This window comes from Arachis ipaensis, chromosome B10 (genome assembly GCF_059453495.1).
Source record: "Arachis ipaensis isolate K30076 ecotype BB chromosome B10, ASM5945349v1, whole genome shotgun sequence".
Taxonomy (NCBI): Eukaryota; Viridiplantae; Streptophyta; class Magnoliopsida; order Fabales; family Fabaceae; genus Arachis; species Arachis ipaensis.
In genome coordinates, this window is record NC_142435.1 from 86654365 (window position 1) to 86726453 (window position 72089).

The 72089-nt window shown below is 38.5% G+C and overlaps 2 non-coding genes across 2 annotated transcripts; one reads left to right on the forward strand and one right to left on the reverse strand.

The window, feature by feature from the left end:
* Nucleotides 1-41027: 41027 nt before the first annotated feature.
* On the reverse strand, nt 41028-41134 carry LOC148580738 (small nucleolar RNA R71). Its single transcript, XR_015895659.1, has one exon. It is a non-coding gene; the product is annotated as a small nucleolar RNA R71 (small nucleolar RNA).
* A 29993-nt stretch (nt 41135-71127) lies between these two features.
* Nucleotides 71128-71235, forward strand: LOC148580739 (small nucleolar RNA R71). The gene has a single exon (XR_015899717.1). It is a non-coding gene; the product is annotated as a small nucleolar RNA R71 (small nucleolar RNA).
* Nucleotides 71236-72089: the final 854 nt, after the last annotated feature.

Sequence of the window (72089 nt, forward strand, 5' to 3'; positions counted from 1 at the left end):
AGTCATGGTCCAAAGCAAAAGAGTATGCTTAAAAACTCTGGACCTCTATCTGGGACTCTAGCAAAGCTGAGTCACAATCTAAAAAGGTTCACCCAATTAAAGTGTTTGTGGCATGAATGTATCCAATGGTAATACTGGAAAACAGAGTGCTTAGGGTCACAACCAAGACTCAGAAAGTTGTGTTCAAGAATTAAAATACGCTTAACTAGGAGAGTCAATCATATTATCTGGATTCTAAGTTCCCAAGGATGCCAACATCTCTTAGTTTCAATGGATAGTGAGATGTCAAAACTATTTATAAACAAAAAGCTACTGAGTTCCACTCATATGATTTTAACTAAGCTTCATTTGAAACTTAGAAATTTATTGTATCTTAATTTTCTTTTTATCCTACTATGTTTTTAGTTACTTGGGGGCAAGCAATGGTTTAAGTTTGGTGTTATGGCGAGCGGATATTTTATACGCTTTTTGACATCATTTTTATATAGTTTTTAGTAATTTTTATTTACTTTCTATTAAGTTTTTATAGGTTTTAGTGTTAAATTCACATTTTTTGGATTCTACTATGAGTTTTTGTGTTTTTGGGGAATTTCAGGTATTTTCTGGCTGAAATTGAGGAGCTGGAGCAGAAGTCTGATTTAGAGACAGAGAAAGCACTGTAGATGCTGTCCGGATCTGACCTGGCTGAATTCGAAAGAGCTTTTCTAGAGCTACAGAAGTCCAAATGGAGAGCTCTCAACGAGTTTGGAAAGCTGACTTCTAGATATATAATAGTCCATACTTTGCTTCGGATTAGAAGGCCCAAAACTGGTGTCCAACGCCAGTTTCCTGCTCTCTTCCAGGCGTCCAGTGCCCAAAGAGCAGAGCCCAGCATCCAAAGGCACAGAGAGGACCCCCTAGCTGGCATTCCACTCCCAAGAGACCTCATATAACATGGATCTCATAAAAGCTTAGCCCAAACACTCACCAAGTGGGCCCTATAAGTGAATTTTAGCATTAAAAAGACTGTTTTACCCTTACTAGTTATTTATTTAGTATTTAAGGGATTAGATTCATGTTATTCGTACACTTTAACCACCATTCAGCATTATTTTGTTTATTCCATTGTATTTTTACTTTCAGTATGAGTTTTCAAACCTCCTAGGTTGAGGGGAGGAGCCCTGCTGAGTACTATAAATTAATTAAAGTATTACTGTTTCTCTTCGATCTGCGCTTGATCAATTTAAAGATGTATATTCGTTCTTCATCACTATGAATGCATTGAACTGGCAGAAGATTATCATATTCTACATGGGTTCAGAGTGTGTCTTTCATTGGACAATGATGAACCACCAGCTTGAATATACGTCTCTTAGACTGCTAATCCACGATTTCATTAGAGACTTCTCGAGACATCAGTTTATCCTATTTACGGGGAGATTAGGGTCTCTGTGGTAGAGGCTAGAACAAAGGATACAACATTCTCTGATCCATAAGATCCAACCTTGTCTATGGCATTTTGAGTAGGATCATGAAGGAGAATGGACTGTACGCGCTTCACCCTCAAGTAGAGATGGATCCGCACGAAACGTGGGGTTCAAATCCAGAGGAGTATTGGCAGCTGCTCAAACCAGTGTCAATTACATACAGCCTGCCATTGAAGAAATCACTCACAAGCAAAGGAAGTAGTAATACCAGAGTTAACTCAGAGAGACAAAGTGGTACATGGAATCGTGATCTCAACACTTTCCTCACAACTCCGTGCAGCTGACCAGCAAGTGCACTGGGTCGTCCAAGTAATACCTTACGTGAGTAAGGGTCGATCCCACGGAGATTGTCGGCTTGAAGCAAGCTATGGTCATCCTTGTAAATCTCAGTCAGGCAGATTCAATTGGTTATGAGGTTTTGATAATTAAAATAATAATAAAACAGAAAATAAAATAGAGATACTTATGTAATTCATTGGTGGGAATTTTAGATAAGCATCTGGAGATGCTTTGTTGCTTCTGAACTTCTGCTTTTCTACTGCCTTCTTCCAACCATGTGTTACCTCTTTTCATGGCAAGCTGTATGATCCTCTCGGATGAAAACAAATCCATATGCACTGTCACCGCACGGCTAATCATCTGTCGGTTCCTACTAGCGTCGGAATAGGACCATTGTCCTTTTGCACACTGTCACTGCGCCCAACATTTGCAAGTTTGAAGCTCGTCACGGTCATCCCTTCCCATACCACAGACAAGGTTTAGACTTTCCAGATCTCAGGAATGCTGCCAATGGTTCTAGCCTATACCACAAAGATACTAATCTCACGGACTCAGTCCGTGTATTAGATATCCAGGAGAGTATACTCCAGATGTTGTCCAATGACTACGTTGAACATCATGTAGATCGCTTTGTGGTTGTCAGGCACGCAATCTTGGCTAAGCGAGTAACGAAGATTGGGTGAATATCACGGGTCACCCCTTCATTCTGACTTAACTGAATTAAGAACAAGAGAATATCTTGGAGAAGAAATAGGCGTGAATTGAAGGAAAAACAGTAGTAATTGCATTAATTCATGAAGAACAGCAGAGCTCCGCACCTTAATCTATGGGGTGTAGAAACTCCACCGTAGAAAATACATAAGTGAAAAAGGTCTAGGCATGGCCGTGAGGCCAGCCTCCCAAATGATAGTATTTGATTACATATATTCCAAAAGATGGTCAAAAGACTCTTAAATAAATCACTAAAAGTAGTTTTTATACTAAACTAGTAATCTAGGTTTATAGAAAATGAGTAACTAAGTGCACATAGTGCAGAAATCCACTTCTGGGGCCCACTTGGTGTGTGCTTGGGCTGAGCATTGAAGCTTTTTTGTGCTTAGGCTTTTCCTGGAGTTAAACGCTAGCTTTGGTGCTAGTTTGGGCATTTAACTCCAATTCTGGTGCCAGTATGGGCGTTTTACGCCAAGATGTTTTAGGCATAATTTGAACGCCAGTTTGGGCCATCAATTCTCAAACAAAGTATAAACTATTATATATTTTTGGAAAGCCCAAGATGTCTACTTTCCAACGCAATTAAGAGAGCGCCAATTGAGCTTTTGTAGCTCCAGAAAATCTACTTCGAGTGCAGGGAGGTCAGAATCCAACAGCATCTACAGTCCTTTTTCAGCCTCTGAATCAGATTTTTGCTCCGGTCCCTCAATTTCAGTCAAAAAATACCTGAAATCACAGAAAAACACACAAACTCATAGTAAAGTCAAAAAATGTGATTTTTGAGTAAAAACTAATAAAAATATAATAAAAAGTAACTAAAACATACTAAAAACTATGTAAAAACAATGCCAAAAAGGGTATAAATTATCCGCTCATCACAAAACAACTCCAACTCTCAACTCTATTCCTATTATTTACTATTTCCAACATATAATACCTATCCTTATTTGTATTTAACATCCAAGCATTTATGACATATAATCATTCAAATAATCCCATAAATATTTATCTATCAACCTTCTGATTTTGCCTGACTAAGACCTACAAAACTACCATTGCTTGCTTCAAGCCACAATCCTCGTGGGATCGACCCTGACTCGCTCAGATATTACTTGCATGACCCAGTGCACTTGCTAGTACAGCCGTACGAAGGTGTAGGGATTCATGCACCAACCTTCACGGAGGAATCATTCTAACCTTTAATGGAAGGATCAACAGAAACCTCAGCAAGGTTTCAATCAAGGTGGTAGGAACCAGAATAGGGTCAACAACAAACCATTATTCCTATATTCTCAAGGGAATATGGAGACTTCTAAACAAAGCCTATCTGACTTAGCCATTCTAGTTTCCAGCCTCACTAAGACCACCCACAGTTTCATTAATGGAACAAGTCCTTTATTAGAAACTTATTCATTTTATTTTGTTTTTCTTTCAGTCTAGAGTCATTATCATGTTCACCAGTCAAGAGACAGGATTCACAGCAGTGAAAACAGAACACTCCTAGCAGAGTGTCAAAGTTGAATGCCAGCCAGGAAGCCCTTCTAGGCGTTCAATGCCCCAAGAGGGGAGCATTGCTAGCATTGAACGCCAGCCAGGGAGTAGCCCCTGGGCGTTCAAACGCCATTGCAGAGAAACAGGGAATCTGGATTCCCTAGCTCTCAAGACCAAGAGGTCCCACAGAAGCTCCACCTACCCTACTTTCTTCTTTCCTATTGATCATATTTGCTCGAGGACGAGCAAAACTCTTAAGTTTGGTGTTTCAAAAGCTTTGCTTTGTAACTTCTACCACTCTTAAGTATAGAAGAAGAGGACGGAGAAAACTAGAGAGCATGCACATGAACCTGTGCAGCCGCCTCAACAAAGACAAAGGAGTAACATAGAAGAGATCAAGCACTACATGGGATCCTCAAGGAGGAGCACTGGCCACATCATTCAGGTGAATTAGTTCTCTTTTACTCCTTTCCTATTATTTTTCTATTTTCTATATGTTTATTTATCTGTTCTCTTGCTCTAGTTGCATGATCAGTTGTATTTGATGTCTTTAAGTTGTAAAATGTTTATTTATCTGTTCTCTTGTTTATTGAAAAAAATTGAGAGATGCATGAATTTCAAGTTTAAAATAAGACTAGTTTAATTAGTTTGATATAGTGTCATTTGCTTTTGTTTTCTAAATGAATGAAATAAGTAGTGGATGTTTGAAGTTTTAACTTTAGAATGTTGGTTCTTGAAAGAATAAGAAAAAAGGAAAAATATTATTGATAATCTGAAAAATCTGAAAATTGATTCTTGAAGCAACAAAAAGCAGCAAAAAGCAAAAGAAAAAGCATGTTTCAAAAGAAAAAAAAATAATATATGCATGCAAAAAAGAAAGAAAAATTGCGAAAAAGAAAAAAAAGAAAAAGCAGAAAAATCCATTACTGCCCAAAAATGCAGGAAAAGGAGGGCAGATTGAAAAAGCCAGTAACCCTTTAAACCAAAAGGCAAGGGTAAAAGGACCCATGGTTTTGAGCATCAGTAGTTAGGAGGGCCCAAAGGAATAAAATCTTGGCCTAAGCGGCTCAATCTAAGCTGTCCCTAACCATGTGCTTGTGGCGTGAAGGTATCAAGTGAAAAACTTGAGACTGAGCGGTTAAAGTCGTGGTCCAAAGCAAAAAAGTACGCTTAAAAACTCTGGACACCTCTATCTGGGGACTCTAGCAAAGCTGAGTCATAATCTGAAAAGGTTCACCCAGTTAAAGTGTCTGTGGCATGAATGTATTCGGTGGTAATACTAGAAAACAGAGTGCTTAGAGTCATGGCCAAGACTCAAAAAGCAGTGTTCAAGAATCGAAATAAGCTTAACTACGAAAGTCAATATTGTTATCTGGATTCTAAGTTCCTAAGGATGCCAACATCTCTGAGTTTCAATGGATAGTGAGATGCCAAAACTGTTCAGAAGCAAAAAGCTACTAAGTCCCGCTCATCTGATTTTAACTAAGCTTCATTTGAAACTTAGAAATTTATTGTATCTTAATTATATTTTTATCCTACTATGTTTTTAGTTTCTTGGAGACAAGCAACGGTTTAAGTTTGGTGTTGTGATGAACGAATATTTTATACGCTTTTTGACATCACTTTCATATAGTTTTTAGTGTGTTTTATTTAGTTTTATTAAGTTTTTATAGGTTTTAGTGTTAATTTCACATTTTTGGATTCCACTATGAGTTTTTGTATTTTGGGGCAATTTCGGGTATTTTCTGGCTGAAATTGAGGAGCTGGAGTAGAAGTCTGATTCAGAGATAGAGAAAGCACTGCAGATGCTGTCCAAATCTGACCTGCCTGCATTCAGAAGAGCGTTTCTAGAGCTATAGAAGTTCAAATGATGCGCTCCCAACGGCTTTGGAAAGCTGACTTCCAAAGCTTTCCAACAATATATAATAGTCCATACTTTGATTCCGATTAAAAGGCCCAAAATTGGTGTCCAACGCCAGCTTCCTCCCCCCTTCTAGGCGTCCAGCACCCAAAGAGCAGAATCCAGCGTTCAAAGGCCTAGAAAGGACCCCCTAGCTGGCATTCCACGCCCAAAAAGACTCAGAGCATGTGGATCTCATTAAATCTCAGCCAAAACACTCACCAAGTGGGCCTCAGAAGTGGATTTTAGCACTAAATAGACTGTTTTACCCATACTAGTCATTTGTTTAGTATTTAAGGGACCTTATTCATGTAATTCATATCAAACTTAGAGGTTTCAGAACCATGGGCACCTCCCGCTGAGGGAGGTCTGCCATTTTTACATTCTTCCATTGTTTTTACCTTCAGTATGTGTTCCTAAACCTCCTAGGTTGAGGGCAGGAGCCCTGCTGAGTCCTTTGAATTAATAAAAGTACTATTTCTTCTTCTTCGATCCATGCGTGATCTATCTCTAAGATGTATATTCTGATCTTCATCATGGTGAACAAGCTGACAAATTGGCTCTGTTCATCACATTAAAATGAACGTGCCTGACAAACACCCGCGTCTACTTGGATTTGTGTGAATACTTGGCCGGAAAGTACGAGCCAACAGCTATGTTTATACATCTCTCAGACGGTTAATCCACGATTTTGTTGGGGACTTCTTGAGACACCAGTTCAGCCGAACTCCGGGGAGATTATGGTCTCTGTGGTATAGGCTAGATCCAAGAAGCAGCATTCTCTGATCCGAAAGATTCAACCTTGTCTGTAGAGTTTTGAGTAGGATCGCTAAGAGAATGGATTGCTATGCGCTTCACCCTCCATTGAATTGAATGACCAAGAGCCCTGGTGTTCATTCTGTAACAGAGGAGATCAAGGATAATTGGTGTGGCTTTGATCACTTACAGCCTTCCATAGAACAAGATCATTCATAATCAAGGAAGATAATAGTACCAGAGTTACTTCAGAAAGACAAAGCTACTCCGACTTTCAATTCTCGATCTATTCCTATCCTTATTTCTACTGAACAACCAGCATTTATGATATATAATCCAACTCCTTCTGATTCCGCCTGACTAAGACCTGCAAGATAACCATAAGCTTGATTCAAGCCACAATCCTCGTGGGATCGACCCTGACTTGCTCAGGTATTACTTGGACGACCCAGTGCACTTGCTGGTACTGCTGCTGTTGTACGAAATAGTGTGGGTTTTGCGTACACGCGCACCAGCTTCCAACCTTGATTTTTTGAGCTCTGTAACTCCAATAAAAAATCTAATCTGATAAAAGTGTTCATATCCACCTTCTCTACATGTTGGTGTCACTTTTGTTCGGTAGAAGTTGACGGTGACGTAGCTCCCCTTTTCCTTGAGTTCGGCCAATTAGAGTTCTAGAAGGCACAGATGATCTCTGACATTTTTTTCTTCAGCAACTTGATCAAAAAGGTTCTCCAGAGTTTTCCTGGTTTTGATTTCATACGGAGGTAGGGTTTGATAATTTTATAATAAATAAATGTGAATTTGATAAGTAAATATTGGTTTGATTGATTATTGTTGAGTTTGATTGAGTTTTATGTTGAATTTGGTTGAATTATTGTTATTTTTGAGATTATGGTTTGGCCTTGGTGGATTCTGCCTAGAACTGAACTATTTTGAGTGAATTTTGGGGCTGGTTTATGTGAAAATACTGAAAAATAACCGAGAGATTAAATTAAAAGTTATGAAAAGTCAGTAACCATAAAGCTTGAAAATAGACTTAAAAATGAAGCAAAGACTTGAAGAATTTTGGGAATGGGGTTCTGTTCAATGGTAAAAGTATAATCATGGAAATAAAATTTATTTTTAAGGTTGGAATAGTAGTTTAATAAAAATCGAAGTTAGATTTGTAACTATATAAGTTTTGGGATATGTTGGATAAAAAGTAAGAAGTTTAGGAGTAAAATAGTTATTTTATAAAAGATGCAAGGATATTTTGGTGATTATAATATATGTAAAGATATTTTAGTAATTTGTAAAATTGTGTTAGGGTAAAAATATAAATATTTCAAAAGCTCTGAGTTAAAAAATAATTCACAAAAGCATAAATTCATAAGTTTAAGTAATAAGATCCTTTGAAGTTTAAATTAATAAGTTTTGAATAATAAAATAATAATACTATTACTTCTTTATTATTAATACTAGCTTACTTGTATTAATATAATATATTATTATTTTATTTAAAAGATATTATTTTATTTAGGATATAATAAAAGGATAAGCAGAAAACTGTCCTAAAAGCTTTATAAAGACAAATCTAAATTAAGAATCTTTGATTCTGATGCCAGGGCATTTTGGCCAGTTTCACTGACCTTTTCTTTACTGTTTTTAAGGTAGTTTCATGAATTTTCTTAGGAAATAAGCTAGTTTTGGGTAGATATTCACTTACATCTTGATTCAAGCATACATTGTTCACTTTACATGATTTCATGAGAATTTTGCATGAATTATACGATAAATTGGATGATGCATGATCCCATGATTAAGAGCAAGACTTTGATGCACTTTGTTTGATTGATTTCAGGCCAAAAGAAGAAGAGAAGAGCCACGTTAGTAGCTACGTTAGTTACACTAACGTGGGCACTAACGTGGAAGGAAGGAAAGCCACAACGTTAGTGAGAAAAGTTAGTGGCATTAACTTTGAAGAAAGGAAATGGAGCCAACGTTAGTGACACTTAACATTATCACTAACGTTGGACCAAGCTCATAAATGGCCACGTTAGTTGCCACGTTAACTTAGTTAACGTGGCCTCTAACGTTAAGAAGTAAAGGGGAAGCCAATGTTAGTGACATTCAACTTTATCACTAACGTTGGCCAAGTCACAATAAGCCACGTTAACTCCCACATTAACCTAGTTAACGTGGAAGCTAACGTGAAGAAACAAGGTGGTCGACAACGTTAGTGACACCAAACATTGTCACTAACGTTGGAAGGAACCCACACAAGCCCAAATAAGCCACGTTAACTCCCACGTTAACCTAGTTAACGTGGAAGCTAACATGAAGAAGGGAGGTGATCGCCAACGTTAGTGACACCCAACATTGTCACTAACGTTGGAATGAGCCACACAAGTCACTATGAGCCACGTTAACTCCCACGTTAACTTAGTTAACGTGAAAGTTAACGTGGGCAAAAGTCCCACCTGGCAGCCTGACCATGCCTTCTTTAAACATGCATAACTTGAGCCACAAAGCTCCAAATAAGATGATTCCAGTGGCATTGAAAAGTAAGATTCCAGAGCTTTCCAAGCATATATGGCACTATATGGTTGACACTAAATTTGAAGGAGAAAACCTGCCCCAAAAGTGCAAAGATGAACATGGTATCAACCTGTAGTAAGGCCAGCTGACCTCTTCACCTTCCAAGAAGTGTAACTCGAGTTGTAGACATTGAAAAGTAGACATCCAGGGTTTCCAACAATATATAATAGTATGGGGTGGACACTAAGTTTGAGCTTCAGAAACTGGTAATAATGAAGCCATGATCGCTAGCGTTATTGGCACTCAAGTTTTTCATTAACGCTAGCAACTATGCCAACGACCATGTCCACTTCAAAGGAGCATAACTTGAGCTACAGAGGTCCAATTGAGATGATTCTAGTTGCGTTAGAAAGCTGACATTCAAAGATTTCCAACGATATATAATACTCCATAGTGGACATGAAATTGGAGTACAAACAAGAGGCATCTTTTAAGCCCCAAAAATACCAACTGGGCAGCAAGTGCAACGTTAGCCACAATAACTTTAGCACTAACGCCACACTTGTAGCGTTAGTGTGGCTAACTTTAGCACTAACTTTAGCACCTGGACCTCAACTTGACCCACTTCTCTCTCAAGTCCACTTCAAAGCTCAAGCAAGCAAGCCCACAATTGTCAACCAATCAAGACCACAAGAAGCATCTAGAATAGGAATTTTCATTTAATTGTAATTTGCTTTTAATTTCATTTTGTAATTTAGGAACGCCTATATAAAGGCCTTAGTTTTTACATTGAAAGCATACTCGGGGGGAATTCTGGACAATTCTGGAATAGGGGATTGAAGAGGGGTCTTCGGACTCCCTCCCCTCACACACTTTTCATTTATGAATTTTGAAGTTTTATTTTCAGTTTTTATCTTCATCTTTAGTTTTCTACACTTTCTTTCTTTTCTATTTTTGTAGAGCAATGATCAACTAACTCTTTACATTGGGTTAGAGAGCTCTATTGTGATTCAATGGATTAAGTGTAGTTCTTATTCTTCTTCTTCTTTCTTTCCTCTTGATTTTACTAGAGAGCTTTCGATCTTCATCCAATTGGGTAGTTATCTTGGAAAAGAAACTATTCATACTTGGATCTCTTCTGAACCTTGAAAGAGGAATGAAGAGATCATGCTAGAAATGCTTTCTCATGCTGGACCAAATTGGGGGTGGATGGATATGTGACTATAATCCTTCCAACACTTGATTTGGGAAATGCATGTGGTATAATCAGTGACCATACTTCATCTCTTCTCATGAGCAATTGACCAAGGAATTGGCTATTGATCAAGATTTGAGAGATCGAATTACAAGGAATTGTAATTCGATCACTTAAGATTGCCAAGGAGATCAATGAATGCATTGATTGAGGAAGAGATGAGAATGAACTTGATCCGGAGGATTGCAATATCTCTTGATCCCAATGTTCATTTTATTTTTAGTTCTTACATTTACTTTTCTTGCCATTTTACTTTTCTGCACTTTATTGCTTTCTTTACTTTTTTGTCAATTTACAATTCCTGCTGCTCATCATCCAAATCTGAACCGTCTAACTAGGATAATTAATTAACCATTGATTGCTTAATCCGTTAATCTCTGTGGGATTCAACCTCACTCTATTGTGAGTTTTTACTTGACGACAATTCGGTACACTTGCCGAAGGAAATTTGTTGCGAGACAAGTTTTTCATGCATCAGATTCTCTTTCCATATAAGAAACTTAGGGAAAGGTGAGGGAATAATGCGAACATAATTTATATTGTAGAATGATAAGAAAAGAAAAGAAAGAAAGAATGAAAAGAAAAGGAGATAAGTAGAGATATTGTTTGGCACTGAGAACGAGCTGAGATGATTGTTTACCTACTGAAAACGAATAGAGATATGGTGGTGAGTCCACCGAGATTTGCTTTCTAGAGATACATCGGCCAATCCAAAGGATTGTCTCACCTGTAAGACAGAGGTTGCTTACAGAGGTTATCTGTATGAACCGGATTTTTCACGAAAAATCGCTTAACTAGAATAGAATAATTTAATTACCCGGAATAGGTTTGAAAATATAAAAATGTTTTTCTTAAAATATAAAGGTGAGATTCGGATTCAGTGGATTTTTCTAAGTGGAAAAATATTCTCTTTTGAAAAATTTCGCATAAAAACGCGTACCGATAGATTAGCTGGAAGTATCGGCTTAAGTCTATCCAGTACTGTGTGAGAGAGAGTGAAATAGTAGGAAACCTTAGAAAAGTTTTTGAAATAGCAAATCGGGCACTTATCTGTGTTAAAGGTTTGGCTCAAAGTTGGGGCAAACGAACCAAAAATGCTACACGGTTGGACTAGGCTCAAGTTGGGCCTAAGCCCAATTTATATAAAATAATAAATGAGCCTAAAAAGCTCATTTCAGCACCAAGAAAGAGAGAGAGCACGGATAGGAAGAAGAGAGGAGAAGGAAGCCATTGTCACTATTCATCTCCCTCTTCAAAGCTCCATAACTTTTGATCTGGAGCTCCGATTGATGAGCCGTTTGCGGCCACGCAAAGCCCTTGTCGAGCTCTTCGTTTATATTTAATAAAATCTGGTAAGAAATTACGTCTCAAGCTCCAGCTTCCTGCCCTAGTTTCTGCGTGTTTTTGGTTATAGTTTTTTAGTAGAATTTGTGATTTTGGTTGTTTAGGCGATCTCTAGTAGCGGGTAATTATTGGGCTTTGCCCCAATCCTCTTTTTACAAGGTAAGGTTCCTCTTATACCTTTCTAGTGTTGTTTGTTGTGGTTTATAGGTTTTGATTTTGGTGATATATGTGTGGTTAGTTTGAGCTTTGGTTCGTTTGGAGTTATCTTGGCTTTTGGTGGTTTTATGCATGGAGGATAATCGGCCAAGGTATGGTTTTGGTTTTCTCTATGTAATATATAATATTTCTGGACACTTAGGCTAGTGACCCATAGGATAGGTTTGGATTGATATGGTTGTTGATTTTTGTTGATTAATGATGTATGATGAATTTCTGTTGTTAATGTTGTTAAATAATGTTGTTGATGTATGATGTATGATGAATTTGGATGAGTAATATTGTTGATTATTGATATGGAGTATGAATGAGGTTGATAATGAAGATTGATAGTGATAGAATGATGATTGATGAATGTGTTGGTGGAGGAATGATTATAGTATATATATTTGATACTTGAGGGTGAGAATAATGAAGTGTGAATGAAAATTTGGTATGAATGGTGAATTGTGACACAAAGGGTGAGTTATGAGGTAAATTGGAGTTTGGTATGGATTTGGATTGATTTTGGTTAAGAATTTTGGAAAGTTGAGAACTTGTGACTTCTTGGTAAAAATGAATTTTGGTGAACTTTGACAGATCATAACTTTAGCCTCAATTTTCAAAATTTGTTGAAATTTACTTTAAACTAAAGTTCATTGAAAAATCTTTAAATGGATATAAAGTTTGTAAGAAAGGGATTTTCGTAGAGGAAGTTATGATCATTCAAAGTTTGGTGTCAAAATCTAAATTCTGTGAATGCTGCAGAATTTGTGAATTCTTGTTTGTGTGCGCATGTACACCCCGTGAATTTTTGGACCTGTGCGCATGCACAGCCTTGTGCGTACGCACACACGGGGACATGACTACTGATGGAAGTTCTAGCACACTATGCGCACACATAACCAACGAAGTTCTGCAAGCTGTGCGCACGCACACGTTGGAAGGTGCATTCTGTTGAGGGTGTTCGCACGTCTTGTTCGAGCGAACAGAATTGGAAAATTTTACATTTATGCATACGCACACCTCTATACGTACGCACACATTTTGAAAATCCTCCTAGGCGTGTGCACACACACCCCTGTGCGTATGCACATGCCCTGTTCATCAACTAAAATGTTGTTTTTAATTGTTTTGCCTTCCCAATAAGCTTGTAAGCTTCTGTGACACTTATTTAAGACTTTTTGGTTTATTTTTGGATGTTAAAAACATAGAGAAGGTCTTGGGTGAAATTATTTGGGTATTACCTTGAAAAGTTAGAGAACGGAGGCTTAGGTTTCTAGTGTACTGATGACAAGTCATCTTAGCCTATTTTAACTAGTCTTTTTCTTTTGTTTTCATTAGAATTATGCACTTTCTTGAGCTACAAGGAAGCCAATTAGGTAGATTTTCATGTTTCCTTTGATTTAATCAACCATGTATGAATTCATGCTATTTCATGAGGTTTTATACTATAATTGTTACATATTATGAAAGAATGAATATCTCATGATTTTAAGCATAGCTTTGATGTGTTTGGTTGATTAATGATAGGTGAAGAAAGCTTGGAGAAAGGTTGAAGCAAGAAGGAATAACTAGGAGTAAAGAGAAGACAATGGAATAAGTGAAATTGAACCAGGAAGCAAAAAGCTGGACCTAAAGTTAGCCTCAAACTTTTGCACAAACTTTTGGGTGAAAAGTTAGCCGCAACGTTAGCCCCTAACTTTTGGGCTAACGTTGGAACTTGAAAATCACTCCCTGGGTACCAAAAGTTTGCGCCAACGTTAGCCCCTAACTTTGAGGCTAACGTTGGCACATGAAAATCACCCCTGGGCACCAAAAGTTTGCGCCAACGTTAGCCCCTAACTTTGAGGCTAACGTTGGCATGAAGAAAACCTCCCTGGGCACCAAAAGTTTGCGCCAACGTTAGCCCCTAACTTGGTGGCTAACGTTGGCGCCACAAGTGCACAAGGTAAGGCCAACGTTAGGGCCAAAGTTAGACCCCTAACTTTGGCACTAACGTTGGTATCAGATGGATATGGGTGCTGATATGAAAAGTTTGGGCAAAAGTTAGCCCCCTAACTTTTCCTCAAACTTTTGGTCCAACTTTTGCAAAACTCAAACCCGGTTCAATTGGTTCGTTTTGGTTCCTCTTCAAACTCCAAGAGCAATCAACCAAGGCCTCTTTCAACCTAATTCCACCAAGAGTAAAGGCCCAACTCAAGGCTTGAAGATCATTGGAAGAAAGTGTATAAATAGGATAGAATTCAAGTTCTTCGGGGAGCTTTCTTTTGGAATTTTCATAATAGTTTTCGGAGAGCTTTTGATATTGAGTGATCTTTAATTTCTTTGTCTTGGGGAAGGAGAATTCACTTCTCTTCCTCTCAGTTTTATTGCTTTCAATTTCAATTACAATTGTCTTGGATTTTTGGGTTGGAGAATTGAAGAAATTCTGTTTCAATCTCAACCTTGGATCTCACTGCTTTATTTACTGCTTGATTAAATTTAATTTCTGTTAATTGCTCTTCATCTATTTTCCTTGCAATTTACAATTCCCTTGCAATTGTTCTTGTTGGATCTAGGAAGGCATTGAGATCTAGACTTGGTTTTCTAGTCTCTGGGTCCTGAGATCTAATTTTCCAATTTTACATTTTCTGTTTACTGTTTTCATGTTCATTTACTTTTCTGCTTCAAGATCCAATCTAACCCAAACCTTCTTCTACTTCTCTGCTTGATGCAATTTACTTTTCCTTGTTTAAATTTTGCAAATCCAATCCCCAATTCCCTTTACAATTCCAGCCGTTTACATTTCTTGCACTTTAAGATTCCGCAATTTACATTTCTTGCATTCTAAGTTTCTGCTATTTAATTTCTTGTTCTTTAAGATTCAGCACTTTAATTCCCTGTTCTCTTTACTTCCATGCAATTTAATTTCTGCAAATCACAAAACACTCAACCAAATCTTGATTCGCTTGACTAAATTAACCACTAAGCTAAAATTGCTCAATCCTTCAATCCCTGTGGGATCGACCTCACTCCCGTGAGTTTTTATTACTTGATACGACCCGGTACACTTGCCGGTTAGATTTGGGTGTTTTGGGAGAAATTCGTTTCTCCGCGAAAATATCCCATCATGTACTGAGGACGGTTTTAGTTGATCAAGGAGACAGAGTATGGTATTGGTGATCTTTGACAGTGAATTGTGAAAGTGGTGAGTTAATGAGATTTGAATGAATGGTAAAAGTAGTAAACTATTGAGTATGGAACGAAATGATTTTGAAAAGCACTGAAGTACTGTTTCTAAACTGAGATTCGTTGAGAGTGTGCGGGGCCTATATTCCTGGCGTAGTAGGTTTCTCTGCTGCATGACTAGTTGTTGTTAAGAGTGTGCAGGGCCTATATCCCTGGTGTAGCAGATTTCTCTGCTGCATGAGTAGTGGTTTTTATTTCCTTCTCTACTGCATGAAGTGTGCGGGGCCTATATCCCTGGCACAGTAGACTCCCTACTGCATGAGTGTGCAGGGCACTATATCTCTGGCATAGCAGATTTGCTGCTGCATGAGTGTGCAGGGCACTATATTCTCTGCCATGGCAGAAAAGGCTACATCCAGAAGGATGTGTCGGGTTGGCATTTACAGACCGACAAGTGATATCACGAGCCAATAGGACAGTCATTCATCATTTGTATTTTCTATTTGTTTGTTTGCTTTACCGACTTGTAATTGCTTGCCTAATTGTATAACATGCCTAATTGCCTACTTGAATTACCTGCCATATATGCCTATACTTGTCTTTTACTTGTATTGTATTAATTGTGTATTACTGGGATTGAGGAGGTTCGGAAGGCAGTGGCGATGGGATCGCATGGAGGATAGGTTGGTGAAGGCTGTGGGACAGCGAAGAATTGTTAGTTAGAAAATCCACTAAGATAGACTACCCCTTTTATTATGTTAAGGTTTAAATTAATTTTTTAATGTTATAGTTATGCTTTAAAATGAATCTTGTGATGGATATGAAGTTCTAGGATTGCCTCTGGTGTCCTGGAGTCTTATATCTTACATCAATGGGCACTGTTATCATATAGAGATCCTCTGGTTCTCATACCATATTCTGTTGTTGTTTTTCAGATGCAGGTCGCAACCCACCTCGGTGAGTTGCTTTGATGGTGACAGAGCAAAGGATCCTGGATATGTTTTTGGGAGTCTTTTTTATATAGAGATCCAAGTACTGTACATATGCATTGCTTTCACCACTTACTTTGGGGCATTTTGTCTCCTTTTTGCTTAATTGCTCTTTTTTTTCTTTTCTTTTTCACACCTTTATATATATATATTTTTTTTTTCTTTTCTTTTATTTGTTCTCAATGCATATGATTAAATTATTGGATGCATGAATCATGTCCTAAACATTTTTTTTTCACATTTTCAGAAAATTCTAACATACTCAATTCTCAAACCAAATGTTTCCAAATTCAATTTCTCCACACTTAAATCATAAGCACTCTCACTAGTCTAAGCTAACCAAGGATTCAAATTAAGGACATTATTGTTTTCCGCTTAGAGTTAATGATGTGCTAAAGTAAAGAACAAAGGGGTATAATAGGCTCAACATTGGTTTGCAAAGAATAATGAAAGGGTAAGGCCATATGGGTATGTAAGCTCAGTGAAACAAAGGCCTCAATCATGTAAGTGTATGCATACATCAAACCATGGAAATATAGAATTAAGCAAGACAAAGATCACAATTTTAGAGAGAAAAAACACACACCAAAAATAAAATATTGGTTGGTAAAATGTAACCAATCAAATAGGCTCAAAATCTCACAGGTTTTGTGTGTTCAAGCTCTAAACCATGTTCCAGTATAATATTTCTTCAAACAAGTGTAACATTAAATTTTTATTCAAATTAGTGAAATCCTCTAAAAAGTTTCTTGAAAAAGAAAATATAACTTCAACCAAGTGGTAAAATATGCATAAAATCAATCTAATATGCAATCAAACATGCAAATGCAACAACTAACAAGGAAAATAAACCATTGGTGTTGAGATAGAAGAGTGACTAACCCATGGAGATCGGTATCGACCTCCCCACACTTAAAGATTGCACCGTCCTCGGTGCATGCTAACATGTGCAAGTGGACGGGTTGCTTCAACTGACGCTTTTCTCATTAAGGAATGTGCGTAGGAACTTGTTTGTCTCTCCCATGTAAACGTCTTCCGGTTCTCTTCCTGGTGGCCATCCTGAAAGAAAAAGGGAAGAAAAGTAACCCAAAATAAAGATAAAAAACAATTAAAACATGGGTTGGTTAATGCCAAATAATGATGGTCTCAATTACATGGTAGCTACAACATACGAGTGAGAAAATAATAGAAGCACATGGCATACCAATGGTGCAAAATTTTGCAATAATGAGGGAGAGTGTGGGTAAGGAGAGGTAATGTAAATTCATGTCAATGCAAAATTGATGCAGGTATAAAAGATTGGCATTGTTTTAAATAATATTACCTAACCAGAATAAAACAAGTCTCTAAGCACCTAAAATAATTCAAGAGAAGATGCAATAGTGAAATAAGAAAATTCAACATCAAAGGAAAAATAATGATTTTAGAAAAGAAAATAAAAATATGCACAGAATTAAAATGTAATGAATGAAAGTATGTAAATAAATTAGGTAAAATAGAATGCAAGTGAAAAAGGATGAGAAGTTAAAAAGATAAAGTAAGAAAGAAAGAAGAAAGAAGAAAAGATGGAAGAAATTAGGATTGGGAAAGAAAAGATAAGATATTTGGCTGAGCTGGATAAGCTGTGTGCCGCATATGACGCCGACGCGTGAGTGACGCGGTCGTGTGGTGCGCGATAAGGTCAGGTGACGCAAACGCGTGGGTCACGCGATCGCGTGGCCTGATTTGTGCGATTGGCGCAAGTGCAGCCTCGCGTCCACGCAACTCTCTGTTCGAAACTCTTTTTGCCAAATTTTTGAGTGACGCGGTCGCATGGTTGACGCGATCGCGTGGATGGCCTTTCTTTTAAAAATGACGCGGACGCGTGGGGCAGACGTTCGCGTGGCAGGGCTTGTGCTTCTAGCACGGTTCCATCCCCATTCCAGCCCAACTTACTGCCTTACACCCTTTTACATCGATTTTACAGGGCCACGCGTTCGCGTGGGTGACGCGGACGCGTGGGAGGCATTTTTCCCACATGACACGGATGCGTCAGCGATGCGGTCGGGTGGATCAATTTGTGCCAAAGGCACGCCTCCAGCCACGCTTTTGCGTGACTCTCTGTTCAATCTTGTTTTCTTCCCAACGCGCTGGTGACGCGGACGCGTCAGCGACGCTGCCGCGTCGCGTGCGTGTTTTTTTTTTTTTTAATGCAGTATGCAGAATGCAAAATGATATGGATGTTTTGAGTATTTCCAGGTTCAATGAAATAAAATAAAATTCAAAAACAAACAAAACTAAATAAAATTATAGTTGAAAAAGGAATGATCATACCATGGTGGGTTGTATCCCACCTAGAACTTTTAGTTAAAGTCCTTAAGTTGGATATTTGGGGAGTCTTTTGTTATGGTGGCTTGTGCTTGAACTCAGCCAGGAATCTCCACCAATGTTTGTAATTCCAGTAGCCTCCGGGATCTCAAACAAGGCACGTAAAGCCCTTGAGCACTTTTAAACAGGTTCTCAGGCTCCCAGTGTGCTGAATGTCAGAACAAACTCTAGGATCCCAAACTTTGCTTTTACACCCGTCTTTGTGTTGATCATCATGATTCCATCCGGGTAACAAGCAATCTGAATTCCCACTAAAGCGGCCAAACAACTTCCTAGACCCATTCAGTTGAGCTTTACACCAACCCTTATACTTCAATTTGGAGCAGGCAACCATATTGAACTTTGCATGACAACTCTTACCACTGACCATCTTCCTCTTACTCTTAACGCCACAAAGAGCTCTAAGCTGACCATCTGTATCAAGTAAACCATATTCAAATGGAATGAGAAAGCTAAGAGATATGAATTTTACCCACTTGAATGTTGTATTGGATTGTAATGGCTTTGGGGGAGAGGTCTCCAGCAACTTTGGTAAGGTGATTTCCAACTCCATTCCCTTGGGCTCTTCTTTGACAACTTCCACTTCTTTGCAAGCTTATTCAATTTCAACCTCTTCCTCTTGGTAGCTCTCTTCCAATCCAATCTCTTTTTCATTGCTCACCAAGGGCATGGGAGGCTGTGCTTCTTCTTCTTTAATCTCCATCTCTTGACCAACCTCTTCCAAGTCTTCAACTATGATATGCCTTGGAGGTTGTACACCCTCTTCAACATCAAATACAACCGTCTTGGAAGGGGGTTCTATGTCTTGACTTTCCCATGGAGGTTTAGCATCTCCTAAGTCTTCAACCAATTCTTCTTCTTCGATAATTACAGCTTCCTCCACTTGTTCCAGCACAAAAGTATGTTCCTCATTGTCCATTAGAGTTTCTAGTGTCTCCTTTATGCTACGCTCTTTTATTGATTCTTCACATGTAGCCATGGGAGCACTTTGAGTGTCTGAGTGTTGGGAAGCTAATCGACTTATCGCTTGATTTAGTTGATATAGAGTTGCATGAAATTGATCTACTGTTTCCTTGAGACGATCCGTTGATTCTTGTTCCGCTTGGGTATCATAAGTAGGACCATAAGGCTCTTGGATTGATGGATATGGATATGGTGCATATGGAGGTGGTGGTTCTTGGGAGTAATTGGGTTAGAATTAGGGTGGTTCTATATATGGTTCATATGGTTCATAAGGTGGTTGGTATGGTGGATGAGGGTTAGGGTCATATGAGGGTGTTTGGTGGTAAGGGACTTGTGAGTATGGTGGTCCAAAATGATGTTGAGGAGGTGGGTCATAGGTATATGATGGGGGTTCACCATATCTATCGTCTTGGTATGCACCTTGGAATGGCTCTTGACTATAGCAGTTAGGTGGGTGTTGGTTGTCATGGAAGGGTCCACCATAACTGTTTTTTTGACATGCATTGTGGAATGGTCGTGGTCTATGGTATCTTGGAGGGTGTTGTTGCCTAAAGGGTTGATCAGATCCTCGAGGCTCCTTCCATCTCTGATTGTTTTGACCTTGATGCATGTTCCTGTTATAATTTCCATTCCTTGCAACAGCATTGGAACCAAACTCAAAGCGAGAGGGGTGAGAACTCATAATAGTAAATAAAAATTAAAAACGAAAATAAAAACAAATTTTAAATTAAAAGGTTATTTAACTTTCGAATTTGAAAATTAAATTTTGAAGTTTGAAATTTAAAATTTTGAAATTCGAATTTTGAAATTTGAATTTTAAATTTTTGAAATTTGAATTTTGAAATTTGAAAAATTTTTAATTTTGAATTTTGAAAATTTTTAAATTTGAATTTTGAAATTTGATTTTTCAAATAAGATAAGATAAGATAAAAATTTTAAAATAAAAATCTGAATTTTTTTTAAGCAAATTTTGAAAATTCAATTAAAATAAAGAGAAAAGATATTTTTGAATTAAATGAGGAAAGAGAAAAACAATAAAATGACACCAAACTTAAAATTTTTAGATTAAAACGAAGAAAACAACTAAGAACAACTTGAAGGTCAAGATGAACACGAAGAACAAATTTTTTTTAAATTTTTTTTTAATAACTAAATAAAAACCAATAACCTCTTAATTTATGAAAAAGAAAAAATAAAAACAAAAATAAAAATAAATAAACAAGCAAAAGAAAATATTTACATTAACCAATAATAAGGCACACGTTTGCAATTCCCCGGCAACGGCGCCATTTTGAAGAACTAAAGATTGATGGTTTAGAAGTTATAGTAAACTCTCGTTGCAAGTATAGTTACTAAACCAAGCAATCAACCTTTCTTACAAAAGTTTTGGTTGTCACAAGTAACAAACCCCTTTGAAATTGATAACCGAGAATTTAAACCTCGAGTCGTCTTCTCAAGGAATTGCAGGAAAGTATGTTCTTATTATTGGTTATGAGTCTTGTAAATTGGGGGTTTTGAAAGTAAGGAACTAGTATGTTAAATGATAAGAAAAATAAAATAGCAATAATAAAATAAACTCTTGGCAAGGTATTAGAATTGGAAGTCCTATCCTTATCAATTGTGATGAGAATTGGATTTTAATCCCACTTTGTTAACCTCTAACTATGAAGGTAAATCAAGTGGATTAATTAGCTTAATCCTCAGGTCCTAGTCAATTCCTATGGAAAGACTAGAGTTATTGGAGCAACTCCCAATTTCAACCACTGCTTTATTTGACAGCTCAAGCGTTACCAATTACTTAACCCAAGCCAAAGGGGAGAAAATATCGAAATTAAATCAAAAGCATCAATATAAATAAAGCAAAGTAATCTTAAATCTGAAATACGTCAAATAATACTAATTAAGAAAATCATAACATGAATGTAGCATAAGCCAAATTGAAAAGATAAATAATAATTAAAAGTATATAATAAAAGTAGAAAATAAATAAGAGGAACATTGAACCTGTGATGAAGAAGAAATAATCATAAATCCTAAAACTAAATCCTAAGAGAGTGGAGAGAACCTCTCTCTCTAAAACTACATCTAAATTATGAAAAGTGTATTATGAGCTTGTTTAATGAATGAATGGATTCCCCCACTTTATAGCCTCTAATCTGAGCTTTCTGGGCCAAAAACTGGGTCAGAAACACCCCAGAAATCGCTAGTTGCGAAATTTGCCACGCTAGTTTTTTGTCACTACGACGCGTCTGCGTGGAGCACGCGTTCGCATCACCTAAAGTCAAGGCAACTATGGCATCTTATATATCAAATCGAAGCCCCGGACGTTAGCTTTCCAATGCAATTGAAACCGCATCATTTGGACCTCTGTAGCTCAAGTTATAACCATTTTAGTGCGAGAGGGTCAGGCTGACAGCTTTGCAGTTCCTTTAACTTCTTGTATTCCTTCCACTTTTGCATGCTTCCTTTCCATCCTCTAAGCCATTCCTGCCTTATAATCTCTGAAAATACTTAACGCACATATCAAGGCATCTAATGGTAATAAGAGAGGATTAATAATAAGCAAATATAAGATCAAGGAAGCATGTTTTCAATCATAGCACAAAATTAGAAAGGAAAACGTAAAACATGCGAATAGTATGAATAAGTGGGTAAAGAGTTGAAAAAAACCACTCAATTAAGCACAAGATAAACCATAAAATAGTGGTTTATCAGTGACGCATACGTGATGATGAGATGAGATGTGGTTCTTGCATGGCTCGGAATCATTCAAAACAAGAATCAATTCGTTGGTAGCATAGTCCGAACCGACAATGAATTCTCCAGATGAAATAATAAATTCAATACAAAATAACAGAGATCAAGAGTACTTCAACCTCGGCTCGTTCTCCCTAGGAATGCAATCGAAGTGTTATGCTTTCGGTTGTGGAGGTCAAAAAGCGGTTTAGTAATCAAAGAACAAAATATTCAAAGAACTAAGCAATAAAAGAACTAAGAGATGATCAAAATTGGCAATAAATGCAAGTAAAAAGGAAGTGAGGTCAAAACTAGTGAAAATGCTATAAATGCAAGAGAAACCTTGACTTGGGAATGAGAGTCTAAGAATCCTATTATTGCTATAACAATAACTATGGTAATTATCATGAGTTAATATCGCTTAGTTAACCCCAACCATCAAGAAGTAAGTCAAGCAAGCATAATTGACCTTAATCCATAAGTCCTAGCCAACTTACCAAACTAGTTGATAAAAAGCAAGCGTCAGTGAAAACAAGAGTCAACTAACTACCCAAGAATTACCACTAAATGTAGAACATTATGACTCAAGTATCTTAGGAACTCAAACCACAAGTCAAGGTGTGAAATTCTACTCAAAATCTAAAGTTTGCATTTTCACAAACACCTTGTGTGCATAAAAGTAAAACATGGAATATTGCAAATTAAAATGGAAAACTATAACCAACTATCAACAAAACCAAATATAGACAAGAAATCAAGCATAAAGGAAGCATGAAACATAAAATTCATTAATCAAAACTTCAAGAAACAAAAAACTGCAAGTATAAACAAGTAACATGAACCAAAGAAAATGTAAGTATAAGTGCTATAATTAAAAAGGAAATTGAAAGTACTTACAATTAGAGAGGCAAAATCCAAAATCAAAGCTTGCTATAAAATGCTACAATGAAAATTGATAAACCCTAGGAAAGCATTCTACCCTACACTACTCCTACTCCTATGGAAGCTTCCTACACTACTAATACCTAATGAAAACTAAAACTAAAACCTAATGTCTTCATATGTGTTGATTCTCCCCTCATATAGCACTTCAATTCAGCATTCAAGCCTTCCAAAATGGGCCAGAAGCCTCCAAAACTCGCGCAGCACGTGTTTCATTAATGAAATCACGTGCAGGGACCTGTGCGGACCCACAGATGTGTGCGTCCACACAGTCGGCTGAATATTGACCTGTGCGTATGCACAGGTGCTCGTGCGCACGCACATTTCGCTGTGTGTGCTTTTCCTTGTTTTCTTCATGTTTTCTCCCTTGTACTTACTTTTTTTTCACTTTTGGCTATCCATTCTTGCCTCCAAGGCCTGAAATTACTCAGCAAACATGTCATGGCATCAAACGGAATAAAAATGGAATTAAATTTTTCATTTCAAGCACAAAATTGCATATTTCCACATTTAGGACTAAATCGGAGACAAAACACAAAAGTATGCTATTTTGGTGCTTAAGTGTGAGTTCATGTGCTAGAATCCATCCAAATTGAGTCAAAATATACCATCAAATATGGACTCATCAATACCCCCACACTTAAACAATAGCATGTCCTCATGCTAAACCAACAAGGAGAATGATCAAAAAGGGGTAATCAACTTATTAAATGCAATTATCTAAGTGCATGCAAGTACATATATATTATCTATACCTATATATCTATCTATAGCATCTATATGAAATTGGTGAAGACAAACAAGAAGATCCCTACGGAAGACTTCTCTCCAGGAGATAAAGTGATCTCAGCTTACTTCCCAGATATCCCCCCTAATCTCCCCACTGTACCATCTCAGTTACCTAAGGTCTTCACTATCAACAGAGTTCTCTTCTTGGAACATGTAGAGATCATTGATACAACCAATGGATATAAGTCCAAGGCAAGAGGGGAGGACTTGAAGCATTATCAACCTCCCTGATGAAGGAGAAACGTCAAGCTAGTGACGCTAAAGAAGCGCTTCATGGGAGGCAACCCATGTTTTATTAGCTTTTACTAGTGAATAAGTCAATATTCATGAATTTCAACCAAAACTTGACAAAAACTTGGTGAAGTCCTTATATTGCAGTATATAGTGAAGAACAAGTTTGGTGTTCAAAGCGTGCCAAGAAAGCATGAATGCAACTGAGAGCATGCTAGTCTTGGAGCTTTGAACAGAACTTTTCATCACAGTGCTCCAAACTAAGTTTGGTGTCACCTCATGGTGCCACCAATGTGCATATAAGGATACACAGTTAGTTAGTTAGTTGGAGTTCATGAATAAACAAAATATTTTCTTCTCCTTATTATTCTAGCCGTAAAAATTTAAATTGATTTTTTTGATATTTCTTACTTTTCTTATTTGATCTTTATAGAGAAAGGAAAAGAGTATTGAAGGAGATTGATTGGACAATTTAATGAGAAAGGTTCGGCCACTTCATGAAGAGGGTACTACACATGTGCCTCAAGGGGGAATGCATTGGGAATGGTTGCCCTGCAACATTGGAGGAAGAACAAACTTGGAAACTGAACCAACTCCATCATAAAGTTGGTAATCCTCGTGCTTACTCCATACAAAACCCCATCCGTTCATCATACACCAACCCCATCAATCCACACCTTTCATCTCTTCATCACTTCTCTATATAAGTGGATCTAATCCGCACCATCTCCACATTCGAAATTCATATCCCTTGCACTTCACTTTCCAGCAACTAGTTCTTCAACTTCCCACTCTCTAAATCCCACATTTCTCCCCTTCACTACACCCTTTTCGCATTAACTTCATTCATGGCATCATCAAGCTCCAAGAGGCAGAAGAGGAAGGAACCAATGGAGAACATTCCTTTCGACGAGAAGAGATTCAAGACTGCCTTCCATGAACGAGAATTTGAGCGGATAAAGCTCAAAAAGATACTGCCCGAGTTAACCTTCCAAATTAATGAAGACGACTGCCCATAGATTCGGGAGAAGATTGAAGAAAGAGGGTGGCAAATGCTCACCAATCCAAAGGGGAAGATCAATGCAAACCTCATCAAAGAGTTCTACGCAAATGTGGTCAGAGAAGACAAAACCAGGGCCCCAACCTTCAAAAGCTATGTAAGAGGAAAGGAGGTGGACTTCAGCCCAAATGCTATAATAAGAACTCTTCACCTGAAATCACCACGTTTTGATGAGCCCAGCTATCATGCAAGGATAAGTAAAAGGCAAGACAATGATGAGCTCACTGAGATCGTGACTGACATCTGTGTTATAGCAGCTGACTGGGAGAGGTATGGAGATGGGAGACCCTGGTTCATCAAGAGGGGAGACCTTAGCCCAGAAGCCAAGGGGTGGTTTGAACTCGTGAGGAGGTCTATTCTCCTAGTTGCAAATAATTCAGAGGTAAATATTAATCGAGCAACTATGGTACATTGCCTAGTACAAGGTGGAGAAATCAAATTTGCATGAACTTATAGCTGAGAAGCTTGAATCAGGTGCCAGGCTTTGGTACCCCAGCACCATTCTCCGATTGTGCACAAAAACCAAGGTGGTCTTTGAGGATAGCAATCCAGACTAGGTGAACCCTGGGAGGCTAATGACAACCCAGCGTATACTACACCTGCTCAGCAACAAAGAACGCCACAAATAGGGAAACTAAAAGCAAAAGAAGGAGCTCACCAAGAGGAGTCTCATCAGGAAGAAGATCAATAAGGAGAGCATCCTTACCCAGCCGACTGGAATATAAATCACCTTCTAAGAGCTATTGAAGATTTGGGGATGAGACATATGGAAGGACAAGAGAAAATACTAAACCGGATGAGCCAACAAGAAGAGTGGCAGAAACAACAAATGGAGCAGCAACAGGAATAATACTCCCAGCTCACTCAAACCATCCACCAAGTTACTGAGAGGCAAGAACGTCAAGATAAGCATTTGCAGGAACTCAATTAGCGACAAATAGCCCAAATGAAAGCATTCAATGAGTTCACTGTACTTAATGAAGGGCGGCAACTACATAGGGAGGAGTTCAACGTCAACACTCAAGCCAAGTTGAACTACATGTCCAGTAATATGCATCATCTACACTATGCCATCCCTACATATGATAAGGTCCAAAAAGATTTTGTTGAACAAGAAGAGAGAAAGGTGAAACAGCAGAAGGAAACACTCAAGAAGAAGATGGAAGATGGTGGTTTCTGGAAGAAGCTACTTGGAAAAGGCAAGGGAAGTGGGAGCACAAGCAATCAAGAAAAACACCAGGAGGACAAGCAAGAAGGAGAGCATGGACATCCACAAGAGTAAAAGGTGGTGGAGTTCCTTCTTTGGTCCATCTTTTTCTATGCTTTAAATAAGGAAGATCTTGTATGAAATAGAACTTGCTTCCATGTTAGTTTAAACCTTTTTAAATTCTGTCTTTTAAGTCTTTGTGTTGAAGAGGTTTATGATTGCTAGTCCTTATGTCACTGCATCCTTACTTTGCTTATTTATATGCTTGTTCCTTTAAATCAAATGAAAAAGAGAATGAGTATTTTTAAAGACCAGAGAAGAGTTCATACTATGGAGTAAGTTCATGAGTTTATGGTATAGTCATAAGTTAGCTAAGTTGGTTCAACCATAAGGTGGGAGGACAACTGTCTGTCATGAATACTATGCTTAAGACACACCCCATGAGACTAGCTAAATAAGAAGATCCTAATAAGAAAAAAGGAAAGAACAATCAAAGTTGAGGAATAAAAGAAAAAGAGTAAGCAATAAGGCTAGGCACCAATGGTTTTAATCTTGAGGCATGTGTCTGTGGTGTTCCTGTGTGAGGGATCTACTTGGATTAATAAGCTCTTAGGGGTGCCTTATCACTTGGTAACTTGGGTTAACTAACTCGGGATTATCAGCTGAAAGTCCACTATCAAGAGTAACCCTCACTACAGAGCATTTAGTAACCCAAAGAGGTGCTGGACACCAAGGTCTCAAGAAAAGAAAATAAATAAACTATATGCCTGTGGTGTGTATGTATGGGGGAGAGACTTGAGCAAGTAAGTCCTTAGGGGTGCTTTAACACCTAGCACCTTGAACCAACTGGTTCGGGACTATTGGCTGAAAGCTTATTTTAAAGAGTTGCCCCCTTACAGAACACTTAGCCTAAGAACACAAATAAGCCCTGAAATAACAACAAAAGGATCAATAAATAAAAGTTTCATGGGATGCAATCACAGTGAGTATTCTAGGACATGATAAAGGTCTGAAAGCCAGGAATGAACCTAAGTTGCTATGCATGAAACCACCATAAAACCAGGGACATGACTTCCACAAGAATGACTCATTTCTCTTGGCATTCCATTCATCATTCTCTTGTTCCAGTACTTGCTTAGGGACAAGCAAGCTTTAAGTTTGGTGTTGTGATGCCAGGGCCTTTTGGCCAGTTTCACTGACCTTTTCTTTACTGTTTTTAGGGTAGTTTCATGCATTTCCTTAGGAAATAAGCTAGTTTTGGGTAGATATTCACTTACATCTTGATTCAAGCATACATTGTGCACTTTACATGATTTTATGAGGATTTTGCATGAATTTAAGGACAAATTGGATGTTGCATTTCCCATGACTTGGACTAGAACTTTGATGCACTTTATTGCTTGATTTCAGGACAAAAGAAGCAAAGAAGAACCACATTAGTGGCTACGTTAGTTACACTAACGTTAACACTAACGTGGAATGGGAGTAACTTGCAAAGTTAATGAGAAAAGTGATTGCCAATAACGCTCTCGAAGCCATCATTGCCCACGTTAAGAATCACGTTAACTAAGTTAACGTGAACTCTAACATTATCACCAATGTTGGACCAAGCTCATGAGTGGCTACGTTAGTCACCACGTTAACTTAGTTAACGTGGCCTCTAATGTTAAGAAAAAAGGGGGGAAGCCAACGTTAGTGATATTCAACATTATCACTAACGTTGGCCAAGTCACACTAGGCCACATTAACTCCCACGTTAACCTAGTTAACGTGGAAGCTAACGTGAGGAAACAAGGTGGTCGACAACATTAGTGACACTAAACATTGTCACTAACGTTGGAAGGAACCCACACAAGCCCCAATGAACCACGTTAACTCCCACGTTAACTTAGTTAACGTGGAAGTTAGCGTGAAGAAGGGAGGTGACGCCAACGTTAGTGACACCCAACATTGTCACTAACGTTGGAAGGAGCCCACACATGCCACCATGAGCCACGTTAACTCCCACGTTAACTTAGTTAACGTGGAAGCTAACGTGGATAAGGGAATGTTGAGCCAACGTTAGTGACACTCAACTTTGTCACTAACGATGGAGATGACTAGCATGGCCACGTTAGAAGCCACGTTAACCTAGTTAACGTGGACTCTAACGTGGGAGCTAAGGGGCACATTGGAACATTAGTGACAATGTTAAGTGTCACTAACGTTCTCGAAGGTTGGCAAGCCAACGTTAAAAGAGCCACGTTAACTAAGTTAACGTGGACTCTAACGTAGGGAAGGGGGAGGCTTCTCAACGTTATTGGGAAAGTTGAGTCCCAATAACGTGCGCGAAGGACAAAGAGGCAACGTTAGTGGCAACGTTTGTGCCACTAACGTTGAGGTTAACGTGGCTCTTACTTGGGTAAGGAACGTTAGTGAAAAAGTTGAATGTCACTAACGTTCTCGAACCCATATTTTCACTGAACGTTAACACCACTAACGTCCTGAGCAAAAGTCTCTGCCCACTTCACACTTTCTCTCTGCAAGTAAATCCAAGCCCAATGAAGAAGATAACTGCTTCAAACTCAAGATCCAAAGGCCCAGACCCAAGACTTAAAGAACCAACTAGAAGAGTAGAAGAGTAGTATATATAGGAGTAGCTTTGAATTAATTGAGAGTTGGAAAATATAGGGAGCCTCTTGGCATAGAATTACTCTCTGTATTTACTTTCTCTGCACTTCTAGTTTTCATCATGTATTCTCTATCTTTGTTTTCATTTTCCAGAGCTATGAACAACTAAACCCCTTTCATTGGGTTAGGGAGCTCTGTTGTAATTTGATGGATCAATACTAGTTTTCGTTATTCTTCTTCTATCTTTTCTCTTGATTTTACTTGAAAGCTTTCGATCTTCATCCAATTGGGTAGTTATCTTGGAAAAGAAGCTATTCATACTTGGATCTCTTCTGAACCTTGAAAGAGGAATGAAGAGATCAAGCTAGAAATGCTTTCTCATGCTGGACCAAATTGGGTTTGGACAGATATGTGACTATAATCCTCTCAACACTTGATTTGGGAAATGAATGTGGTATAATTAGTGACCATACTTCATCTCTTCTCATGAGCAATTGACCAAGGAATTGGCTATTGATCAAGATTTGGGAGATTGAATTACAAGAAATTGTAATTCAATCACTTAAGATTGCGAAGGAGATCAATGAGTGCATTGATTGAGGAAGAGATGAAAATGAAATTGATCCGGAGAATGCAACATCTCCTAAGCCCAATGAACTCCCCATTTCTTATCTTACCCATTCTCTTTAATTTCTGTTATTTACTCTTATGAGCAATTCCCCCATTCCCATTTACAATTCTGTAATTTACTTCCGTAATTTTATTTTTAGTTCTTTAATTCTAGCATTTACTTTTTCTATCATTTACCTTCCTGCCTTTTTATTTTTTTGCAATTCTAAACTCAAATCCTGGATTCGCTCAACTAGAACATTCCTCTAATTAAAGTTGCTTGATCAATCAATCCTTGTGGGATTCGACCTCACTCTATTGTGAGTTTTTACTTGACGACAAATTTGGTACACTTGCTGAAGGAAATTTGTTAAGAGACAAGTTTTCCGTGCATCAATGTCACTGGTGCGGGCTCAGCTGCTGGTTCCTCAACTGCTTGGTCAGCTGGTTCTACTACCATCTCTACTGTCTGCGCGGCTCCAGCTACCGGCTCTTCAACTATAGGCTCCTCAACTTACTGAACTATAGCCTCCTCAACCGCGGGCTCTGCCGGTCTCTGCTCAGGGGTTTCAACTGCCTGGCCAGCTTCAGCTACTGGCTCCTCCGATGCAGGCTCCTCGGTTTCAGCCTCAAGCTTTGGTGTATCTGGAGGAGGTGGCCCAGGGTCTTTACCCTCAAACTTCGCCATTATCCACTAGAAACGGCAAGCATTGCAGCGCTAAAAATGGTAGAGAAGCTGAATAATCTCCTGACCCATCTCATAGGGTTTCTTTAGTTGAGGTGTGGGTGCGGAAGCTCTAGGAGGTGCTGAGGGCTCTGCTTCTGATGATGGTTCAGTTGTCTTTCTCTTCTTTTGTAGCGGTCCGTTGTAGTCGCTGTATGGCAGAAATAGTTGCTTGCTGATGTAGACGAACGTCCGGTCTGTTGGGCGTCTCTCCACTCTAGATAGAGCGGCTAATCTGGTGATCAACGATGGGAAGGGGATGTTGTATTTCTGTTGTTGGTTCACCTTCCACATCGAATCTCTGATTAGGGGAAGAACAGAAATCCTCTTCCCCTCTAGAATTGCCCAAAGCAAAACTGCCACATGGACTCTAATGTGCGTAGCATGCGTGCTCGGTAGAATGTAGTCGGCAATGATCTGTTGCCAGATCCTTGCCTCAGGATTGAGATCAGTGCACGCAATGCTAATTAGAACCGAGTTTTCCCCTCTGCTGTACTCCCATCTGGCCTCAGGCAGGCCAATCTTTTGTAGAACCACATCCAAAGAAAGTTTGCCCGTTGTCACTTCCTTCACTATTTCAGGATAGGCGTCACGAGCCAGAGGAATATGCGAAATATCCAAGAGGGCCTCTAAAGCAGTATCAGAGGTGTCCAGTGTGACACCTCTTAGAAAAAGGGGAATCCCTCTTTAGAAAATTTCCGTAGAATTCCTTGACCTGGTATTCATTAACTTCCACCGGATCGAATTCTACGAATTTCTAATGGTAAAAATTTAATCTGTTAAGAATTTGATCCGCATATTTCTTGGGCAGGTTCAGCTTTCGCTCATAGTGAAAGGCTCATTTTTCCAGTTTCTTATATTGTTCTTGTGCTTTAGCATTTATGAATGTGTCCGGTTGATTACTCGGAGGCACAGGAGCAGGACGAGCCAAAGGATTGGCTTTCTCCTTGCCTTTGGGAGTCATCCTGAAAAAGACAAAAACAGAGTACAACCCAGGAGAAATAAATAAAAATCACAGAAGGTAGAAGGACACAGTTAAACAAGTCAAATAAGAGCCAATAAGATAAACAAACAATCAATTAAGGAAAAACATGTATAAAATAGTGGAATGCTCACAAAGAAGTGTATTTTCCCAAAATCGAGTAACCTAAGTAACATAGAAGAGAATGAACAACAATTGAGGCATATATGTGACTTAGGTGTAACAATTCAAGTGAATCAAATTGAAAGGCATTGATTATTGCACTTTTGCATCTGAACTTGGGAGACTTAGCAAAAATTGGCATAAAAAGCAATAATCAATGCAACAATGGAAGCACGCACTTATTCATGTTGAGAAGATAAAAAATGATCACATATACATAATCTCTTGTCCAAAGCAATGCTCGATTGAGAAACAGATTGCGTTGCTCAAAAAAATAAAAGAACAAGTGGCTATGTATATGTCATTGATGTTAAAAACACCTGAAGAAGCATTTAATCAATTCACTCAAAAAAACAATGTATGTACTGCTGCAAATGGCACCAAACAGGTTTCGAAATTCATGAGTTTAAGGCTGGTTTGGTGTTTAAGTAAAAAGAAATGAGCAGTCAGTACATAAAGCAGCAACTAGTATGTCATTCACTTGCAAATGCATCAAACAAAATGATGTCAGCTTGGTTTTCGACACAGCTGCAGATTCAAGTTCAGTTTGATGTCCCAGCAAAATGAATAACTAAGTGCTCCACTAAAAATGTATCAACTGAAGTATGATATGCATAGGAGCAATTAACACCAAACAAAAGAAACATAGGTATAAATTTCAAGCTCAAATTGGTGTTTCAGCATAAATAATACATAGTGCATACACAATTTCAACTCAGGTAGCATCCAAATTTTAATATAGAATTTGCAAAGGAGCATAATCATAATCTAAACTCAAGCATCATTAAAATTAACAGGGGACTGCAGAAATATGCAGTAAAATGCCAAATGAAAACAAAATTTGAAGCCCATGTTGATCAGACAAGAGAATCAAATCAAAAATACTCATTCGGGCAATTCGTCAAGCATGTTAGGTGCAGAGTCCAAAAACAGCATGCTTAGTTTAGTCACAGCAGCATTTATAGTTCATACAAAGCAGCATTCACCCAGAAATCCAAAAATAATCAGTCAATCAACAGCATTCAGTCTAGAAACAGAAGTCATGTACCCTAAAACCACCTAGTTACTAAAACAAAAATTAAAAGCAGCTAAAGACAGTAAAGAAAATAAAAACACTAAAAATGTAGGTTACAGAGAAAGAAATGGAACCTGTAATGTAGAAAGAAGGAGAAGAAGAAACGGACAGAGGAGGAGGGTTGCATATGTCACGACGGCACAGAAACTCGCCGCCACTGATGGCTGGTCGCCGGTTGGAAGGACGCGACTGGAGAATGGGCACTAGCTAGGGCTACTGTCGCGCAGAGACAGGGAAGAGAAGAAGAAAATAGGGAAATTGAGGAGAGAGGAAAAGGAAGGGAGAGAGGGTCGACGGTGGTCGCCGGTGGTATTGCTGTCGGACGGAGGTAGTGGTTGGTGGTGTCTCAGAGAGAGAGAGAAAAGGTTGGGGGTGTTTCAGAGAAAAGGAGAAAAAAAGGGTTACTGGGGAAACTGAAGCGCGAGTCCCCTTTTCGAATTAATGTTCGAAAAGTGACCTGTACGGACGCACAAGGCCGTGTGTGGACGCATAGAAGGGGAAAGGGGGTTGCATTCCTACGCACAAGGGATGCGTTTGCTACAACTAGAGGGGTCGCTGAAGGCTGTGCGGCTGCACAGAGCTATGCGTGCACACAGGTGGCTCTTTTTTTTTTTAAGAGAACAGGGCAAAGTGTGCGGTCGCAAGCAGGGTGTGCGGTCACACAGAGGTAAAAGAAGGGTTGTATACACACACACAAGCCGTGCGCGTGCCGCAAATAGAGGGAGTGTTTAGGGGTGTGCGGACACATAGGGACGGGAAAATAGGGGAACTGTGCGTGCGCACAAGGCTGTGCGGACATACAGGTCTCTGTTCCTACAACAAAAATTTTGGTCTAAGGCACCAAAGTTAATATCCAAAATAGGTTTTTAAGTCCCAAAACATCATAAAACTTCCAAAACACATTATTTCACTAAAGTTACCTAACAAACTTCAAAATGAAACTAACCAACCAAGCAAAATAACCAATTATTCATTTAATAAAAGCTAAAAGAGGGAAAGTTAGAAGGATATTACCATGGTGGGGTGTCTCCCACCAAGCACTTTGGTTTATATTCCTAAAGTTAGACTTGGTGAGGAGATCCTTGTTAGGGCGGCTTATGTTTCCACTCCTCCTTGAATCTCCAACCAAGTTTGCTCTTGATTTGACCTCCAGGGTCCCAAATGAATTGCATCGAACTCTTAAGAGACTTCAAGCTAGCCACTAGGATCCATAAGTATTGATTCTTGAAATTAATACCCGGATCCCATACTTGAGTTCTTCTATCACCCTTGACATAATTGTGCACTCCCCGGAATCAATTAAGTTGATTCTTGCACCAAAATTGAGCTTCAAATGTTGATTTGGCTTCCTTGATGAACTTTTTATTTCCTTGTCAGATAACATCCTTTTCTTCACCATCCACTACTCCAAGAAGGGTTTGAAGTTGACGATCCGTCTCTAAGACGGCATATTGATGCGGGACTAGAAAGCTTGTTAGAGAAGTCTTCACCCACTCAATTTGTTCTTGCACAACTTTCTTTACTCCTTGGTGAATAGAATCTTCCTCAACCTCCTCTAAACCTTCCTCATCATCACTCAAGTAAAAAATTGGAGGTTGTGTGAAGTCCACATCAACATCTCCTTCCAAATCCAATAAGGGAGGCTCACGAAGGTCATTGGTGGGGTTGACCAAGTTGGACAAAAAATCTTGAATGATGGAATCCTCTTGATCTCTCCTTACCAACTCTTCACTTATCTCCACTTGTGCTTCATATAAACAAAAACTTATTAATAAAGGCAAACAAACAATCAAAAAGTGCTATTTACACTATTAACATATTCACATCAACCAAAAGATATAACACCGTTTGCATCCCTGGTAATGCACCAAATTTGATGATGAGATGAGATGTGGTTCTTGCATGGTTCGGAATCATTCAAAACAAGAATCAATTCGTTGGTAGCATAGTCCGAACGGACAATGAATTGTCAAGATCAAATAATAAATTCAATACAAAATAACAGAGATCAAGAGTACTTCAACCTCAGGTCGTTCTCCCTAGGAATGCAATCGAAGTGTTACGCTTTCGGTTGTGGAGGACAAAAAGTGGCTTAGTAATCAAAGAAAAAAATATTAAAAGAACTAAGAAATAGAAGAACTAAGAGATGATCAAAATTGGCAACCAATGCAAGTAAAAAGGAAGCGAGGTCAAAACTAGTGAAAATGATATAAATGCAAGAGAAACCTTGACTTGGGAATGAGAGTCTAATAATTCTATCATTGCCATAACCACATCTATGGTAATTATCATGAGTTAATCTCACTTAGTTAACCCCAACCATCGAGAATTAAGTCAAGCAAGCATAATTGACCTTAATCCATAAGTCCTAGCCAACTTACAAAACTAGTTGATAAAATGCTAGCATCAATGGAAACAAGAGTCAACTTACTACCCAAGAATTACCACTAAATGTCGGACATTATGACTCTAGTATCCTAGGAACTCAAACCACAAGCCAATGTGTGAAATTCTACTCAAAATCTAAAGTTGGCATTTTCAAAACCACCTTGTGTGCATAAAAGTAAAACATGGAATATTGCAAAGTAAAATGGAAAACTATAACCAACAATCAACAAAACCAAACATAGACAAGAAATCAAGCATAAAGGAAGCATGAAACATAAAATTCATTGATCAAAACTTCAAGAAACACAAAATTGCAAGTATAAACAAGTAACTTGAACCAAAGACAATTTAAGTAAAAGTGCTATAATTAAAAAGAAAATTGAGAGTACTTACAATTAGAGAGGAAAAATCCAAAATCAAAGCTTGCTATAAAATGCTACAATGGAAATTGATAAACCCTAGGAAAGCATTCTACCCTACACTACTCCTACTCCTATGGAAGCTTCCTACACTACTACTACCTAATGAAAACAAAAACTAAAACCTAATGTCTTCATATGTGTTGATTCTCCCCTCATATAGCACAATTCAGCCTTCAAGCTTTCCAAAATAGATCAAAAGCCTCCGAAACTCGCGCAGCACATGTTTCATTAATGAAATCACGTGCAGGGACCTGTGCGAACGCACAGATGTGTGCGTCCGCACACTCGGCTGAATATTGACCTGTGTGTACGCACAGGTGCTCGTGCGCACAAACACTTCGCTGTGTGTGCTTTTCCTTGTTTTCTTCATGCTTTCTCCCTTGTACATGCTTTCTTCCACTTTTGGCTATCCATTCTTGCCTCCAAGGGCTGAAATCACTCAGCAAACATGTCATGGCATCAAACGGAATAAAAGTGGAATTAAATTGCTCATTTCAAGCACAAAATTGCATGTTTTCACATTCAGGACCAAATCGGGGACAAAACACAAAAGTATGCTATTTTGATGCTTAAGTGTGAGTTCATGTGCTAGAATCCATCCAAATTGAGTCAAAATATACCATCAAATATGGACCCATCAGTATGCGTTAGTAACACGTACGCGTGGTGTTGGCTGTGTGCGTAGCACCATACCAGCGTAGCCCGGGCACAACTCTCTGTCCAGGTCACGCGCTCGCATCGTCCCAGCACCATTTTCACTTGGTCCATTTTCGGGCGTCGACGCGTACACGTCGGTCACACGTACGTATGACAGCCCTCTTTTTTTTTTTGTTAAACATGATTGAGAAGCTAAAAGTCTACCACATTATTGTCAAAGATTATTAAACAAGCTAAACTGTAACTCAAAATAAATAAGTCGAACTAAAATTGAAAATTCAATTTATGACCAATATAAATAAACGGGAAAATAAGAAGAATTTACCACGGTGGGGTGTCTCCCACCTAGCACTTTTAGTTAAAGTCCTTAAGTTGGACATTTGGTGAGCTCCTTGTCATGGTGGCTTGTGCTTGAACTCATCTTGAAACTTCCAACAACGCTTGGACTTCCAATAAGCTCCAACATTTCCAAGTGAATTCACCAAGCCTTGATGAAGTTCTTCACAAGCTTTGAGCTCCCAAAGTTGATCCTCTTGTATGTCAGGATCCCAAGTCTTGTTTCTACACCCGTCTTTAAGTTGATCATCATTGTTCCAATTGGGTGGCAAGCAATTCGAATTTTCAATGAAGTACCAAACTCTTCTCTTAGATCCAACCAATTGATCACTAGTCTAACCCTTGCATCTAGCTCTCGAAATCTGAACCTTGATGAGCCTTGATTTGCAACTCCAACCACTAAACATCCTTCTCTTATGCTTTATTCCACACATCCTCCTAGGTTGACCATCCATTTCAAGAATACCATACTCAAGTGGGACAATAAAGCGAATAGAGATAAGTTTTACCCACTCAAATGAAGGAGTAAACGGCAACCTAGGTAGATGGTGCACGAAATTGTGATCATCAACAATGGCGCCAAAGGACTTGGAGCTCTTAAACGTGAATCACACTTTGTCACAATTCCGCACAACTAACCAGCAAGTGCACTGGGTCGTCCAAGTAATACCTTACGTGAGTAAGGGTCGATCCCACGGAGATTGTCGGCTTGAAGCAAGCTATGGTCACCTTATAAATCTCAGTCAGGCGAATTCAGATGGTGATGGAGAATTGATAATTAAAAGATAAATAAAACATAAAATAAAGATAGAGATACTTATGTAATTCTCTGGTTGGAATTTCAGATAAGCGTATGATGATGCTTTGTTCCTCCTGAACCTCTGCTTTCCTATTGCCTTCTTCCAATCATTCATACTCCTTTCCATGGCAAGCTTTATGTTGGGAATCACCGTTGTCAATAGCTACTTCCTGTCCTCTCAGTTAAAACGTTCCAAATGCGCTGTCACCGCACGGCTAATCATCTGTCGGTTCTCGATCATGTTGGAATAGGATCCATTGATCCTTTTGCGTCTGTCACATGCCCAACAATCGCGAGTTTGAAGCTCGTCACAGTCATCCCTTCCCAAATCCTACTCAGAATACCACAGACAAGGTTTAGACGTTCCGGATCTCAGGAATGGCTGCCAATAATTCTAGCCTATACCACGAAGGTTCCAATCTTAGATTAGAAACCCAAGTGATATACATTCAAGCTTGTTTGCATGTAAAACGGAAGTGGTTGTCAGTCACGCGTTCATAGGTGAGAATGGTGATGAGTGTCACATAATCATCACATTCATCATGTTCTTGGGTGCGAATGAATATCTTGGAGAAGAAATAGACTTGAGTTGAATAGAAAAACAATAGTACTTTGTATTAATTCATGAAGGACAGCAGAGCTCCACACCTTAATCTATGGTGTGTAGAAACTCTGATGCCAGGGCATTTTGGCCAACTTCACTGACCTTTTCTTTACTGTTTTTTGGGTAGTTTCATGCATTTCCTTAGAAAATAAGCTAGTTTCGGGTAAATATTCACTTATATCTTGATTCAAGCATACATTGTGCACTTTACATGATTTCATGAGGATTTTGCATGAATTTAATGACAAATTGGATGTTGTATTTCCCATGACTTGGACTAGAACTTTGATGCACTCTATTGCTTGATTTCAGGACAAGGGAAGCAAGGAAGAACCACGTTAGCAGCCACGTTAATCTAATTAACGTAACTCCTAACGTGGAATGGGAGTAACTTGCAAAGTTAATGAGAAAAGTAATCGCCAATAACGCTCTCGAAGCCATCATTGCCCACGTTAAGAATCATGTTAACTAAGTTAACGTGAACTCTAACGTGGAGGAAAGGAAATGGAGCCAACGTTAGTGACACTTACCTTTGTCACTAACGTTGGACCAAGCTCATAAGTGGCCACGTTAAGAGCCATGTTAACTTAGTTAACGTGGCCTCTAACGTTAAGAAGTAAAGGGGAAGCCAACGTTAGTGACATTCAACTTTGTCACTAACGTTAGCCAAGTCACAATATGCCACGTTAACTTCCACATTAACCTAGTTAACGTGGAAGCTAGCGTGAAGAAAGTAGGTGATTGACAACGTTAGTGACACCAAACATTGTCACTAACGTTGGGATTAACCTACACAAGCCCCAATGAGCCACGTTAACTTAGTTAACGTGGAAGCTAACGTGAGGAGGAGAGATGATGAGCCAACGTTAGTGACATTCACCTTTGTCACTAAGGTTGGAGATGGCTAGCACAGCCATGTTAAAGGCCACGTTAACCTAGTTAACGTGGACTCTAATGTGGGAGCTAGGGGCACATTGGAACGTTAGTGACAAAGGTAAGTGTCACTAATGTTCTCGAAGGTTGGCAAGCCTACGTTAAGGAGCCACGTTAACTAAGTTAACGTGGACTCTAACGTAGAGAAGGAGGAGGCTTCTCAACAATATTGGGAAAGGTAAGACCCAATAACGTGTGCGAAGGACAAAGAGGCAACGTTAGTGGCAACGTTTGTGCCACTAACGTTGAGGTTAACGTGGCTCTTACTTGGGTGAGGAACGTTAGTGAAAAAGGTGATTGTCACTAACGTTCTCGAACCCATATTTTTACTGAACGTTAACACCACTAACGTCCTGAGCTAAAGTCTCTGCCCACTTCACACTTTCTCTCTGCAAGTAAAGCCAAGCCCAATGAAGAAGATAACTTCTTGAAACTCAAGATCCAAAGGCCCATACCCAAGACTTGAAGATGCAACTAGAAGATCAGAAGAGTAGTATATATAGGAGTAGCTTTGAATTATTTTGGGAGTTGGAAAATATAGGGAGCCTCTTGGCATAGAACTACTCTCTGTATTTTACTTTCTCTACACTTCTAGTTTCATCATGTATTCTCCATCTTTGTTTTCATTTTCCAGAGCTATGAACAACTAAACCCCTTTCATTGGGTTAGGGAGCTCTGTTGTAATTTGATGGATCAATACTAGTTTTCATTATTCTTCTTCTATCTTTTCTCTTGATTTTACTTGAAAGCTTTCGATTTTCATCCAATTGGGTAGTTATCTTAGAAAAGAAGCTATTCAAACTTGGATCTCTTCTGAACCTTGAAAGAGAAATGAAGAGATCATGCTAGAAATGCTTTCTCATGCTGGACCAAATTGGGTTTGATGGATATGTGACTATAATCCTCTCAACACCTGATTTAGGAAATGCATGTGGTATAATCAGTGACCATACTTCATCTCTTCTCATGAGGAATTGACCAAAGAATTGGTTATTGATCAAGATTTGAGAGATTGAATTACAAGGAATTGTAATTCGATCACTTAAGATTTCCAAGGAGATCAATGAGTGCATTGATTGAGGAAGAGATGAAAATGAAATTGATCCGGAGAATGCAACATCTCCTGAGTCCAATGAACTCCCCATTTCTGATCTTACCCATTCTCTTTAATTTCTGTCATTTACTTTTATGAGCAATTTCCCCATTCCCATTTAAGATTCTGCAATTTACTTTTCGTCATCTACATTCAGCTCTTTATTTCTAGCATTTACTTTTCTGTTATTTACTATCCCGTCATTTAATTTTCTACAATTCTCAACTCAAATTCTGATTCGCTCAACTAGAATATTCCTCTAATTAAAGTTGCTTGATCAATCAATCCCTATGGGATTCGACCTCACTCTATTGTGAGTTTTTACTTGACGACAAATTCGGTACACTTGCCGAAGGAAATTTGTTATGAGACAAGTTTTCCGTGCATCAAGTTTATGGCGCCGTTGCCGGGGATTGATTGTGCATCAACAATGATTAAATTGGAGGATAACTAGATTGAGCATTTTAATTTTGTTGATTTAATTTTCTGTTTGAGTAATTTACTTTTAGTTTTAGTTAATTTCTTCCCTTCCCCCTACTTTTTCATTTTTTGTTATTTACCATTCATTTCACTAACCCACTAACTGTTTGATATATTGCATCACTCACACTAACAGTCATTCTGACAGAAATACTTTCTGCATCTATTTTCCTTGCTTGTACTTGTTGGTTGTATGACAGGGAGAAGAAGCGGGGCTTCAACTTCCTTTGATTCTGAACCTGAGAGGACCTTCTTTAGATTAAGGAGGGAAGCAAGAGGAAAAAGAGTAGTTGGTGCTGAGGAAGAGGAGGAATACTTTGAACCAAACATGGAAGAAAACATGGAAAACCATCATGAAGAAGAGGCTCACAACCATGGCGGAGGAGGTCGAGCAAATCATGCTGGGGAGGATAGAAGAGTTTTAGGCTCTTACATCAATCCAAACCCAAGAAACTGTGGAAGTAGCATTCAAAAGCCAACCATCCATGCCAACAATTTTGAACTAAAACCACAGCTCATCACCCTTGTTCAGAACAACTGTTCGTTCGGAGGAAGTGTCCAAGAAGACCCCAATCAACATCTAACCACCTTCCTGAGAATATGTGACACAGTGAAGTCTAATGGTGTTCATCCTGACGCCTATAGACTACTCTTATTTCCATTCTCACTCAAGGATAAGGCAGCCAAGTGGTTGGAGTCTTTCCCGAAGGAGAGCTTGACAACCTGGGAAGATGTGGTGAACAAATTCTTAGCAAGATTTTACCCTCCTCAATGAATCAATAGGCTGAGAGCTGAGGTCTAAACTTTCAGGCAACAAGATGGTGAGACTCTTTATGAAGCATGGGAGAGGTTTAAGGACCTAACAAGGAGGTGCCCACCAGATATGTTCAACGAATGGGTGCAGCTGCACATTTTCTATGAAGGCCTGTCATATGAATCAAAGAAGGCAGTAGACCATTCATCCGGAGGATCTTTGAACAAGAAGAAGACCATTGAGGAAGCCATAGATGTCATTAAAACAGTACCAGAGAATGATTATTTCTATGCTTCTGAAAGAGGCAACACTAGAGGAGTAATGGAGCTAAACAATGTAGATGCTCTGTTGGCCCAAAACAAGCTCATTACCCAGTAGCTGGCTGACCTCACCAAGAAGATGGAGAGGAACCAAGTAGCAGTAATCACTACTTCATCAACAACCCAAGAATGAGTGAATGAAGAAGCAGAGGGTAGTCAGGAGTAAGCTAACTATATTGGGAATTCACCTAGGCAAAACCATGATCCATACTCTACGACCTATAACCCTAGATGGAGGAATCACCCAAACTTTGGGTGGGGAAATCAACAAGACCAAGGCCTAGATCAAAAACGTTCAAATCCCAACAACAATGCAGCTCACCAACATTTCACATCTAGACCATATCAACACCCCCATAACAACACCTCTCCACATTCATATCAAAACCAAAATAACTTACCTCATCCTTCCACCTCTAATCCCAATCTACCATCATTTGATGACAGACTCTCAAGGATTGAGAATCTACTTGAAGGCATAGGCAAAGAGATTCAAGACAACAAGGTATTCAAGGAGGAAGTGCGAGCAAATTTTAAGAACCAAGGAGATACAATCAAGAGATTGGAATCTCAAGTGGGGTATCTCTCTGAGCAGATTCCCAACCCCACAGATGGATTCCCAAGTGACACAGAGAAGAATCCGAAAGGTGAAACAAAGAAAGTAAGATGGGAAGATTGCAAGATGGTCATTTTAAGTGATAAGGAGACTGAGGACAAACCAAACAAGTCGGCAGAACAACCTGGAGACACCTCAGCAGAGAAGGAGGAAAAAGATTACCAAGAACCAGAAATCTCAAAATAGGAGCTGCTGAGACTCTATGCACCTTTTCCCCAACTGCTCAATGGTGCTGTGGAGAAGAGAATATACTCAAGGTTTCTAGATTTGTTTGCATCTCTGCATGTCAACATACCATTCATCAAGACTATTCAATAAATTCCTGCATACATCAAGTATATGAAGGAGCTGCTTCCCAGGAAAAGCTCACTCAAGGGAGGCCAAACTATAGTGATGAACAAGGAGTGCAGTGCCCTCATTCAACCACAGTTGCCTACAAAAAGAAAAGATCCAGGGAGTTTTCATGTCCCCTGTGCCATAGGAGAAATAATATTTGATAGAGCACTCTGTGATTTGGGAGCAAGCATCAACTTAATGCCCTTATCACTGGTGAAGAGGCTGAAGATCAATGAGATAATGCCCACAGATGTAGTCATCAGGCTGGCAGACAAAACTCAAAAACAAGCAATAGGAGTGGTGGAAAATGTGTTGGTAAAGGTTGGGAAATACTTTCTTCCCACAGACTTTGTCATTCTGGACATGGAAGAGAGTCACACTCACCCAATCATATTGGGAAGACCATTCCTATCTACAGCCAGAGCACTCATAGATGTGGAGCGAGGGGAGCTAATATTGAGGATCCATGATGAACGACTCAGCTTTAACGTCTTCAAACTCTCACAAGAATCAGACCAAGAGAACAAAGAACCAAGCAAAGATCATAATGAGATGCTGACAGAGGAAGCAAGCACTGAAGCACAACCAGCCCATCTGGGAAAGCCCTTGGTTGATGAACAAGGAAATAAGCAGTTGTCACAGCTCAAGGAAAAGCTGGAGGAACCTAAACCACCAGAGACATGTGAAGACAACAACAAAATTCCCTTAGAAGAAGAAGTCAAAAAGAACAAGGCAACATCAAAAGGGACAAAGAAGAAGGTACCAAGGGGGTGGAGGAACAAGAAGATCCCTACAGAGGACTTCTCTCCAGGGGATAAAGTGATCTCAGCTTACTTTCCAGATATCCCCCCTAATCTCCCCACTGTACCATCACAGTTACCTAAGATCTTCACTATCAATAGGGTTCTCTCCTTGGAACATGTAGAGATCATTGATACAACCAATGGATATAAGTCCACAGTAAGAGGGGAGGACTTTAAGCATTACCAACCACCCTGATGAGGGAGAAACGTCAAGCTAGTGACGCTAAAGAAGCGCTTCATGGGAGGCAACCCATGTTTTATATGCTTTTAGAAAATAGTGAATAAGTCAATATTCATGAATTCCAACCTAGACTTGAAAAACACTTGGTGAAATCCTTAATAGGCAGTATATAGTGAATAACAAGTTTGGTGTTCAAAGCATGCCAAGAAAGCATGAATGCAACTGAGAGCATGCTAGTCTTGGAGCTTTGAATAGAACTTTTCATCACAGTGCTCCAAACTAAGTTTGGTGCCACCCCATGGTGCCACCAATGTGCATATAAGGATACACAGTTAGTTAGTTAGTTGGAGTTCATGAATAAACAAAATCTTTTCTTCTTTTTATTATTCTAGCCGTAAAGTTTAACTTGTTTTTTTTTTATGATATTAATTCTTACTTTTCTTATTTGATCTTTATAGGGAAAAGGAGAGGAGCATTGAAGGAGATTGATTGGACAATTAAATAAGAAAGGTTCGGCCACTTCATGAAGAGAAACTACACACTTGTCTCAAGAAGGAATGCATTCAAAAATGTTGCCATGCAATATTGAAGAAAAGAGACTCTTGAAGACCGAACCAATAACCCTCATAAAGTGATGATCCTTGTCCTTTCTCCATGTACAACCCCAACCGTCCATCAAGCAACCATTCCATCAATCCACACCCTCCACTCACTCATAATCTCCCTATATAAATGAGTCCTAGTGCATACTTACCCCTCACATTCAAATTCCCACTCTCCACACTTCACACTTTCGACATCCAAAACCCCTACATCACACCTCGTCTTAACGAACCAAATTCCTCATCTATCCTTACCTTCCAATCCCCTCAAACAGCAACTCAAATTCATGGCATCATCAAGTTCCAAGAGGCAAAAGAGGAAGGAACCAATGGAGAACATTCCTTTCGATGAGAAGAGATTCAAAACTGCCTTCCATGAACAAGAATTTGAAAGGATCAAGATCAAGAAGATACTGCCTGAGTTAACCTTCTAAATCAATGAAGACGAGTGCCCACAGATTCGGGAGAAAATTGAACAAAGAGGGTGGCAAAGGCTCACTAATCCAGAGGGGAAGATCAATGCAAACCTCATCAAAGAGTTCTACGCAAATGTGGTTAGAGAAGACAAAACCAGGGCCCCAACCTTCAAAAGCTATGTAAGAAGAAAGGAGGTAGACTTCAGCCCAAATGCTATAACAAGAACTCTTCACTTGAAATCACCACATTTTGATGAGCTCAGTTATCATGCAAGGATAAGTAAGTGCCCTGACAATGATGAGCTCACAGAAATCGTGACTGACATCTGTGACATAGCAGCTGATTGGGAGAGGTATGCAGATGGAAGACCCCAGTTCATCAAGAGGGGAGACCTTAGCCCAGAAGCCAAAGGGTGGTTTGAACTCCTAAGAAGGTCCATCCTCCCAGCTACAAATAATTCAGAGGTCAATATTAATCGAGCGACTATGGTACATTGCCTAGTATAGGGTGGAGAAATCAATGTGCATGAACTCATAGCTGAGGGGATTCAAGAGTCAGCTGAGAAGGCTGATTCGAGTGCCAGGCTTTGGTACCCCAGCACTATTCTCAGACTATGTACAAAGGCTAAGGTGGTCTTCGAGGATAGCAATCCAGACTGGGTGAACCCTGGGAGGCTAGTTACAATCCAGCGTCTTGTCTATACTACACCTGCTCAGTAACAAAGAAGGCCAGAAATAGGGAAGCTAAAATCGAAAGAAGGAGCCCACCAAGAGGAGCCTCATCACGAAGAATATCAATAAGAAGAGCATCATGACCCAGGCAACTTGAATATGAATCACCTTCTAAGGGCCATTGAAGATTTGGGGATGAGACATATGGAAGGACAAGAGCAAATACTAAACCTTCAGTCCAACTGGAAGAGCCAACAAGAAGAGTGGCAGAAACAACAACTGGAGCAGCAACAGGAACAATACTCCCAGCTCACTTAAGCCATCCACCAAGTTACTGAGAGGCAAGAACGTCAAGATAAGCATTTGCAGGAACTCAATCAGTGGCAAATAGCTCAGATGAAAGCATTCAATGAGTTCACTGTACTTAATGAAGGACGGCAACTACATAGGGAGGAGTTCAACATAAACACTCAAGCCAAGTTGAACTACATGTCTAGTAATATGCATCATCTACACTATGCCATCCCTACATATGATGAGGTCCAAAAAGATTTTGTAGAACAAGAAGAGAGGAAGGTGAAACAGCAGAAGGAAACACTCAAGAAGAAGATGGAAGATGGTGGTTTCTGGAAGAAGCTGATTGGAAAAAGCAAAGGGAGTGGGAGTACGAGCAATCAAGAGGGACACAAGGAGGACAAGCAAGGAGGAGAGCATGGGCAACCACATGAGTAAAAGGTGGTGGAGTTCCTTCTTTGGTCCATCTTTCTCTATGCTTTAAATAAGGAAGATCTTGTATGAAATAGAACTTGCTTCCATGTTAGTTTGAACTTTTTTTATTCTGTCTTTTAAGTTTTGTGTTGAAGAGGTCCATGCTTGCTAGTCTTTATGTCACTGCATCATCACTAGGCTTACTTGTATGCTTGTTCCTTTAAATCAAATAAAAAGAGAATGAGTGTTTACAAAAGACCAGAGTGGAGCTCATACTATGGAGTAAGTTCATGAGTTTATGGTGTGATCATAAGTTAGCTAAGTTGGTTCAACCACAAGGTGGGAAGACAACTATCTGTCATGAATACTATGCTTTGAATACACCCCATGAGACTAGCTAAATAAGAAGATCCTAATAAGAAAAAGGGAAAGAATAAATAAAGGTTGAAAAATAAAAGAAAAAAGAGTAAGCAATAAGGCTAGGCACCAATGGTTTTAATCTTGAGGCATGTGTCTGTGGTGCTCCTGTGTGAGGGATCTACTTGGATGAATAAGCTCTTAGGGGTGCCTTATCACTTGGTAACTTGGGTTAACTAACTTGGGATTATCAGCTGAAAGTCCACTATCAAGAGTAACCTTCACTACAGAGCATTTAGTACCCAAAGAGGTGCTGGACACCAAGGTCTCAAGAAAAGAAAATAAATAAACTATATGCCTGTGGTGTGTATGTATGGGGGAAAGAGACTTGAGAGAGTAAGTCCATAGGGGTGTCTTAACACCTAGCACCTTGAACCAACTGGTTCGGGAGTGTTGGCTGAAAGCTTATCTTAAAGAGTCGCCCCCTTACAGAGCACTTAGCCTAGGAACACAAATAAGCCCTGAAATAACAATAAAAGGATCAATGAATAAAAGTCTCATGGGATGCAATCACAGTGAGTATTCTAGGACATGATAAAGGTCTAAAAGCCAGTAAAGGAATGAATCTAAGTTGCTATGCATGGAACCACCGTAAAACCAGGGACATGACCTCCACAAGAATGACTCATTTCTCTTGGCATTCCATTCATCATTCTCTTGTTCCAGTACTTGCTTAGGGACAAGCAAGCTTTAAGTTTGGTGTTGTGATGCCAGGGCATTTTGGCCAGCTTCACTGACCTTTTCTTTACTGTTTTTAGGGTAGTTTCATGCATTTCCTTAGAAAATAAGCTAGTTTTGGGTAGATATTCACTTACATCTTGATTCAAGCATACATTGTACACTTTACATGATTTCATGAGGATTTTGCATGAATTTAATGACAAATTGGATGTTGTATTTCCCATGACTTGGACTAGAACTTTGATGCACTCTATTGCTTGATTTCAGGACAAGGGAAGCAAGGAAGAACCACGTTAGCACCCACGTTAATCTAATTAACGTAACTCCTAACGTGGAATGGGAGTAATGATGCACGGAAAACTTGTCTCTCAACAAATCTCCCTTCGGCAAGTGTACCGAATTGTCGTCAAGTAAAACTCACAATAGAGTGAGGTCGAATCCCACAGAGATTAACGGATTAAGCAATCAATGGTTGATTAATTATCCTAGTTAGACGGTTCAGATTTGGAGTGATAAGCAACAAAGAAATGTAAATTGCATGAATGTAAAGGAAAAGCAGTAAAGTGCAGAGAACTAAAATGGCAAGGAAAGTAAATGTAAGAAGTAAAAATAAAATGAACATTGGGATCAAGAGATATTGCAATCCTCCGGATCAAGTTCATTCTCATCTCTTCCTCAATCAATGCACTCATTGATCTCCTTGGCAATCTTAAGTGATCGAATTACAATTTCTTGTAATTCAATCTCTCAAATCTTGATCAATAGCCAATTCCTTGGTCAATTGCTCATGAGAAGAGATGAAGTATGGTTACTGATTATACCACATGCATTTCCCAAATCAAGTGTTGAGAGGATTATAGTCACATATCCATCCAAACCCAATTTGGTCCAGCATGAGAAAGCATTTCTAGCTTGATCTCTTCATTCCTCTTCCAAGGTTCGGAAGAGATCCAAGTATGAATAGTTTCTTTTCTAAGATAACTACCCAATTGGATGAAGATCGAAAGCTTTCAAGTAAAATCAAGAGAAAAGAAAGAAGAAGAAGAATAAGAACTACAATTGATCCATTGAATCACAATAGAGCTCTCTAACCCAATGAAAAGAGTTAGTTGATCATTGCTCTACCAAAATAGAAAAGAAAGAAAGTGCAGAAGAGTAAAGATGAAGATAAAAACTAAAATTGAAAATTTAACATTCATAAATGAAAATTACAACTAAAAGAAAAACTACTACTAAGAAAAGAAAAGAAGAGAAAAGGAAGAAGAGTGGTTGAGGGGAGGGGTCCGAAGACCCACTCCCCTTGGAGTGTGCCAATTCACAGAAGTTCGAATTGGTCTTCACTCTCTCCCCCTTCCTTCAATTTCTAGAATTCCAGAATGCTTTGAATGTAAAAACTAAGGCCTTTATATAGGCTCTTACAAAATGAAAATAAAAGCAAATTACAATAAAATGAAAATTCCTATTCTAGATGCTTCTTGTGGTCTTGATTGGTTGACAATTGTGGGCTTGCTTGCTTGAGCTTTGAAGTGGACTTGAGAGAGAAGTGAGTTAAGTTGAGGCCTAGTTGCTAAAGTTAGTGCTAAAGTTAGCCACACTAACGCTACAAGTGTGGCGTTAGTGCTGAAGTTATTGTGGCTAACGTTGCACTTGCTGCCCAGTTGGTATTTTTGGGGCTTAAAAGATGCTTCTTGTTTGTGCTCAAATTTTATACCCACTATAGAGTATTATATATCGTTGGAAAGCTTTGACTGTCAGCTTTCTAACGCAACTGGAATCACCTCACTTGGACCTCTGTAGCTCAAGTTATGCTCCTTTGAAGTGGACATGGTCGCTGGCATAATTGCCAACGTTACTGGAAATGTTGATTGCCAATAACGCTAGCGATTTTCATGTTTCTGAAGCTCAAACTTAGTGTCCACCCCATACTATTATATATTGTTGGAAAGCCCTGGATGTCTACTTTCCAATGCCTTTGGAAGCATATCATTGGAGCTCTACAACTCGAGTTATACATCTTGGAAGGTGAAGAGGTCAGTTGGCCAAAATACAGGCTGATACCATGTTCATCATTGCACTTTCGGGGCAGGTTTTCTCCCTCAAATTTAGTGTCAACCATGTAGTGTCATATATGCTTGGAAAGCTCTGGAATCCTACTTTCCTATGCCACTGGAATCACCTCATTTGGAGTTTTGTGGCTCAAGTTATGCGTGTTTGAAGAAGGCATGGTCAGGCTGCCAGGTGGGACTTTTGCCCACGTTAACTTCCACGTTAACTAAGTTAACTAAGTTAACATGGGAGTTAACGTGGCTCTTTGTGGCTTGTGTTGGCAACGTTAGTGACAATGTTTGGTGTCACTAACGTTGTCGACAACTTCTTCTTCTTCACGTTAACTTCCATGTTAACTAGGTTAATGTGGGAGTTAACGTGGCTTCTAGGGGATAGTGTGTGTTCATCCCAACGTTAGTGACAATGTTTGGTGTCACTAACGTTGTTGACCACTTTGTTTCCTCACGTTAGCTTCCACGTTAACGAGGTTAACGTGAAAGTTAACGTGGCTTAATGTGACTTGGCCAACGTTAGTGATAATGTTGAATGTCACTAACGTTGGCTTCCCCCCTTTCTTCTTAACGTCAGGGGCCACGTTAACTAAGTTAACGTGGCAACTAACGTGGCCACTTATGAGCTTGGTCCAACGTTAGTGATAATGTTAAGTGTCACTAATGTTGGCTCCATTTCCTTTCTTCAAAGTTGATGCCACTAACTTTTCTCACTAACGTTGTGGCTTTCCTTCCTTCCACGTTAGTCCCCACGTTAGTGTAACTAACGTAGCCACTAACGTGGCTTCTTCTCTTCTTCTTTTCGTCCTGAAATCAAGCAACAGAGTGCATCAAAGTTCTAGTCCAAGTCATGGGTAATGCAGCATACCATTTGTCACTAAATTCATGCGAAATCCTCATGAATTAATGTAAAATGCACAATGTATGCTTGAATCAAGGTGTAGGTGAATATCTACCCAAAACTAGCTTATTTCCTAAGAAAAAGCATGAAACTACCTTAAAAATAGTAAAGAAAAGGTCAGTGAAACTGGCCAAAATGCCCTGGCATCAAGTAACTTGCAAAGTTAATGAGAAAAGTAATCGCCAATAATGCTCTCGAAGCCATCATTGCCCACGTTAACAAAGTTAACGTGAACTCTAACGTGGAGGAAAAGAAATGGAGCCAACATTAGTGACACTTACCTTTGTCACTAACGTTGGACCAAGCTCATAAGTGGCCACGTTAAGAGCCACGTTAACTTAGTTAACGTGGCCTCTAACGTTAAGAAGTAAAGGGGAAGCCAACGTTAGTGACATTCAACTTTGTCACTAACGTTGGCCAAGTCACAATAAGCCACGTTAACTTCCACGTTAACCTAGTTAACGTGGAAGCTAACGTGAAGAAAGTAGGTGATCGATAACTGATGAACCACTATTTTATGATTTATATTGTGTTTAATTGTGTGGTTTTATCATGATCCTTACCCACTTATTCATTAAATTAGCATGCATTTAGATTTCCTTCCTGAATTTATTACATGTTTGAAAACTGCTTCCTAGAGACTTTAATTATTTATTTTTAATTCTCCTTTATTCCATTCGATGTCATGATCTGTGTGTTGAGTGTTTCAGACTTTACAGGGCATAAATAAGTTGGAGATTGGAAAGGAAGCTAGCAAATATGGAAGGAACACAAGAATTTGAGGAGATAACCAACGAGAAGTGACGCGGTCGCATGGCTCACGCGACCGCGCGAAGGAGAGAAAATCGCAGTGACGTGGCCGCATGGCTCACGCGGCCGCGCGGATTGGAAAAGCTCTGGTGACGCGGTAGCGTGGATGATGCGAACGCGTGGCGAGGAAAAGCGCGAATGACGCGTCCGCATGGATGACGCGATCGCATGACATGTGCGATCTGCATAATCTGCAGAATTCATTGGGGGTGATTTTAGACCCTATTTCGACCCAGTTTTCGGCCCGGAACAGCAGACTAGAGTCAGAGAACATGAAGAAACAAATAAATCTTACAATCACTCCATCGATAGTAGAAATTCCAACCAATCAACTCCCAGTCAAGACTTTTATTCATATTATTTAAATTTCCTCAATTTATATTCCAATTTACTTAGCTCAACTTCTTGGAACATCTGATTAATAAGATAGCACAATTTTCTGCAACTCGTTGGGAGACGACCTGGGACTTAAAACTCCCAGTAATTTTTAATTTAAATTCTCTGTGACATACTTTTAAATTGATAGGCAGATTTTCGGTGAGTTAAGAACTATACTTGCAACGTAACCATTTTAATAATTTTTAATTCACCAGTTTTTGCGTCTCATCAACAATGTTAGTGACACCAAACATTGTCACTAACGTTGGGATTAACCCACATAAGCCCCAATAAGCCACGTTAACCTAGTTAACGTGGAAGCTAACGTGAAGAAGGAAGGTGATCGCCAACGTTAGTGACACCTAACATTGTCACTAACATTGGAAGGAGCCCACAGAAACCACCATGAGCCACGTTAACTCCCACGTTAACTTACTTAATGTGGAAGCTAACGTGAGGAGGAGAGATGATGAGCCAACGTTAGTGACATTCACCTTTGACACTAACGTTGGAGATGGCTAGCACAGCCACATTAAAGGCCACGTTAACCTAGTTAACGTGGACTCTAACGTGGGAGCTAAGGGCACATTGGAACGTTAGTGACAAAGGTAAGTGTCACTAACGTTCTCGAAGGTTGGCAAGCCTACGTTAAGGAGTCACGTTAACTAAGTTAACGTGAACTCTAACGTAGGGAAGGAGGAGGCTTTTCAATGTTATTAGGAAAGGTAAGTCCCAATAACGTGTGCGAAGGACAAAGAGGCAACGTTAGTGGCAACATTTGTGCCACTAACGATGAGGTTAACGTGGCTCTTACTTGGGTGAGGAACGCTAGTGAAAAAGGTGATTGTCACTAACGTTCTCGAACCCATATTTTCACTGAACATTAACACCACTAACGTCCTGAGCTAAAGTCTTTGCCCACTTCACACTTTCTCTCTGCAAGTAAAGCCAAGCCCAATGAAGAAGATAACTGCTTCAAACTCAAGATCCAAAGGCCCATACCCAAGACTTGAAGATGCAACTAGAAGATCAGAAGAGTAGTATATATAGGAGTAGCTTTGAATTATTTTGGGAGTTGGAAAATATAGGGAGCCTCTTGGCATAGAACTACTCTCTGTATTTTACTTTCTCTGCACTTCTAGTTTCATCATGTATTCTCCATCTTTGTTTTCATTTTCCAGAGCTATGAACAACTAAACCCCTTTCATTGGGTTAGGGAGCTCTGTTGTAATTTGATGGATCAATACTAGTTTTCATTATTCTTCTTCTATCTTATCTCTTGATTTTACTTGAAAGCTTTCGATCTTCATCCAATTGGGTAGCTATCTTGGAAAAGAAGCTATTCAAACTTGGATCTCTTTTGAACCTTGAAAGAGGAATGAAGAGATTATGCTAGAAATGCTTTCTCATGCTGGACCAAATTGGGTTTGGATGGATATGTGACTATAATCCTCTCAACACCTGATTTGGGAAATGCATGTGGTATAATTAGTGACCATACTTCATCTCTTCTCATGAGCAATTGACCAAGGAATTGGCTATTGATCAAGATTTGAGAGATTGAATTACAAGGAATTGTAATTCGATCACTTAAGATTGCCAAGGAGATCAATGAGTGCATTGACTGAGGAAGAGATGAAAATGAAATTGATCCGGAGAATGCAACATCTCCTGAGCCCAATGAACTCCCCATTTTTGATCTTACACATTCTCTTTAATTTCTGTCATTTACTTTTATGAGTAATTTCCCCATTCCCATTTAATATTCTGCAATTTACTTTCCGTCATCTACAGTCAGCTCTTTATTTCTAGCATTTACTTTTCTGTTATTTACTTTCCCGCCATTTAATTTTCTGCAATTCTCAACTCAAATTCTGATTCGCTCAACTAGAACATTCCTCTAATTAAAGTTGCTTCATCAATCAATCCCTGTGGGATTCGACCTCACTCTATTGTGAGTTTTTACTTGACGACAAATTCGGTACACTTGCCGAAGGAAATTTGTTACGAGACAAGTTTTCTGTGCATCAAACTCCACCGTTGAGAATACATAAGAACAAAAGGTCTAGGCATGGCCGAATGGCCAGCCTCCAAAACCTGATCAAAGGATCAAAAGATAATCCAAATGAAAATACAATAGTAAAAGGTCCTATTTATAGAGAACTAGTAGCCTAGGGTTTACAGAAATCAGTTATTAATGCAGAAATATTCTTCTGGGCCCACTTGGTGTGTGCTTGGGCTGAGCATTGAAGCTTCCATGTGTAGAGACTTTTCTTGGAGTTAAATGCCAGCTTTTGTGCCGGTTTGGGTGTTTAACTCCAGCTTTTGTACCAATTGGGCTTTTGTAGCTCTAGAAAATCCACTTTGAGTGCAGGGAGGTCAGAATCCAACAGCATCTGCAGTCCTTTTTCAGCCTCTGAATCAGATTTTTGCTCAGGTCCCTCAATTTCAGCCAGAAAATATCTGAAATCACAGAAAAATATACAAACTCATAGTAAAGTCCAGAAAAGTGATTTTTATTTAAAAATTAATAAAAACATAATAAAAATTAACTAAAATATACTAAAAACATACTAAAAACAATGCCAAAAAGCGTATAAATTATCCGCTCATCACAACACCAAACTTAAATTGTTGCTTGTCCCCAAGTAACTAAAAATCAAAATAGGATAAAAAAAGAGAATATACAATGAATTCTAAAAACATCTATGAAGATCAGCATTAATTAGATGAGCGGGGCTTTTAGCTTTTTGCTTCTGAACAGTTTTGGCATCTCACTTTATCCCTTGAAGTTCAGAATGATTGGCATCTATAGGAACTCAGAATCCAGATAGTGTTATTGATTCTCCTAGTTAAGTATGTTGATTCTTGAACACAGCTACTTTATGAGTCTTGGCCGTGACCCTAAGCATTTTGTTTTCCAGTATTACCACCGGATACATAAATGCCAAAGACATATAACTAGGTGAACCTTTTCAGATTGTGACTCAGCTTTGCTAGAGTCCCCAATTAGAGGTGTCCAGAGCTCTTAAGCACACTCTTTTTACTTTTGGACCACGACTTTAACCGCTCAGTCTCAAGTTTTCACTTGACACCTTCACACCACAAGCACATGGTTAGGGACAGCTTGGTTTAGCCGCTTAGGCCAGGATTTTATTCCTGTGGGTCCTCCTATCCACTGATGCTCAAAGCCTTGGATCCTTTTTATCACCCTTGCCTTTTGGTTTAAAGGGGTATTGGCTTTTTCTGCTTGCTTTTCTTTTCTCTCTTTTTTTTTTCTCATATATCCTTTTTTTTCCTGCAAGCTTTTCACTGCTTTTTCTTGCTTCAAGAATCAATTTTATGATTTTTCAGATCATCAAATAACATTTCTCCTTTTTCATCATTCTTTCAAGAGCCAACAATTTTAACATTCATGAATTAACAATATCAAAATTATGCACTGTTCAAGCATTCATTCAGAAAAACAATAGTATTGCCACCACATCAAAATAATTAAACTGTTTTAAAACTTGAAATTCATGCACTTCTTTTTCTTTTTCAATTAAAAACATTTTTCATTTAAGAAAGGTGATGGATTCATTTTCATAGCTTTAAGGCATAGACACTTAGACACTAGCGATCATGTAATAAAGACACGAACATAGACAAACATAAAGCACAATTTTCGAAAAACAGAAAATAAAGAACAAGGAAATTAAAGAACGGGTCCACCTTAGTGATGGTGGCTTGTTCTTCCTCTTGAAGATCTTATGGAGTGCTTGAGCTCCTCAATGTCTCTTCCTTGACTTTGTTGCTTCTCTCTCATGGTTCTTTGGTCTTCTCTAATTTCATGGAGGAGGATGGAATGCTCTTGGTGCTCCACCCTTAGTTGTCCCATGTTGGAACTTAATTCTCCTACGGAGATGTTGATTTGCTCCCAATAGTTTTGTGGAGGAAAAGGCATCCCTTGAGGCATCTCAGGGATTTCATGATGAGAAGTTTCCTCATGCTCTTGTCCATGAGTGGGATCTCTTGTTTGCTCCATCCTTTTCTTAGTGATGGGCTTGTCCTCATCAATGAGGATGTCTTCCTCTATGATAATTCCAGCTGAATTACAGAGGTGATAAATGAGATGAGGGAAGGCTAACCTTGCCACAGTAGAGGACTTGTCCTCTCTAATCATGATGCTATGAATCATGATGGCTCGGTCTATAGTAACTTCAGACCAGTTGCTAGTAGGAATGATTGAGCATTGGATGAACTCCAACCATCCCCTAGCCACGGGCTTAAGGTCATGCCTTCTTAGTTGAACCGGCTTCCCTCTTGAATCTCTCTTCCATTGAGCGCCCTCTTCACAGATGTCCATGAGGACTTGGTCCAACCTTTGATCAAAGTTGACCCTTCTAGTATATGGGTGTGCATCTCCTTGCATCATAGGCAAATTGAATGCCAACCTTACATTTTCTGGACTAAAGTCTAAGTATTTCCCTCGGACCATTGTAAGCCAATTCTTAGGGTCCGGGTTCACACTTTGATCATGGTTCTTGGTGATCCATGCATTGGCATAGAACTCTTGAACCATTAAGATTCCAACTTGTTGAATGGGGTTGGTGAGAACTTCCCAACATCTTCTTTGGATTTCATGTAGGATCTCCGGATATTCGCCCTTTTTGAGCTTAAAAGGGACCTCGGGGATCACCTTCTTCTTGGCCACAACTTCATAGAAGTGGTCTTGATGCACCTTTGAGAGGAATCTCTCCATCTCCCATGACTCAGAGGTGGAAGCTTTTGCCTTCCCTTTCCTCTTTCTAGAGGTTTCTCCGGCCTTTGGTGCCATAAATGGTTATGGAAAAACAAAAAGCTTTAGCTTTTACCACACCAAACTTAGAAGGTTTGCTTGTCCTCGAGCAAAAGAAGAAAGAAGAGAGTAGAAGAAGAAGAAATAGAGGAGATGGAGGGGGCTTTGTGTTTCGGCCAAGGGGGAGAAATAGTGTTTATATAGGAGTGGAGAGGGGGGTATGGTTCGGCCATTATGGGTGGGTTTGGGTGGGAAAGTGGTTTGAATTTGAATGGTGAGGTAGGTCGGGTTTTATGAGGGATGAATGTGAGTGGTGAAGAGAATGGTGGGATTTGATAGGTGAGGGATTTTTGAGGAAGAGGTATTGAGCTGATTGGTGAATGGGTGAAGAAGAGAGAGAGGGGTAGGGTAGGTGGGGATCCTGTGGGGTCCACACATCCTGAGGTGTTAAGGATTTCTCATCCCTGCACCATGTGGCGTGCAAAACGCTCCTTGCTGCCAATCCTGGCGTTAAACACCAGGCTGCTGCCCATTTCTGGCGTTTAACGCCAGCTTCTTGCCCATTCCTGGTGTTAAACGCTAGTCTGGTGCCCATTTCTGGCGTTAAATGCCCAGAATGGTGCCAGACTGGGAGTTTAATGCCCATTCTGCTACCCTTACTGGCGTTTAAACGCCAGTAAGTTTCTCCTCCAGGGTGTTCAATTTTTTATTCTGTTTTTCCTTATGTTTTTGCTTTTTCAATTGTTTTTGTGACTTCACATGATCATCAACCTACAGAAAACAAAAAAAATAACAAAAGAAAATAGAAATTTAACATAGATAATTAAAGATTGGGTTGCCTCCCAACAAGCGCTTCTTTAATGTCAATAGCTTGACAGCGGGCTCTCATGGAGCCTCACAGATGTTCAGAGTGTAACGACCTAATTTTCAATATGTCTAGATCATACCAGAAACTTAGCGCTACCAATTTGTCTTCCTAATTATTATCTATTATTTATCATATGAGCCTGATTTGTTGTTAAAAATGTAGTTAATTTGTGGGGTTTTTTTTTTTTGAAAATATTTGGATTAATAGACGGAATCATTCATAATCAATTCACAACTGATAACAGATAAAACAGTTATAAACAACCACACATAAATACATCACAAGCAGTCAACAACATTTAGTGATCTAACTTTTATTTAAGTATAGACTTTTAGTTAGAACACCCCTAGGTATAGCTAGATAATAACTATATACATATATATACATATATATACATACAACATCCTAGGTCCTGACCTGTTCAAGAAGTCCCTAAGCTGGCGCCCAGGCTAGCCTAGACTCTATACTCACCTAGTCCCTCTAAACTATTAAAGCGAGGGAAAGTACGTTCTAAGTCTTCAAAAATCAAGTCAGGTGGAACATCAGCAAAAGGTAGAACATCATCTACTACTCCTTTGCACGATCAGACATTGCCATATAACATGTCTCTGGTACCTCATCAAGTAGCCACACAACAGGAGTCTCGTACACAGGATTTAAGTTAAAGTTCAAGAACAAACGGGGTGTAGACATTGGCTAGTCTCACAGTATATACATATAAACAGGGAACGATATTCACCCTAGACTCAGAAGACTATCTAGAGCAGAATCCTCTTTGCAGAACCATCATCAACGAGCTACTGTAAGGTACTCTTACTTCCATCTGAAGGGGGAAGGGAGAGAGAAGGGGTAAGAACTGGGGAGTTCTTAGTAGGGTCGGGGTTATTAGTTAAGTTCATTAATTCCGTGTTGTTTAGAAGATAAATAGCAAAATACCGAGAAGCAGTAGACAGAAAAAACAGATAAATAGAGAAAATAGAAAGCAAAACACAAACAAAAGAATACAAGAAAACAAAACACAGATACAGAGAATAGAATGAAAACAAAGAAAGCATACATTCAAACAACAATCATAACAGAGGAAATGCGCAACCAAGTATGATGCATGTCTGCCCTATGCAGGCCATGAGCTCACGTGTCAGTTTACACCTTGCAGCCCGACATTACCTAGGAACTAGTCCTAGATATGGCTTATTTTCTGTAGGTGAACTTCGGCCTACAAAAATAGCACTGCTGTAAGTGAACTTTGGCTTACAGGAATAGTCTAAACACAACACAACAACTTTCTGTAGGTGAACTCGGCCTACAGAAATAGCACCTCTGTAAGTGAACTTCGGCTTACAGAAATAGCGCCCCTATAAGTGAACTTCGGCTTACAGGTATCACAACTCTCTGTAGGTGAACTTCGGCCTACAGGAGCAACACCCTGAGATACACAATTGATATTCACTGCAGGTGAACTTCGGCCTACAGGAATAACAACTCACTATAGGTGAACTTGGGCCTACAGGACCTCTAGGGCCAATAGAAAAGCATCAGATGAACATATAATAGAATATCATGCCACAAGGCTTAAATCTTTATTTTTATACTCTTCTCCTCTATTCTCTTTGTTATATTACTCTTTTCTCATTATCATCATTCAATATCATTCTCATTATTCATCATCACCTTCACATTCTTATGCAGTACTTCTTTCTTTCTCTATTCAATCATACTATACAAACTTTACATCTTTCAATTTCACAATATCTTGGCTCAAACCATTTCTCTTTATCATATTACTCTTTTCACTTTGTCTTTTTACTCTGCTTTGATTACTCTTTTCTCTGTATCTCTTTACTTTTCTCTGGTTACTCTGTTCTCTGTGTTTTCTTTACTCTGCTCTGATTTCTCTACTTAACGTATGTATTTAAAGCTTATGTAAATTTCGGTATGAATAGTTAGCTTGTCCCAAGTATAGGTTCATTAAGTCTATACTGAAATAGTTTAACTTTTCATATAATACCTAACCCTAGTCGCAACTCAAGGACTAACTATGTTGCCCTAGTTTGTTCACTAGTCTCTGTCTGTTTTTCTGTCATTAAAACTTTACAGCATTTTCTTTGGTTTTTATCTTTTCTTTAACTTTTTATCTTTTCTTTATCTTTGCCTCACTATCATGTTATTACCACTCCCTAAGTGTTTTATGAATGTAATTATGAGATTCTGCGCTTAAAGTTGTCTTTCTTAAACTTTTATAGAAAACTGCCTTTTTCGTATTATTTTATTATTTTTATTAAAATATTATTTTAAATTAAATATTATTATTTAATATTTTATTATTATTTATTATTTTATTAATATATTTTTCGAAAATTACCTTAACTTTACCTTTAACCTTTAAAATTCAATTTTTACCACCCGTAACTTTTAATATTTCTACTTTTACCACCCTAACATTTAGAAATTACCATATAACCCCTTAAACACCAAAAATTTTACTTCCTTGCCCTTTATAAGATCTAAAAGATGTTCTTCAATCTTCTTCACCACACTTAAAGTGTTCTTCGTGTTCTTCGTATATTCTTCAGATTCTTTCTCTGTTTTTACCCGTTTTTCAGTCTTTTCAGCAACCGACTTTTACCATAATTCATAATGAATTTGCAGCCACTAAAACCCCATCTTTTCTACATGATTTTAACACAAATTGAATCCCAATTTAAGGTCTAGGGTTCGTTTTTCCAGCAGCCATGAAGAACACAAATTCAAAGTTGAATATCATCAAATTTCATCAAATTTTCACCAAAATTTCAACAAGAATCACTCATATAAAGAATCAATTTCAAGCATAACCAAACCATATCATAAGCACGCAATTCAAACACAATCAATCAACATTAATTTTACCAAACCCTACCTGGTTTTGCTGCTCCTAATTCGGTTAAACTTTCAGGTGGTCCTTAAGCACTTTTTCCTCCTAAATCACATCAAGAACAACTTTAAATCCAAAAACTCTCAACTGACCAAATCTCACTCAGTATGTTAGGAAAAGATATCTCACCTTAGACTTGCTAGAAATTCACGTTTCTTGGCCCTCAAGTCAAATTAAGCATGATTCCTAAGGAAGAACATCAAGAAAACACATGTTTTGCATGGTTTTCCTTGAAAACCGAATTGAAATGGGAGGGAGACAGCCATCTCACCTTATTTCCAGCCTTGATAAGTCACATGGTTATGTAGAGGAAGAAGAGAGGATCATTTTGGTGAAATCAGAGTTTTGATTTGAGTTTTGGTTCAGAAGAAATCAAGCTTTGAAGATTAAGTGTTCATGAAGTTTTCTCTCTTTTCTCTCCTTTCAATTTCGGCCAAAATGATGAAATGAGACAGCCTTGGAGGTCTTGGGGGTGTAAGGTGAGTTGTGATTGGTTGGCTTGGAGGTGGGTTAAAATAATATTAAAATATCTCAGGTGTATAACTACTAAAACTAGGTGTATCGGAACACTCGTAAAAACATCTGTAAAAATTATTTTCTGAGCTACTAGCATAAACGACACTAGTAACATATTTATTATGAGAATAGAACATGTATAATGAGGCCTTAGCGTTGCTAAATTCATCAAAGAGTGCTGGTGCTAAGCTGCACCAGTAAACCGTAAACCCAGTTAAACCGATTTTCTGTTTTTAACAAAAACAGACCAGGTAACCTTATAATATCATTCAAGCATGTTCTAATACTAATATAATGATAATATTATACTATTATCTCTCTCTTCTCATGAATCGAGTCCGGTTCTTCAAATAGAGACTATTTACGAAAATCAAAATCAAAACTGCCAACCGATACGGTTCAAAAACTAGGTTCTTTGTGACCGCGTTATCGAGCTTGCCTCGGAAAAGGTTCTAGCTTAAGGATGACATAATGATAATGAGGATTGAGATGCTTGATGATATAACAGAGGTCTTCGCTTTACTGATCTTCCGGAGAAATCCGTACTTTCGGAAAAGATCTCATGTACTCGAAAATCAGGGTTGTTACAATCTACCCTCCTAAAAGAAAATTTTGCCCTCAAAATTTCAGCCGCATGCAAGAATCCATCTTCAAGAAGTCTATTTCCTTCAAGCCATCCTGACGAAGATATCAGTTCATTCCTTACAGATCTAAATATCACATAGCCATGGCCATGGAGATCATAACAGCTATAAGAATAGTTGTGCCTCTCACAAATTTGTCGTTCGGAACTCGATTAAACCATGCCTATTCATAGTCATTGAGGTCTTATCCGCACCAAACAATCAATATTAAGGTGATCAGTCTTAATATCTCAAGTTAGGCACGAACATTCCCAAAATGAGCACTCATAGACATTCATGCCAAATGTATCTTGAAGATACCCTAACAGCATGGGACACACAAGTAGAGTATGCAATGAAGCATAGTCAGTCCACTCCCCAGGCTCTATTGGGAACGAACTGCTCTGATACCAAATTGTAACGACCTAATTTTCAATATGTCTAGATCATACCAGAAACTGAGTGCTACCAATTTGTCTTCCTAATTATTATCTATTATTTATCATATGAGCCTGATTCGTTGTTAAAAACGTAGTTAATTTGTGGGGGTTTTTTTTTTTGAAAATATTTGGATTAATAGACGGAATCATTCATAATCAATTCACAACTGATAACAGATAAAACAGTTATAAACAAGAACATATAAATACATCACAAGCAGTCAACAACATTTAGTGATCTAACTTTTATTTAAGTATAGACTTTTAGTTAGAACACCCCTAGATATAGCTAGATAATAACTATATACATATATATACATAAATATACATACAACATCCTAGGCCCTGACCTGTTCAAGAAGTCCCTAAGCTGACGCCCAGGCTAGCCTAGACTCTATACTCACCTAGTCCCTCTAAACTACTAAAGCGAGGGAAAGTACGTTCTAAGTCTTCAAAAATCAAGTCAGGTGGACCATCAGCAAATGGTAGAACATCATCTACTACTCCTTTGCACGATCAGACATTGCCATATAACGTGTCTCTGGTACCTCATCAAGTAGCCACACAACAGAAGTCTCGTACATAGGATTTAAGTTAAAGTTCAAGAACAAACGGGGTGTAGACATTGGCTAGTCTCACAGTATATACATATAAACAGGGAACGATATTCACCCTAGACTCAGAAGACTATCTAGAGCAGAATCCTCTTTGCAGAACCATCATCAACGAGCTACTGTAAGTTACTCTTACTTCCATCTGAAGGGGGAAGGGAGAGAGAAGGGGTAAGAACTGGGGAGTTCTTAGTAGGGTCGGGGTTTTTAGTTAAGTTCATTAATTCTGTGTTGTTTTGCAGATAAATAGCAGAATACCGAGAAGCAGTAGACAGAAGAAACAGATAAATAGAGAAAATAGAAAGCAAAACACAAACAAAAGAAAACAAGAAAACAAAACACAGATACAGAGAATACAATGAAAACAAAGAAAGCATACATTCAAACAACAATCATAACAGAGGAAATGTGCAACCAAGTATGATGCATGTCTGTCCTATGCAGGCCATGAGCTCATGTGTAAGTTTACACCCTGTAGCTCGACATAACCTAGGAACTAGTCCTAGATATGGCTTATTTTCTGTAGGTGAACTTCGGCCTACAAAAATAGCACTCCCGTAAGTGAACTTTGGCTTACAGGAATAGTCTAAACACAACACAACAACTTTCTGTAGGTGAACTTCGGCTTACAGAAATAACACCTCTGTAAGTGAACTTCGGCTTACAGAAATGGTTTTATCACAACAACTTTCTGTAGGTGAACTTGGCCTACAGAAATCGCACCTCTTTAGGTCAACTTCGGCTTACAGAAATAGCGCCCCTATAAGTAAACTTCGGCTTACAGGTATCACAACTCTCTGTAGGTGAACTTCGGCCAACAGGAGCAACACCCTTAGATACACAATTGATATTCACTGCAGGTGAACTTCGGCCTACAGGAATAACAACTCACTGTAGGTGAACTTGGGCCTACAGGACCTCTAGGGCCAATAGAAAAGCATCAGATGAACATATAATAGAATATCATGCCACAAGGCTTAACTCTTTATTTTTATACTCTTCTCCTCTATTCTCTTTGTTATATTACTCTTTTCTCATTATCATCATTTAATATCATTCTCATTATTCATCATCACTTTCACATTCTTATGCAGTACTTCTTTCTTTCTCTATTCAATCATACTATACAAACTTTACATCTTTCAATTTCACAATATCTTGGCTCAAACCATTTCTCTTTATCATATTTCTCTTTTCACTTTGTCTTTTTACTTTGCTTTGATTACTCTTTTCTCTGTATCTCTTTACTTTTTTCTGGTTACTCTGTTCTCTGTATTTTCTTTACTCTGCTCTGATTTCTCTGCTTAACGTGTGTATTTAAAGCTTATGTAAATTTCGGTATGAATAGTTAGCCTGTCCCAAGAATAGGTTTATTAAGTCTATACTGAAACAGTTTAACTTTTCATATAATACCTAACCCTAGTCGCAACTCAAGGACTAACTATGTTGCCCTAGTTTGTTCACTAGTCTCTGTCTGTTTTTCTGTCATTAAAACTTTACAGAATTTTCTTTGGTTTTTATCTTTACTTTAACTTTTTATCTTTTCTTTATCTTTGCCTCACTAACATGTTATTACCACTCCCTAAGTGTTTTATGAAGGTAATTATGAGATTCTACGCTTAAAGTTGTCTTTCTTAAGCTTTTACATAAAACTGCCTTTTTCGCATTATTTTATTATTTTTATTAAAATATTATTTTTAATTAAATATTATTATTTAATATTTTATTATTATTTATTATTTTATTAATATATTTTTCGAAAATTACCTTAACTTTACCTTTAACCTTTAAAATTTACTTTTTACAACCCGTAACTTTTGATATTTCTACTTTTACCACCCTAACTTTTTGAAATTACCATATAACCCCTTAAACATGAAAAATTTTACTTCCTTGCCCTTTATTAGATCTAAAAGGTGTTCTTCAATGTTCTTCACCACACTCAAAGTGTTCTTCATGTTCTTCATATATTCTTCAGATTCTTTCTCTGTTTTTACCCGTTTTTCAGTCTTTTCAGCAACCGATTTTTACCATAATTCATAATAAATTTGCAGCCACTAAAACCCCATCTTTTCTACATTATTTTAACACAAATTGAACCCCAATTTAAGGTCTAGCATTCATTTTTCCAGCAGCCATGAAGAACACAAATTCAAAGTTGAATATCATCAAATTTCATCAAATTTTCACCAAAATTTCGACAAGAATCACTCATATAAAGAATCAATTTCAAGCATAACCAAACCATATCATAATCACACAATTCAAACACAATCAATCAGCATTAATTTTACCAAACGCTACCTGGTTTTGCTGCTCCTAATTCGGTTAAACTTTCAGGTGGTCCTTAAGCACTTTTTCCTCCTAAATCACATCAAGAACAACTTTAACTCCAAAAACTCTCAACTGACCAAATCTCACTCAGTATGTTAGGAACAGATATATCACTTTAGACTTGCTGGAAATTCACGTTTCTTGGCCCTCAAGTCAAGTTAAGCATGATTCCTAAGGAAGAACATCAAGAAAATACATGTTTTGCATGGTTTTCCTTGAAAACCGAATTGAAATGGGAGGGAGACAGCCATCTCACCTTATTTCCAGCCTTGATAAGTTACATGGTTATGTAGAGGAAGAAGAGAGGATCATTTTGGTGAAATCAGAGATTTGATTTGAGTTTTGGTTCAGAAGAAATCAAGCTTTGAAGATTAAGTGTTCGTGAAGTTTTCTCTCTTTTCTCTCCTTTCAATTTCGGCCAAAATGATGAAATGAGACAGCCTTGGAGGTCTTGGGGGTGTAAGGTGAGTTGTGATTGGTTGGCTTGGAGGTGGGTTAAAATAATATTAAAATATCTCAGGTGTATAACTACTGAAACTAGGTGTATCGGAACACTCGTAAAAACATCTCTAAAAATTATTTTTGAGCTACTAGCATAAACGACACTAATAACATATTTATTATGAGAATATAACATGTATAATAAGGCCTTAGCATTGCTAAATTCATCAGAGAGTGCTGGTGCTAAGCTGCACCAGTAAACCGTAAACCCGGTTAAACCGATTTTCTGTTTTTAACAAAAATAGACCAGGTAACCTTATAATATCATTCAAGCATGTTCTAATACTAACATAATGATAATATTATACTATTATCTCTCTCCTCTCATGAATCGAGTCCGGTTCATCAAATAGAGACTATTTACGAAAATCAGAATCAAAATTGCCAACCGATACAGTTCCAAAACTAGGTTCTTCTTGACCACATTATCGAGCTTGCCTCGGAAAAGGTTCTAGCTTAAGGATGACATAATGATAATGAGGATTGAGATGCTTGATGATATAACAAAAGTGTTCCCTTTACTGATCTTCCGGAGAAATCCGTACTTTCAGAAAAGATCTCATGTACTCGAAAATCAGGGTTGTTACATTCTACCCTCCTAAAAGAAAATTTTGCCCTCAAAATTTCAGCGGCATGCAAGAATCCATCTTCAAGAAGTCTATTTCCTTCAAGCTATCCTGACGAAGATATCAGTTCGTTCCTTACAGATCTAAATATCACATAGCCATGGCCATGGAGATCATAACAGCTATAAGAATAGTTGTGCCTCTTACGAATTTGTCGTTCGGAACTCGATTAAACCATGCCTATTCATAGTCATTGAGGTCTTATCCGCACCAAACAATTAATATTAAGGTGATCAGTCTTAATATCTCAAGTTAGGCACGAACATTCCCAAAATGAGCACTCATAGACATTCATGCCAAATGTATCTTGAAGATACCCTAACAGCATGGGACACACAAGTAGAGTATGCAATGAAGCATAGTCAGTCCACTCCCCAGGCTCTATTGGGAACGAACTGCTCTGATACCAAATTGTAATGACCTAATTTTCAATATGTCTAGATCATACCAGAAACTGAGCGCTACCAATTTGTCTTCCTAATTATTATCTATTATTTATCATATGAGCCTGATTCGTTGTTAAAAACGTAGTTAATATGTGGGTTTTTTTTTTAAATATTTGGATTAATAGACGGAATCATTCATAATCAATTCACAACTGATAACAGATAAAACAGTTATAAACAACCACACATAAATACATCACAAGCAGTCAACAACATTTAGTGATCTAACTTTTATTTAAGTATAGACTTTTAGTTAGAACACCCCTAGGTATAGCTAGATAATAACCATATACATATATATACATATATATACATACAACATCCTAGGCCCTGACCTGTTGAAGAAGTCCCTAAGCTGGCGCCTAGGCTAGCCTAGACTCTATACTCACCTAGTCCCTCTAAACTACTAAAGCGAGGGAAAGTACGTTCTAAGTCTTCAAAAATCAAGTCAGGTGGAACATCAGCAAAAGATAGAACATCATCTACTACTCCTTTGCACGATCAGACATTGCCATATAACGTGTCTCTAGTACCTCATCAAGTAGCCACACAACAGGAGTCTCGTAGACAGGATTTAAGTTAAAGTTCAAGAACAAACACGGTGTAGACATTGGCTAGTCTCACAGTATATACATATAAACAGGGAACGATATTCACCCTAGACTCAGAAGACTATCTAGAGCAGAATCCTCTTTGCAGAACCATCATCAACGAGCTACTGTAAGGTACTCTTACTTCCATTTGAAGGGGGAAGGGAGAGAGAAGGGGTAAGAACTGGGGAGTTCTTAGTAGGGTCGGGGTTATTAGTTAAGTTCATTAATTCCGTGTTGTTTAGCAGATAAATTACAGAATACCGAGAAGCAGTAGACAGAAGAAACAGATAAATAGAGAAAATATAAAACAAAACACAAACAAAAGAATACAAGAAAACAAAAGACAGATACAGAGAATAGAATGAAAACAAAGAAAGGATACATTCAAACAACAATCATAACAGAGGAAATGTGCAACCAAGTATGATGCATGTCTGTCCTATGCAGGCCTTGAGCTAACGTGTCAGTTTACACCCTACAGCCCGACATTACCTAGGAACTAGTCCTAGATATGGCTTATTTTCTGTAGGTGAACTTCGGCCTACAAAAATTGCACTCCCGTAAGTGAACTTCGGCTTACAGGAATAGTCTAAACACAGCACAACAACTTTCTGTAGGTGAACTTCGGCCTACAGAAATAACACCTCTGTAAGTGAACTTCGGCTTACAGAAATAGTTTAATCACAACAACTTTCTGTAGGTGAACTCAGCCTACAGAAATAGCACCTCTGTAAGTGAACTTCGGCTTACAGAAATAGCGCCCCTATAAGTGAACTTCGGCTTACAGGTATCACAACTCTCTGTAGGTAAACTTCGGCCTACAGGAGCAACACCCTGAGATATACAATTGATATTCACTACAGGTGAACTTCGGCCTACAAGGATAACAACTCACTGTAGGTGAACTTGGGCCTACAGGACCTCTAGGGCCAATAGAAAAGCATCAGATGAACATATAATAGAATATCATGCCACAAGGCTTAACTCTTTATTTTTAAACTCTTCTCCTCTATTCTCTTTGTTATATTACTCTTTTCTCATTATCATCATTCAATATCATTCTCGTTATTCATCATTACTTTCACATTCTTATGCAGTACTTCTTTCTTTCTCTATTCAATCATACTATACAAACTTTACATCTTTCAATTTCACAATATCTTGGCTCAAATCATTTCTCTTTATCATATTACTCTTTTCACTTTGTCTTTTTACTCTGCTTTGATTACTCTTTTCTCTGTATCTCTTTACTTTTCTCTGGTTACTCTGTTCTCTGTGTTTTCTTTACTCTGTTCTGATTTCTCTACTTAACTTATGTATTTAAAGCTTATGTAAATTTCGGTATGAATAGTTAGCCTGTCCCATGTACAGGTTCATTAAGTCTATACTGAAACAGTTTTACTTTTTATATAATACCTAACCCTAGTCGCAACTCAAGGACTAACTATGTTGCCCTAGTTTGTTCACTAGTCTCTGTCTATTTTTCTGTCATTAAAACTTTACAGAATTTTCTTTGGTTTTTATCTTTTCTTTAACTTTTTATCTTTTCTTTATCTTTGCCTCACTATCATGTTATTACCACTCCCTAAGTGTTTTATGAAGGTAATTATGAGATTCTGTGCTTAAAGTTGTCTTTCTTAAACTTTTACATAAAACTGCCTTTTTCGTATTATTTTATTATTTTTATTAAAATATTATTTTTAATTAAATATTATTATTTAATATTTTATTATTATTTATATTTTATTAATATATTTTTCGAAAATTACCTTAACTTTACCTTTAACCTTTAAAATTAACTTTTTACCACCCGTAACTTTTGATATTTCTACTTTTACCACCCTAACTTTTAGAAATTACCATATAACCCCTTAAACACCAAAAATTTTACTTCCTTGCCCTTTCTAAGATCTAAAAGGTGTTCTTCAATGTTCTTCACCACACTCAAAGTGTTTTTCGTTTTCTTCGTATATTCTTCAGATTCTTTCTCTGTTTTTACCCGTTTTTCAGTCTTTTCAGCAACCGATTTTTATCATAATTCATAATAAATTTGCAGCGACTAAAACCCCATCTTTTCTACAGGAGTTTAACACAAATTGAACCCTAATTTAAGGTCTAGGGTTCGTTTTTCCAGCAGCCATGAAGAACACAAATTCAAAGTTGAATATCATCAAATTTCATCAAATTTTCAGCAAAATTTCAACAAGAATCACTCATATAAAGAATCAATTTCAAGCATAACCAAACCATATCATAATCACACAATTCTAACACAATCAATCAACATTAATTTTACCAAACCCTACCTGGTTTTGCTGCTCCTAATTCGGTTAAACTTTCAGGTGGTCCTTAAGCACTTTTTCCTCCTAAATCACATCAAGAACAACTTTAAATCCAAAAACTCTCAACTGACCAAATATCACTCAGTATGTTAGGAAGAGATATATCACTTTAGACTTGCTGGAAATTCACGTTTCTTGGCCCTCAAGTCAAGTTAAGCATGATTCCTAAGGAAGAACATCAAGAAAATACATGTTTTGCATGGTTTTCCTTGAAAACCGAATTGAAATGGGAGGGAGACAGCCATCTCACCTTATTTCCAGCCTTGATAAGTCACATGGTTATGTAGAGGAAGAAGAGAGGATCATTTTGGTGAAATCAGAGTTTTGATTTGAGTTTTAGTTCAGAAGAAATCAAGCTTTGAGGATTAAGTGTTCATGAAGTTTTCTCTCTTTTCTCTCCTTTCAATTTCGGCCAAAATGATGAAATGAGACAGCCTTGGAGGTCTTGGGGGTGTAAGGTGAGTTGTGATTGGTTCGCTTGGAGGTGGGTTAAAATAATATTAAAATATCTCAGGTGTATAAATTCATCAGAGAGTGCTGGTGCTAAGCTGCACCAGTAAACCGTAAACCCGGTTAAACCGATTTTCTGTTTTTAACAAAAACAGACCAGGTAACCTTATAATATCATTCAAGCATGTTCTAATACTAATATAATGATAATATTATACTATTATCTCTCTCCTCTTATGAATCGAGTTCGGTTCGTCAAATAGAGACTATTTACAAAAATCAGAATCAAAACTGCCAACCGATACGGTTCAAAAACTAGGTTTTTCGTGACCGCGTTATCGAGTTTGCCTCGGAAAAGGTTCTAGCTTAAGGTTGACTTAATGATAATGAGGATTGAGATACTTGATGATATAACAGAGGTGTTCCCTTTACTGAACTTCCGGAGAAATCCGTACTTTCAGAAAAGATCTCATGTACTCGAAAATCAGGGTTGTTACACAGAGCAATGTTGAAACCTCCCAACACCAAACTTAGAGTTTAAATGTGGGGGTTCAACACCAAAATTAAAGTTTGGTTGTGGCCTCCCAACACCAAACTTAGAGTTTGACTGTGGGGGCTCTGTTTGACTCTGTATTGAGAGAAGCTCTTCATGCTTCCTCTCCATGGTGACAGAGGGATATCCTTGAGCTTTAAACACAAGGGAGTCTTTATTCACTTGAATGATCAATTCTCCTCTATCAACATCAGTCATAGCTTTTGCTGTGGCTAGGAAGAGTCTGCCAAGGATGATGGATTCATCCTTACACTTCCCAGTCTCTAGGATGATGAAGTCAGCAGGGATGTAGTGGCCTTCAACCATTACCAAGACATCCTCTACAAGTCTATAAGCTTGTTTCTTTGAATTGTCTGCCATCTCCAGTGAGATTTTTGCAACTTGTACCTCAATGATCCCTAGCTTCTCCATTACAGAGAGAGGCATGAGGTTTATGCTTGACCCTGGGTCACACAGAGCCTTCTCAATGGTCATGGTGCCTATGGTACAAGGGATTGAGAATTTCCCAGGGTCTTGTCTCTTCAGAGGTAATTTCTGCCTAGTCAAGTCATCCAGTTCTTTGATGAGCAATAGAGGTTCATCCTCCCAAGTCTCATTACCAAACAACCTGGCATTTAGCTTCATGATTGCTCCTAGGTACTTAGTAACTTGCTCTTCAGTAACATCTTTATCCTCTTCAGAGGAAGAATACTCATCAGAGCTCATGAATGGCAGAAGTAAATTCAATAGAATCTCTACGGTCTCTGTGTGAGCCTTAGATTCCCATGGTTCCTCTTTAGGGAACTCCATGGAGGCCAGTGGACGTCCATTGAGGTATTCCTCAGTGGAGATCACTACCTCTTCCTCCTCTCCAGGTTCGGCCGTGTGGGTTGTGGTTATGGCCTTGCACTCTCTCTTTGGATTCTCTTCTGTATTGCTTGGGAGAGTACTAGGAGGGAGTTCAGTAATTTTCATACTCAGTTGACCCACTAGTGCCTCCAAATTTCTAATGGAAGACCTTGTTTCAGTCCTGAAACTTTGAGTGGTTTTGATTAGATCAGAGACGATGGTTGCTAAGTCAGAGTGGCTTTGCTTAGAATTCTCTGTCTGTTGCTGAGAAGATGATGGAAAAGGCTTGCTATTGCTAAACCTGTTTCTTCCACCATTATTATTGTTGAAACCTTGTTGAGGTCTCTGTTGATCCTTCCATGAGAGATTTGGATGATTTCTCCATGAAGGATTATAGGTGTTTCCATAGGGTTCTCCCATGTAATTTACCTCTTGCATTGCTGGGTTCTCAGGATCATAAGCTTCTTCTTCAGAGGAAGCTTCCTTAGTACTGCCTGTTGCTGCTTGCATTCCAGACAGACTCTGAGAAATCATATTGACTTGTTGGGTCAATATTTTATTCTGAGCCAATATGGCATTCAGAGTATCAATCTCAAAAACTCCTTTCTTCTGAGCTATCCCATTATTCACAGGATTCCTTTCAGAAGTGTACATGAATTGGTTATTTGAAACCATTTCAATAAGTTCCTGAGCTTCTACAGGCGTCTTCTTCAGATGAAGAGATCCTCCAGCAGAGCTATCCAATGACATCTTGGATAGTTCAGACAGACCATCATAGAAAATACCTATGATGCTCCATTCTGAAAGCATGTTAGAAGGACATCTTCTGATCAATTGCTTGTATCTTTCCCAAGCTTCATAGAGGGATTCACCTTCCTTCTGTCTAAAGGTTTGGACTTCCACTCTAAGCTTGCTCAATTTTTGAGGTGGAAAGAACTTTGCCAAGAAGGCATTGACTAGCTTTTCCCAAGAGTTCAGGCTTTCTTTAGGTTGTGAATCCAACCATGTCCTAGCTCTGTCTCTTACAGCAAAAGGAAAAAGCATAAGTCTGTAGACTTCAGGGTCAACCCCATTGGTCTTGATAGTGTCACAGATTTACAAGAATTCAGCTAAAAATTGATGAGGATCTTCCAATGGAAGTCCATAAAACTTGCAATTCTGTTGCATTAGAGAAACTAATTGAGGTTTAAGCTCAAAGTTGTTTGCTCCAATGGCAGGGATTGAGCTGCTTCTCCCATAGAAGTCGGGAGTAGGTGCAGTAAAGTCACCAAGCACCTTCCTTGCATTGTTGGCATTGTTGTTTTCGGCTGCCATGGTTTCTTCTTCCTTGAAAAGCTCTGTTAGGCACTCTAAAGAGAATTGTGCTTTAACTTCTCTTAGCTTTCTCTTCAAGGTCCTTTCAGGTTTAGGATCAGCTTGAACAAGTATGCCTTTATCTTTGTTCCTGCTCATATGAAAGAGAAGAGAACAAGAAAGTAGGGAATCCTCTATGTCACAGTATAGAGATTCCTTGAAGTGTCAGAGGAAAAGAAGAATAGAAGGAGAAGGTAGATAGAAGAGAATTTGAACATATAAAGAAGGAGGGAGTTTGAATTGCACCTTGAGGAAGAGTGTTAGTCCTTTAAATAGAAGGATGTAAGAAGAGGGGAAGAATTTTTGAAATTAAAGTAAAAGATTTTGAAATAGTTAAAAGAAATTTTGAAAATTTGATTGATGATTTTCAAAAACTAAAATTGGGAAAGAAATTAAGTGATTTTGAAAAAAAG